At 38.1% G+C, this 57,740-nt stretch overlaps 3 protein-coding genes and 3 non-coding genes across 6 annotated transcripts in view; 2 read left to right on the forward strand and 4 right to left on the reverse strand.

The window, feature by feature from the left end:
• Positions 1-12,332: 12,332 nt before the first annotated feature.
• On the reverse strand, positions 12,333-20,673 carry rplp0 (ribosomal protein, large, P0). The gene is made up of 7 exons (XM_056242658.1): positions 20,558-20,673; positions 20,151-20,326; positions 19,026-19,113; positions 18,799-18,945; positions 17,699-17,884; positions 17,313-17,453; positions 12,333-12,547 (listed from the first exon to the last, which is right to left on the reverse strand). Exons 1-7 carry the CDS (start codon positions 20,609-20,611, stop codon positions 12,389-12,391), a joined length of 951 nt encoding a protein of 316 aa, XP_056098633.1. The 5' UTR covers positions 20,612-20,673; the 3' UTR covers positions 12,333-12,388.
• On the reverse strand, positions 17,534-17,662 carry LOC130077426 (small nucleolar RNA SNORA63). Its single transcript, XR_008805745.1, has one exon. It is a non-coding gene; the product is annotated as a small nucleolar RNA SNORA63 (small nucleolar RNA).
• On the reverse strand, positions 19,183-19,311 carry LOC130077427 (small nucleolar RNA SNORA63). Its single transcript, XR_008805746.1, has one exon. It is a non-coding gene; the product is annotated as a small nucleolar RNA SNORA63 (small nucleolar RNA).
• LOC130077425 (small nucleolar RNA SNORA63) lies at positions 20,399-20,526 on the reverse strand. Its single transcript, XR_008805744.1, has one exon. It is a non-coding gene; the product is annotated as a small nucleolar RNA SNORA63 (small nucleolar RNA).
• A 1,403-nt stretch (positions 20,674-22,076) lies between the features above and the next one.
• On the forward strand, positions 22,077-41,979 carry dhx33 (DEAH (Asp-Glu-Ala-His) box polypeptide 33). The gene is made up of 12 exons (XM_056242656.1): positions 22,077-22,423; positions 23,688-23,848; positions 25,653-25,880; positions 26,944-27,114; positions 27,958-28,143; positions 28,234-28,345; positions 31,110-31,269; positions 33,602-33,690; positions 34,562-34,689; positions 37,625-37,828; positions 39,813-39,899; positions 41,306-41,979. Exons 1-12 carry the CDS (start codon positions 22,216-22,218, stop codon positions 41,612-41,614), a joined length of 2,043 nt encoding a protein of 680 aa, XP_056098631.1. The 5' UTR covers positions 22,077-22,215; the 3' UTR covers positions 41,615-41,979.
• A 13,197-nt stretch (positions 41,980-55,176) lies between these two features.
• The window catches only part of vkorc1l1 (vitamin K epoxide reductase complex, subunit 1-like 1), a 23,023-nt gene continuing 20,459 nt past the window's right edge, over positions 55,177-57,740 (forward strand). Inside the window, exon 1 of the mRNA XM_056242657.1 lies at positions 55,177-55,445. Within this exon, the coding sequence (XP_056098632.1) occupies positions 55,255-55,445 (191 nt within the window). The 5' untranslated portion in view covers positions 55,177-55,254. The remainder of the gene's footprint in view (positions 55,446-57,740) is intronic.

Consider the following 57,740-nt stretch of genomic DNA (forward strand, 5'->3'; position numbering starts at 1 on the left):
TTCTGAGCCAATTGACATTCATAAAACAGGTGTTCAGTTGTTTCAACATTAATTTTGCAAATATGACAATTGTCTACCTCGAACTTGAATCTTTTCTTTACAAACTCATTAGAGGGATATATATATTATTTATTGTTTTAAAATGTACTTCCTTAAATTTAGGAGGAATTGGATATCTTAGGAATTTTGTTCTAATTGAAGATATCTCATATTTGTTATAACCAAGAAAGAAAAGAGTGCTCCTTGTTCTACCTGGGTACAAAAAGTTAACAAGAGTTTGCTTAAAGGGTTAGTTCGCCCATTTAAGACATGAAGTTGTATGCAATCCTTACCAGCACTATAGTGCATACACACTGACCCACTCTGTTGTCACCTCCCTGGTCAGAGTTCTGGCCGCTGGAAGTTTTTCAATAAAGTACTCCCGGTTATTTTCCGGGGCCACAAAACTGTGCGTTTTTACGTGAAAAAATGATTTGCGTTTCAAAGCTTGATTAATTTACCACACAAAAAACACGCCGGTCAAAATTCATACCTCAGTTTTAATCGGCACTATTTTCTATCCATTTCTATCAATCCGCGCTGCTGTCAACATCAACCGTGCGCACGTTCCGATCAGCTGTTCCATAATGTTTACACAATCGATTGACAACGACGTAAAAAGTATTAAATTAACAATGGTGCGAACTTGTAAATTCCCAGGCTGTGACCAAGGATGTGCCAGTGTAACAGGTACATAAAGTGCACTGTTAAATGTATGTATAGTTTATAAGAATTCACACAAAATTGTTCGTTTACATGTCCTGATATGAGTGCCTAAGTGGAATGAGTACCTTCCCCTTTAATTAATGTGATGTCATGAGTCAATATAATTTCCTGTTCTGTCCCCTCCTCTTCCTCTTTGCATTGATGATTGCAGTGAGAGGTGAGGTTATTTTGGGCTCCCCATAATCATCTTTAATCCTAATTTTAATTGTTGCTTTTATGTCTATATTTTCACTCTAATTCATGTGTATAATATTATTTTACCTATCTGTGTGGCGATTTTTGTAATTTCATCACGATTAAGCGATATTTTTGCTTATGGGCCTAAATGTGAAATGAGAGCACACGTGATAAGTGTACATCACATTTGTTTTATAGTGTTAACGAGGGCGACTCTCACTAAGAGGCTGATTACATTTTGTTTGTATATCAGGTACGTTTTCTGTTATATGCATTTTATTGTGATTTATTTCTCTTTGCATTGATGATTGCAGTGAGAGTGTTAACGAGGGCGACTCTCACTAAGAGGCTGATTACATTTTGTTTGTATATCAGGCATTAAAGATTTGTGAAGCTGCCGAATGCTGTCCTGTTATTAAGTCAACAAAAACACAACGCAGACAACAGACCAGTTACACTTGGTGCCGTGACCCGGATCATCAGATCAGCGCTTCGCCGATCGCCGTGGTTGCGTGACGGCTCGCCTGCTTCGCCGATCTTCTTCCTCGCCCATCTTCTTCCTCATCGCCATCGCTCGTGGCGGCTCCTGCTCGCGCATAAGGAGGGCGCGTGTGTGAGATGAACAGTGTGTGACATCGCGGAACGAACTGTTGTGTCTTAAAGGAACGGTAAACGGTTATTGACTTTCTGATATACTTTTTTTTCTTTCTCCGGAGCTGGTCGTTGGTGCATATTGAACGACAGAGACTGTGAAAAGCACCGCGGGACGCTTCAGTTTTCTTCATGCATCGTATCCTTTATGTACAGTATATAATCAATGACTGTTGATGAGGCATTTTAAACAAGAAAAAGTACATAATTAATTTTGAGAAAGTATATATTTTATTTTTATTGAGAATTTTGGTGTTGAACTGTTTTGAGACATTTGATTTAATATATTTCCCTGCATATTTGAACTTTTCAACAGTTAAGGTCACACTGTTTGTGGCATATAATTTGCTGTAATTTTTTTACGTTTTATCTGTTTCATTTCACAAATTGAGACATGTTTGAGGATTCTAGCAAAGACGATTTCAGCCCCGTGAAACAATCTAATGTCACTTTTCCACTGGGCAGGGGTCGTGGGTCTGAAATGTATCGAAATGAGGGGGTGTCTGAATTTACACGTTGTTATGGGAGAGGGAGAGCGTTAGCTAATTTAGGACTTGACCATGTGCACACCGCTGATTCAGCGATTGGTTTTTCTGTAGGTCCAGCAGCTAGCTCCACCCCAATCATACGCCCTGATATTGAACGTGTTGTTACTCCTGAGTCGTTAGGGGGTATCATTTCAGATCTTGCTCAGAAAATAGGAGAGAGTATTTCAGCCAGCCTTAACCTTGCGCGCCAGCCCAGCCCAGTACAGTCTAACCCACCGTGCCAGTCTCAGCACTCAAGTGACGACGTTGATAAATCTAGCCTGAAGGTGATAGTACAGCAAGATGCACCACCTCCACCATTCTTCAGGGGAGATAAGAGTGATTCATTTACTGTGCACGAGTGGGAAGATATGATGTACAGTTATTTGAACAGGATGAAATGCCGAACGCAAACTGATGTCTCTGATCTCATCCTGAGCAGATTGGCTGGCAAAGCGAGAGATGTGGTTAAAGTGTCCCTGCGAAGCCGCCCTGAACTGAGTGCCAGTGAACTCCCAAGTGCAGTGTTTGACATACTGAAACGCAACTTCAGTGAGTTGTCTTACTCTAACATGCCTATGGCTGACTTCTATAACACTGTCCCTAGAGCAGATGAAAGTCCCATGGATTACTGGATACGGCTTAACAAGTCCATAGATGTTGCTAATGAGTGCTTGCGCAGACATAATAAGAGTGTTGAGGATCCCGCTGCTGAAGCAGTCATGATGTTTATTTCTCATTGCCCGGACCCGAGTCTTTCTATGTCTTTTCAGTTTAAGCCAGCTGAGAAGTGGAGCGCCGCTGAGGTCCAGGAGCGCTTGGATAGTCATCAGAGGGATCTAAAGAGAGTCTCTTTGAGGAAGCAGCACACAATGTCCTTGTCAGCAAGCAACCAGTGCACTGTTATGGCAGGCCCCAATAATGTGCCTAGTTCTCTTCCACAGCCTGTTTCCATGCCCAGTTCTCCTCAGCAGCCAGTTTCCATGCCAGCCCAGTCACTGACTCCTGTAAGTCCTCTTAATCCGTATGCTGTTCCTTTCTCTCCAGACACCAGCCTTCAGCACATTGTTGGCATGATGGATAGAGTCCTGTCGTTGTGCACTGCCTCTTTAACTTCACCCAGTCAGGTTCACCCAGGCAAAACTCCAGGTTTCAAAACCAACTTTAGCACTGCATGTAGGGTCTGTAGATCCAAGGAACACACAACGTATGAACATTGTAGACGTCAAAGGCTATGCCGTAACTGTTTCAGTCCTGGCCACTTTAAGAGTGACTGTCCTAAAGCAGCATGCCCTACATCTCCCTCAGATACTGCTCAGTTAAACTGAAGAGCCCATGCGATGAGAGGGGTAGCATGGGCAATTTAAGTAAAACCTCCCTCACAGAAGATGTACAAAATGTTTTTGCTAACAGCTGCAAACTATTGCCAGAAGACAAAACCGTGTTATATGTGGGGTCTCAGAGAGTTGATGGGGCAAGTGAGTTGTTTTATGCTCCTGTGACAGTCTGCGACCGTTGCACATTAAAGGGGTTACTGGATTCTGGTAGTATGGCCTGCACGCTTAGTGAAGAGGGTGAGTCCAAGCTGCAAGCTGATGGTCTTCTTCCGCATCCTCAAACTATTGCGAGTAATGTGGTCCTGGTTGGCTGTGGTGGCCTTACGATTCAGCCGAAGTGTTCATACGACTTGGAGATTGACGTCTATGGATTTAAGTTTGTCGTTCCTACTCTTGTGGTGCCTGGACAAAGAGATGAGTTTATAATAGGAAGTAATGTGATCAAATGTGTTGTGCAGAAGATGAAATCGCATGACAAGTACTGGGAGCTTGTTTCTTGCAATAACAGTAATCCTGAGTGTGAGCAATTCCTCGAGCTTCTGAGCTGCATCTCCCGATGGTCTGGGCCTCAACAGCCTGATAAACTTGGGACTGTGAAACTCTGTCAGGCAATCACTCTGCTTCCCAAACGTGAGTATCTTGTTTGGGGCAAATTGCCAGCTAATGTGCCTGTTTCCCCAGGAAGTACTGTAATTGTTGAGCCAACCACTGCACGTTCAGCTCCTAGAAACATCCTAGTTGGACGGGCAGTTACACCAATGTGGGGCAATCGATGGGTGCCAATGAAGATCCTTAACCCTAATCCAGAATCAGTGACGCTTCGCCGTAACGCTAAACTGGCCGACGTTTCCTCTTGTCTAGCCGTGGAGGATTTTACTGTCATGCAGGGTCTGAGCAGAACTCAATGTGATGTTCCTGATTCAAATCCACACATTACTGACTCATCCGTTAATCCGGCACAGTCGTTGAAGGATCTTGGTCTTAGTGAAATTGACATTGATGGATGTGAAGTCTCTGAGATGTGTAAGAGGAAATTGACGGATCTTCTTGTTTCCTACCATGATGTTTTCTCAAAGGATAAGCTGGATTGTGGAGAGACAAAGGATTTTGTGCACAGGATCCATCTTTATGATGAGCGTCCATTCCGTCTGCCCTATCGCCGCATCCCACCTGCCCACTATAAAAAATTGAGAGAAGTGTTGTCAGAAATGGAAGAGAAGAGCATAATCAGCAAGTCTGTCAGTGAGTATGCGTCACCCTTAGTGATGGTCTGGAAAAAAGACGGTAATTTGAGGGTCTGCACTGATTTTCGCTGGCTCAATGCAAAAACCATCAAAGACGCACACCCTCTGCCCCATCAAGCTGACTGTCTCGCAGCTTTGGGTGGTAATGCTCTTTTCAGCACCATGGACTTAACTTCAGGATTTTACAACATCCCACTCCATGTGTCTGACCGACGATACACAGCCTTCACAACACCAATGGGCTTGTATGAGTATAACCGTCTTCCTCAAGGTCTTTGCAATAGCCCCGCGTCTTTCATGCGCATGATGCTCAGCATTTTTGGAGACCTTAACTTTTCCACTCTGCTCTGTTATCTGGATGACTTGTTGGTCTTTGCACCTTCTGAAGAGGAGGCATTGAAGCGTTTAGAGATAGTGTTTTCTCGATTGAGAACCAGCAATTTGAAGCTAGCACCTAAAAAGTGTCACTTTCTAAGAAAATCTGTAAAGTTCCTGGGCCATGTGATAGATGGTACTGGTGTTTCAGTTGATGAGGAGAAAGTTAAAGTCATCTCTGCTTTTCAGAAGGAGGATTTAATGAAGGAAAACAAAACCACACCTTCACAAAAAAAGATCAGATCGTTTCTTGGTATGGTCCTGTACTACCAATCCTTCATTCCAAGTTGCTCACGTATTGCCAGACCCTTATTCAACTTAACAGCTGGCCAGAAACGCTCAGTGAAAGCTGCTGGTAGTCGCAAGAGAGCAGGCACTTTTCGGGAGTTGACATCCCAGGACTGGACCCCTGACTGTGATGTGGCGTTTGAAGAGCTAAAAAGGGCCCTTGTTGACAGTGTGGTGCTGGCTCATCCTCATTTTGAGCGTCCTTTTCTTCTCTGTACTGACGCCTCATTGGATGGCATAGGTGCAGTACTGTCTCAGATCCCTGCTGGTGAGGACAAGGCAAGACCAATAGCGTTTGCTAGCAAAGCTTTGAGCCGCAGCCAAACAAAATATCCTGCACACAGACTGGAATTCTTAGCTCTGAAGTGGGCGGTGTGTGACAAGTTCAGTCACTGGCTTAAGGGACATGAGTTTACTGTCTGGACAGATAATAATCCGCTGACATACATTATGACCAAGCCGAAGTTGGATGCATGTGAGCAGCGCTGGGTCTCGAAACTTGCTCCATATTGCTTTGAGATCAAATACGTTCCTGGAAAACTCAACGTGGTGGCGGATGCGCTCAGTAGGAATCCATTTGTCAGGCCAGTGAGTCAGCGGCTTTTGTCCGAGCCTTATTCTGAACTGTTGCGACAAGTACACAGTGTAGAGGATGGAAATGTGCAAGAGTTGTTCCGTCTTACCTGCCAACCGCAAACAGTAGGGACAGGATCACATGATGCTGGGCTGGATACATCAATGTCCACTGATGACGTGTCTTCCATTTTGTCGTCCTGTGAAGAATGGGAAACAGGAACTGAATGTAGAGCAGCATCGGTTGCAGAACATCTCAACTCTTTAATCAGTGGAGACGAGGAAGTGTTTCGTTCTCTTTCACTGATAGACTTGCAAAAACATCAGCACAAAGACCCTGTCATTGCTAGGGTGTCTTATTATGTCGGCAGGAAGCGCAGACCATCGAGACGTGAGCGTGCCAATGATAACCAGTGTGTGCTGAGAATTATAAAGCAGTGGGACAAGCTTTCTTTGCTTAATGGAATCCTGTACAGAGCTATTAAAGACCCGCTCACCAAGCACAAGAAGTTCCAACTCGTTTTACCTGACTCATTGAAATCTGAGGCACTTTTGGGTGTTCACGACCTGGCTGGACATCAAGGGCAGCCTCGTACTCTGTCTTTGACCCGTCAGAGGTTTTTCTGGCTTGACATGGAGCGTGATGTGCGTGATTACGTGAAGAAATGTCCCAGGTGTGTCCTCAGCAAAACTCCAGAGCCTGCAGCGAGAGCCACTTTGGAGAGTATTAAGACCACTGCCCCACTGGAGCTCGTTTGCATTGACTTCTGGTCCGCTGAAGATCGGAACAACAAATCTGTGGATGTTTTAGTGGTCACAGATCACTTCACAAAGCTGGCGCATGCATTCCCGTGTCAAGACCAGACAGCGAAGAGAGTGGCTAATCTGCGTCTATGGATTTCCCCAACGCATCCATTCTGACCAGGGGGCTACCTTTGAGAGTGAGTTGATTGCCGAGCTCCTTGAACTGGCTGGAGTTGACAAGTCAAGAACCACCCCTTACCACCCAATGGGGAATGGTGGTACCGAACGTTTTAACAGGACATTAGGAAATATGCTGAGATCTCTTCCACCTAGGCCTAAACAGAGGTGGCCACAGTTGATACAGACTATGACATTTGTGTACAACTGCACAGCACACGAAACAACAGGTTTCGCCCCTTTTTACCTGATGTTCGGTAGGGTACCAAGGTTGCCAGTTGACCTCATGTTCCGCAGTGTCCTGCAGGATAAGACAATCTGTGACTATGACAAGTATGTCAAATCTCTTGTCAGCGACCTCCAGTCTGCCATGGCGTTAGCACAGAAAAATGCTGTTGTGGAACAAAAACACCAGTCCAGCCAGTACAACAAAAGAGCTAAAGGCCTACCTCTAGCCGTTGGTGACCAAGTGCTTGTGGCTAACAAGGGTTGTAGAGGGAAAAGAAAACTTGCTGACAAATGGGAGCCAGTCATGTACACTGTTGTTGCCTCAAAGCCATCCATACATGTCTATAAGATCAGTGACAGGGCTGGTAATGAGAGGATAGTGCATCGTAATCTTCTTCTTCAAGTGAACTTCCTCCCGCTGCTTGATCCAGAAATGGTTAGTTCAGATCATGAGGTTGCTGAAACACTTGACTGTAGTTTACCTTCACAGACATCTGATGCAGCACACTGTGGTGGTCTAACCGAGCAGACAGGCAGTGGTGAGTCCTTCTACATTGCCGAAATTGAGTCTGCTGGGCACGCAGATGATGGGCAGAATGAGGTTGAGGAACTCTCACATGCAGACTCTATGTCGAACATCTCCAATGTTGCTATTTGTGGTGATGTCCGCACTTCTTCATGGGTGCATTCTCAGTTGTCCAATCAAGAGGAGCCAAATGCACAAGTTGCTGTGTCGGTGACTGATGATAATACTGTGGCTGTGGCTGGCGCCATCGACTCTCCCCAAACTCCTGTCTCTGCCAGTGAACCCTTTAGGCAAGATCCTGTAGCTGATTTAAATACAAGTGATCGTTACACTACCAGGCTTGGTAGGGTAATTAAGCCTGTTCGTAGGTTGATTGAGTCAATGGTTCAACTAGAAACCTTACTTGGTATTGAGTCTGTATCTCCAGTTATTCATGTATAGATTTATTTTTTTCTTCTCTCTTCCCGCTTCTCTTAAAATGCTAGAAGTCAAGTCTTGTATTTTCTAATGCCTATTGGCTCTGTTTAAGTACCTGGTCTGAGATTTTTCAAAGTGTAATGGGCACTTTGGTAATGCCTACAATATGTGTTGAAGTTTGGCCAACTTTCTTCATATTTGTATCCCTTTCGTTTGGGTAGCTTTTTATGCTGTGTTTCCACTTTTTTTAAGTGTGGACCACGTAATTCTAGTGACCAGTGGTTTTTTTATTATACTCAGGTGAATTTTGTGTAAATTCTGAGGGGTGAGTGTAACAGGTACATAAAGTGCACTGTTAAATGTATGTATAGTTTATAAGAATTCACACAAAATTGTTCGTTTACATGTCCTGATATGAGTGCCTAAGTGGAATGAGTACCTTCCCCTTTAATTAATGTGATGTCATGAGTCAATATAATTTCCTGTTCTGTCCCCTCCTCTTCCTCTTTGCATTGATGATTGCAGTGAGAGGTGAGGTTATTTTGGGCTCCCCATAATCATCTTTAATCCTAATTTTAATTGTTGCTTTTATGTCTATATTTTCACTCTAATTCATGTGTATAATATTATTTTACCTATCTGTGTGGCGATTTTTGTAATTTCATCACGATTAAGCGATATTTTTGCTTATGGGCCTAAATGTGAAATGAGAGCACACGTGATAAGTGTACATCACATTTGTTTTATAGTGTTAACGAGGGCGACTCTCACTAAGAGGCTGATTACATTTGGTTTGTATATCAGGTACGTTTTCTGTTATATGCATTTTATTGTGATTTATTTCTCTTTGCATTGATGATTGCAGTGAGAGTGTTAACGAGGGCGACTCTCACTAAGAGGCTGATTACATTTTGTTTGTATATCAGGCATTAAAGATTTGTGAAGCTGCCGAATGCTGTCCTGTTATTAAGTCAACAAAAACACAACGCAGACAACAGACCAGTTACACCGGGATCAAAGTTCAGATTCCATCGTTTTCCTGTTTCGAATATAACTATGAAACAGCTTTGGCTGGTTGCCATCGGCTATACTCTGCGGGAGCTAAAATATCCAGAATAAAGGATTTTCGTGTGTGTAGTGCTCACTTCAGCGAAGACGATTACATCCCCAACCAAGGAGGAAAAGGAAAATTAAAGAGTTTTGCTGTACCAGTACCACGGGTAAGCCCTATTTACTAACTTTATGATCCCATGTCTAAACTGTACGGTAAACAAGCTGATGTTTAGACTCCATTATAAAACACGTGAAAAGATGTCTAATATAAAAACAGTATATAGGGATATTGGTACAATTTGCTGAGAAAACTATTTGATTGAACACACACACATTTGAGGTTTTGTGTTGCAATCAATAACATTGTCGTTGTGCTAAAATTACTTTCATCATCTGATCCGTCTGATATTGTGCTAAAATTGGTTTCATCATCAGAAGTTTCGCAGTCAGACATGTTGTCAGGGAGTCGCGCTATCAACAGCTGATCGGAACGTGCGCACTGTTGACGTTGACAGCAGCGCGGATTGATAGAAATGGATAGAAAATAGTGCCGATTAAAACTGAGGTATGAATTTTGACCGGCGTGTTTTTTGTGTGGTAAATTAATCAAGCTTTGAAACGCAAATCATTTTTTCACGTAAAAACGCACAGTTTTGTGGCCCCGGAAAATAACCGGGAGTACTTTATTGAAAAACTTCCAGCGGCCAGAACTCTGACCAGGGAGGTGACAACAGAGTGGGTCAGTGTGTATGCACTATAGTGCTGGTAAGGATTGCATACAACTTCATGTCTTAAATGGGCGAACTAACCCTTTAAGGAATTTATTATTACATTTTGTATCTACCAGGTCCACATAATCGATTTTAATTTTGTGCAGTCTTGGTGATGCAATGCACATAATATTATTCTTTATTGCTTGAATAAGGACCTTTGGAATGTTCTGTGTTACTTTGTTGTAATCCACAATTGAGCAGTTAATATTATATTTAGAATTAAATTCCTCCAGTTCAAGAATATTACCATTTTCATCTAATATATGAACAATTGACCATATTTGCTTTTCCCACCAGTCTTTCAGAAACATAGATTTCCTTCTACACAATATAACTCTGTTGTTCCATAATGGAACATTGTGGGGACTGAAGTTATGTTTGAACATCAGTTTCCACTGTAACAAAACCTGTTGATGAAAAGTTGAAAGTTTTATAGGCAATTTAGATATTTCAAAGTCACATGTTATTAAAAATGCAATACCTCCCACTTTATCAAATATATATGCCGGTAAGGAGAACCATATCTCTTCACCGTTCCTCAAAAAAGATTGGAGCCATTTAACTTTCAATATTCCATTCATAATTTCAAAGTCGATTGCCTTTATGCCACCTTCCTCATAATTTTTTAACAGATCCCCTTTTCTAATGTAGTGATGTTTATTTTTCCAAATGAAATTAAAATTGATTCTATTAATTTCTTTAATTAACTTTGGAGAAATAGCAAGAGAGTAGGATGGATATATCAGTCTGGAAATAGATTCAATCTTAGTCAACATCGTTCTTCCAAATAATGTTAAATCTCTTTGTAGCCAACTGTTTAATGATTTTCCACATTTATCAATATTATCTTGGATATTCTTTTTTTCACTTGTATCTGATGATTTGGTAATCCAAATACCTAGATATCTAATGTCATTTTTGACTGGTATATTATATAGTGAGGATTCAGAGCAATTTTGAATGCTCATCAGTTCACATTTACTCAAATTCAGATATAGACCCGATGCTAGTGAAAACTGCTCTATTACTTTTACGGCTACTGGTATTTGTTCCTTATTTTTTAAAAACAGAGTTGTATCGTCAGCAAGCTGACTTATGAGTAACTTGTGGTTGTTTATCTCTAAACCTTTAATATTTGAATTTTTAACCGCAATTGCTAGTAGTTCAGTCACAGCAATGAATAAAAGAGGTGAAATACTACAGCCCTGTCTTATTCCTCGTTCAACCTTAAATCTAGGACATGTACCTTCTGAGAGGGAAACACAACTATTGATATCCGTATGCAACATAATGATCATATTAAGAAACTTATCTCCAAATCCAAAGTGTCTCAGTGTGCTGACAATAAATAAGTGTTCCACTGAATCGAATGCTTTCTGGAAATCAAAAAAAAAAGATAAAACCATCTTCCTTAATTAAATAATTATAATCAATAAGATCCAGGACCTTTATTCAGCCAGCTCACATACCCGTATTTACTTCCTGTTTTCGGCCGAAGTCCACAGTAGTTGATTGTCGAGTTCGCGCGCGCGCGATCAAACCTCCTCCGTGTGTTCAACATCTGATTCGGATGAACCAGAGCCGTGGCTCTGGGATGAACTATCCATTTGAGCTGATATTCTCAGAACAGCACACCACACCGTCATCGGCTGACAGTCTGAGTCTCCACTGTTGCTTAGTTACCAATGATCGCGCGCGCACTCGACAATCGCCTACTGTGGACTTCGACCGAAAACAGGAAGAAAATACGGGTATGTGAGCTGGCTGAATAAACATCATTTTTATTCATATCTTTCACATTTACTGGAGTCAGATTCACCGTGATCACTCACATGGCTGTGCACTTGTAATGACACATTAAGGTTGTTAAGAGGCTAAAAGCAGGTTTAAAACTTTTCCCGTTTAAGTCAACAGGGTGCAAATTTTAAAATTAGGATAACACGGTATAGGCAACACCGGTTTTTGTCGTTGTTATCTGTACTGACAGCACTCCAAATTTACAAAAAATGAGCTCAATGTTAAAATTGACCGGAGTTTTCCTTTAACGTTTGAACAACGTTACTATGGGAGTGAACGGAGTTGTCAGAACGCTTAATAAAGTTTGACTTTATCTGACTGTTTTGTTGACATTTGTTGACATCTAGTGGATGTATAACGCAAACCCAGTCAAACGTTTGACTGCAGTATCTTATGCGCCTTATAATCCGGTGCGCCTTATATATGAAAAATGTTCTAAAATAGGTCATTCATTGAAGGTGCGCCTTATAATCCGGTGCGCCGTATAGTGCGGAAAATACGGTAAGTTCATTTTAAATGATATTTGTAATGACATGTGCAACAGAATTGTGAACTATTCCTTGAGGACCTATTAATAAAGCTTCCTGCGGACTTAAATTTATTTTAATAAAAAGTAAAGACCTTTTAGTCTCTCAATATAATATTTATGCACACACCAACCCAAAGACACGAGTCACAACGGCTGTTTCCAGATGTTTTATTGGTGTTAAACTGACATGGATGTTCATCCAGGAGTCTAATCGAACAGGCCGAAGCCCATGTCCTCATCAGACTCCTCGGACTCCTCCTTGGCAGCCTCCACTTTAGCAGCAGGAGCCGCGGTTTTCTCCACCGCAACAGAAGCAGCAGGAGCTGCAACCGCAAAAGCAGTGGGATCAGCCAGGAAGGCCTTCACCTGAGAAAAAACAAAACAAAACACATTAAAAGTCATCCCTTACGAGTAGTACTTAAAGTCCCTGTAAAGTCAAAATTAAGTATGTGTTCTGAGTTTGTCACACCACAGAAAAATGTGTTATTAGCCACCCAGACAAATTTGAATGATAAAAAAAGCCAGCAAATACATAAAATAAGCCATCAAAATCTTGAAAAAAAGTAGCATTATTCTCTGCTCTCAAACGCTGGGGGCGTGTCCGGGCGCTGAAACCACGGGCGCTGAAACCACGCCCACTCGCGGGAAAGCTGCCGACGGTGATCTTAGGTGAAACTGCTTTCGGGACGGGGAGATGAAGACATAGTCGGTTCAGCCCCATTCACCAGTAACAGCGGATCATCAGTGAATCTCAGTTGTCTCCGACGAAAGTATATAAAATGATCGCTAGAGGCGGGTGTTGGCGGTGATCCTCAGCTCTTCATCAAGGTTGGCTCTTCACAAAATTAATCCACCTCTTCTTGATGTGAGCGTTTTTAGGAAATTTAAATAAAGACACCGATCTGTTTTGTACATGATCGCATCCAGGAGGTAGCCTACGCATTTCCATGTCGAAGGCATAGCTAGCTAGCAAACTGTAGGCTGTAGTAACTAATAGTACTGACAGTAACTCGCAATTGAGCGCCAAACTGATCAAGGGGTGTGTCCAGGAGCTCCAGTGCGTCATCAAGGGGCGTGTCCTCGAGCTCAGGGGCTCCAGTACGTCATCAAGGGGCGTGTCCTCGAGCTCAGGGGCTCCAGTACGTCATCGAGCCCCGTTTAAGCCCCGCCCAAAAAATCCGGAAAATATCAATGGTGAAAAACTGTTTAAGGGTCTAACTCCACCATTCAGTACTTCAGTCTTTGTAACACGTTTTAGCAATAGAATACAAGTACCTTGCCACAACAATAGACAGTACGCCATGTTTTGATTCTCACACTGATGCGGTTTGTGGTAAAGCCCAGCAGCGAATGTATTTTTACCGTAGATTGAAGAATTTTAACATTGACTCCACATGAAAATGTTTTATTCTCGTTTTCTTGAGTCCATTTTAACTTTGTAGACAAGGACCCAAAACCAACAGATAAAACAAAGAACAAAAACCGACTAGAGACCATTGTTAGAACATGTAGCAAGATTGCGGGTATCAACTTTATAATTGCCATTGGTCTCGATTAAGTGAAGCATCAGCTTCAGCGTTACCCATGCAACACATTGCTGGTCAGCTGAGCCTTGAAAAGTGGAGCTCAAAGTAAAAAAATAATTCTCCTTACATACATCTACCTTTTAATGAATCAGCGTTTTTGAACGCGTTCGGTTTAAAGACTCACTCAAAGACAGTTCGTTGCCGTAACAATGCGCTGAGTGACAGCCTTTCGATGCGTTTTAGTTTCGGTTACATTGAAAATGTCCTCGGGTTTTGTGCATGGTGACCACATCGTAACTCTTTAGCAAAAAAAAAAAAAAAAAAAATAAGGCGATAAGTAGCCACGCTACTGACGCCCTCAATTACTGCAAGGGAAATTCTTTCACGGCGACAGACCTAATCTGAATGTGTACCAAGTTTGGTGACTGTAGACTTGTTTAAGACAAGCTTTTAGTGCCAATTAAGGCAGAAATACATCTTAGGATTAAGGCTGCATGATGTATCGTTTTAGCATCGATATCACGATATGCGCATCCGCGATAGTCATCGCAGTGGATCCGTATGGACCAGCTGCCCCCCCCCCCCGGTTCTGAATGCATGTGACTCGTAGCCTAGAAATCTAGACGCACCCTAGCGGCAGCGAAAATTATTTCGCAGCCAGTGTGGTCTAGCAACTCTCCATAGGCTTTTGAGGTGGAAAAACCAAAAACTGGTCAGGCCAATCACATCGTGTATAGAGTCGGCGGGCGGGCTTAACACAATGACGGCACAGTTCATGACGTTCCGCGTGATTTCCATGGGTGATTTCCCTGCTACTTGAAAATAGGGCTGCAACGATTAGTCGACGTTGTCGACAACGTCGACAATAAAAATTTGTCGACAAATATCTTTGTTGTCGAGTAGTCGTTTGATCTCACGTGACCTAATGTAAGGACCTGCAATATCGCGATTTGACCGCTACGGCGCTGTAGCGCTAGAGTGTAGTGCAGCCCTTACAAATGCTATTGCGGTAGGAGAAAACACAGCGCGAATTATGACAGTGCAAACGAATCCGAACTAGCAAGGTTTAGGTTTGGGAAAGTTTCACAAAACTTCAAATCAAGAATGCTGTCGTGTGCAATACATGCAAGGCGGAACTTGCTTTTCTCCCGTGAAAAAGCACAACATGCATGTTGGAGTGCAAGAGGAAACATCCCGGCAAAAGAGGAGCCGGTGAGAAGTGAGTGTTCTCCAGCTGGAGCTAACTAACCAGCGGTAAATCTCTCTTTATTAGAGAATGCAATACTACTAATAATAGTAATAATATTATCAATAGTAATATAATTACAGTAATGTGATGACTTATTTTGCATAGAATAAAGCTTGATCGAGCTTAGGAGTCAGGGCTGTTTTTATTATTGTAACACTATTAGTATATTAGGTATTATTATAGTCTTATCACTTGTCTGTATTTTGTTCAATAATCATGAAGACTTACAAAACGAGATGTTATATCCTTCCTATGATATAGGAAGAATATCATGACAGTTACTTTATCATACTATAAATTAAAAGGTGAATGAGAACGTCTCTGTCAGCTCATGTAAAAAAGATTGTAATTTTATACTTATAATAATTGTTTGCAGATTAATATTTTACCATTTTTTGTGTCCTGAAGTAAATGTCCCTTTTTCTGTTTCAGTTCTAAGAAAAGCAGTGGGCCTATTAAACAATGCTTAGAGAGCATTTGTGTGTGATTTGAGTTGGACCGAAATCTGAAAGCTTAAAGAGAATGACCTGTTTAGTTGGCTCAAAGTTCATTAAAACAACTATTTCAAAAGCTGAAGTGATTTTCTTTTTTTATATTATAGTTAGAATATGTATAACTCAATGTTTTAACTAATTGGAAAAGCTGAATAATCGTTCCAAACTTACTGATTAGTCTGCGAAATAATCGACGATTAGTCGATTAATCGTTCTAATAATCGTTAGATTAATCGATTATCAAAATAATCGTTTGTTGCAGCCCTACTTGAAAACAATGAAGATGCAGCGGTCTTTCGAATCGGCTTTGGCCGCGACTCTGGAGGACTTGGAGTTAAAAGAACGCCACTTAAGTCATTCTTAAAAAAAGGAAGATGTGATCGGAGTTTTACCGACCTGATACGGCAAAAGTTTAATATATCAATTAGCTCCGCTGGTGGAAAAACGCATGGGACTCACTCAGCCACAGCCGTTCATTGCTCTGGTTGGTTGTAGCGCTATCCTATTGCGTGCAGAGGGATTTTGAAAGGTAACCGTTTATCCCGCCCCTCGGATTGAGGTAGCTGCTATGTCAATGGAGAGTTCCCAGACCTAACATCTTGATGTAGGTCTGGCATGCCAGGCTATGTGACTCGCAGATTAATTGCAAAGTTTAACCATCATAGACTGAGAGTTTATCATTTACATGCTTTTAGTCCTGGCGCTTCAAATAAATTGCAAGACGACAAACTCGCGCGCTGTTTTGCATACGCTGAACCACGTTAAGTTTGTGAACACTGAATTAACACAATGTTCTGTGCACATGTCCATCCACGCTCAAATGAAGTCAAAATGCCTGTCTCAACGAGTTTCCTTGTAAACCCATTTGGTTAGGAGTTATAAACAAAGTATATGTTTCCGGCGTTGGATAGTGCATTCGTCTTAAAGTGACAGCAGCCCAATATACCCAGAGCAAAGTTAATCAAACAAAAAGAGCAGAAGGGAAGCAGCCTGCATATTTAAAATGGGAATAATTAACTGAACCCCAAATACATGCAGCGAACACAGAATGTCTGAGACCAAGCGTCCCTGTGAGCCGTGGGATGCAGACACTCAGGGATAGTAGGAAACATGTTGATTTGTGCAGGGGGAACGACAAACAGGCACTGACACAGCCAGTCCGTAACTAGACCTGCACACCCGTATTCATCAGTACTGTATTAATCACGCTGCGCGAACGACTAAATGTTTAAAATCTGCTTGAAAATTTACATCATTATTAAATGTGATTTATCAGAGATTAGAAACAGCTATTTCTAGTGAACAAAATGTTTGTGACTAGATTTTATACAGACTTCAGAAACTCTGAAAACCTGGGGCCTCATTTATAAAAACGTGCATAAGATGATCCGAAATGTGAATGTACGACAAAACGTTTCCAAAATGTCCCTAGTAAGGATAAAAAAAAAAAATCCTGAATGAATTTTTATAAATTTGTTTACAATAGCTTTGTGATAGTTTGATTTGATCTTATGCTGCAAAGTGACCTTGAGAAGTTGTTCAGACCTTGTAAAAGTGAATTCATATTAATTATATGAATCAATTTATACAGCGAAGACTACGCGGTGTTATTTTACGTCTGTACTGGAAGAGTTAAATTTACCTGAAAACAAAGAACTGATTATTTCATCTGTATCTTTGTTCTATTGTATTCATCTATGCTTGTAATTTTTTTTTCTATGCAGATGCACTACCCTACAAAATGACCCCAAATCATCCTAGAATGATTCATTCTTTACAAATAGAGCTATTAAAATAATCAGGTGAAATTGCTGTCTTTGAGAAAAAGAAAAAAAAGATACGTAAAAAGAACCGAGTCGTACCTTCTCAGCCATGGGGAAGGAGTAGTCAGTCTCCACAGCGACAGCCAGGACCCTCTTGTAAGTATTGATGATGGAGTGAGGGATGGAGGCGAGCGTGGGGTACCCGATCTGCAGACACACACTGGCGATGTTCCTCACACCCTGAAAGGAAAACAGTGAACAAGTTATAGGCAGTGTTATCCAAACCTGAAGGATGGGGTGCAACCCTATTAAAAAATGAAATGTCTGAAACCAAGCGTCCCTGTGAGCCGTGGGATGCTGACACTCAGGGATAGTAGGAAACATGTTGATTTGTGCAGGGGGAACGACAAACAGGCACTGACACAGCCAGTCCGTAACTAGACCTGCATGTTTACACTCAATAATGGTAGTTTAAGTGCACGAACCTCCAGGAACCTCTTGTGCAGGGCATCTTCAGTGATGTCCAGCACCTCTGGGCTGTAGACGCTGCCGTTATCATACACCTGCTGGATGATCAGCCCGTAGGAGAAGGGCGAGATGTTCAGCATGTTGAGCAGCGTGGCCTCACTGGCGCCCACCTTGTCTCCAGGTTTGATCAGTTGAACGTCGCTCTGCGGGCGGAAGAGGTCAGTTCATGTGCAATATTAATAGAAGAAAATCAAGTGACAGCAGCCTAATACACTGGCTGCAGTCATTCAATGATAAACATGTGATGAGATAAAAAAGAAAGTGATCTTGACTGAATAACTTTAATAGAGATTAAAATAATATTTATTGTGCACAAGCAAGACTATGCAGTGTTATTTCACATTAGATTTTTTTGTAGACTTAACACTTTTAGTACATCTTCCTGAAACTTAACACTGCTTATGTAATTTGTAAATTCGTTCTGTTGTATTTATTTGTTCATTTTATTTGTAATTACTTTGCATTAATTGCATTGCGGATGGTTTGCTTGTCGTGTAATTTTGAGGACCTTTTCTTTACATTAGTTAAGCTAGTATTAGTTTTTGCTGAAGTATCGATAATTGTGAAATTTCAGATATTTAAAGTTACTCCTATCGTGAAAAACTGATCGCATCACCCACCAATAATGGTGTTAAATAATCTGGAATAAGATTAGCCATAATCCAGCATCCCTACTTTACACTACTGATTACATGAAAATAAGTTCAATTATTAAACATGATTGCTCAGTATATTTGGACACATGAATTTAATTTCCTCTGAAAAAAAAAAACTTTTAATAGTATATTTACTTAACATGGTTGTTCTTTATATTTTTATAGTGCGTCTATATATAAATTTGTTTTAACTTTAGTGCACTTACACAAGCAACTGGAAACTAGTAAAAAAAAAAAAAAAAAAACCCAGCATCGAGTTTTGGCCCCTCTAAAACACCACAAAAGTGCTGAAATGGGGTGTGATTGATGCCAACATTATTGATGATTGCAAAATAGAATACAGAACAATAACTCTTAATTATCTAGTTTCCATAATTATTGGAAAGCAAAATCAAACTCACCAAGATTTCAATGGTTCCTCTGGAGATCTTGGTGGTGATTCCCAAAGCCTGGAAGAAGGAGGTCTTCTCAGGACCGAGACCGGTGTTCTGGGCCGGGACGGTGACCTCACAGGGGGCGATGGCACCGGCACGGGCTTGAGCGGGCACCTAAGACCAGAGATCACAAGAGTTACACCAGAAGAGACACATTCAAGCCCTGAACGCTGTCGCTCAACAGTCATACTCACTTTGTTTTGCAGAAGCAGGTCCCTGACCTCAGGCAAATCCTCCTTTGTGAAGACGAAGCCGACATTCCCACGGATGTGGGGAAGCAGCCTGCAAAAACACAGGAATAATTAATACTGAACCCCATTTAAAACCCCAAATACATGCAGCGAACACAGAATGTCTGAAACCAAGCGTCCCTGTGAGCCGTGGGATGCAGACACTCAGGGATAGTAGGAAACATGTTGATTTGTGCAGGGGGAACGACAAACAGGCACTGACACAGCCAGTCCGTAACTAGACCTGCATACCCGTATTCATCAGTACTGTATTAATTATGCACTAAAAGTTTCAAATCTGCATCAATATTAAAGGGGATTTATCATTAAATAGAGATTGCAGATTAGAAACCACAATTTCTAGATCAAAATATTTGTGACTAGATTTTTACAAACTCTGAAAACATGGGGCCTCATTTATAAAGACATGCATAAGATGATCCGAAATGTGAATGTACGACAAAACATTTCCAAAGTCTCCTTATGAATGATTAAAAAAATATATATAATTGACATGTACAAAAAAAGTTCTTAAATGCATCTTTATAAATGGTAGTTTAGAATAGCTTTGGATATTATTTTTTGATTTTATGCATTTGATCTTATGCTGAAAGGTGACCTTGAAAAGGCACATAAATAAAAAGTATTAGTTTATCTTACGGTTCAGACTCAATGGGCAAGGAAATAAAAGCACACAGAAAACGTGCATAACCCATGGCTCAGTTTGTTTAATTCCTCAAAAGAACAGCAAGGCATTATGAGGTGCACGTTAAAGGGAATAACTTGTGCTTAAGAGTTCGCACTTGTCTTATATCATTACCAACATTTAGCACCAAAACATTGGTAATAAATGTGCTTAAGAGGGGGCTGTTATTTTCTCTTTACATCAGTTTAATCATCAGGAAAGTTCAGTTGCCTTGTGCATAACATTATAAATCTAGATTTGTTCCTCACTTTTAATGGAGGATAAAATCCATGGGATTTAGAGTCAAATCCTGTCATATGCATGCTTTATAAATAAGGCCCCACAACTTTAAAAGCCCTTAATTTTCTACCGTGGATCATCCTTGTGCCCAGACTGACACGCACCTCTCCAGAGCCGGGTTGTTCTCCAGGTGGCCACGGATGGCCTTGCGCATCATGGTGTTTTTGCCCATGAGCACGACAGCCTTGCCCCGCAGGGACAGACGGATGGTCTGCATCTGCTTGGAGCCGACATTGTCTGCGCCCACGATGAAGCACTTCGGGAAGTCATCCAGCAGTTGCTGCACACATGGAGAAAGACTATCAGACACTACTCAACCCGATGGGGGGGGGGGGTGGGTCACGATTAAAACATGTCTGAAACCAAGCGTCCCTGTGAGCTGTGGGATGCAAACCCTCAGGGATAGTAGGAAACAGTTTTATTTCAGCAGGGGGAACGACCAATCAGCACTGACACAGCTGATCTGTAGATGACCTGCTGTAGGTCATGCCATAAAACGCTGATAACTTACGATGATTTTCAGAAAATAGTTGGACTTCCACGTGGCCCTGTCTTCCCTGGGCATCTTTGCAGTGCTTCCAAGGATCGGTGAACAGCCGGTTTAAAGACAAGGTTGAAAAATCTGAGAAACAGTCAATTAAAACCATTTAGACAACGTTGTATTTGTATAAAGCTTAAGTGCTAAAATACAGCTGGTTAAATCTGAAAATTTAAATCAACCCAAAATCAAAAGTTATACTAGGAAACATTAACCCTTAAATTTGCTACAATTAAAGCACTATTATTTAATCTATTGGCCTTAATTTCATAAAAGAATGTCTGAGACCAAGCGTCCCTGCAAGTCGTGGGAAACAGACAGACAGGGATAGTAGGAACCAGTTTTATTTCAGCAGGGGGAACGACCAATCAGCACTGACACAGCTGATCTGTAGATGACCTGCTGTAGTTAATTTTGAGTGCGCGAGTATATATTATATGTATATACATACACACTATGTATATACATATAATATATGTATATACATACACACTATGTACGGTATATATATATATATATTATATATATATATTATATATATATAAAGCATTATCCACCTCTATAATCGAAACAAGAAACAATCTACAACAAGAAAATAAGCATAAAAACGTTTCACGTCTTATCTCACGTGGCGCAAAGGCCTAAGCTAACAGGCTAATGCTAACTTTTTCCTCAAACGACTATTATTACACACATATCGAGTAAGAATTATATCTCCTCGTGAATCTTAACACAGTTATGATATATTTACAACTCGTATGGTCACGTGTATCGTACAAAATTATGAAAGCAGCAGAGGGCCGCACTACACCTCACCTCACTGTAGGGACGCGTGAAAGAAAGAGACCGTTGCAGGAAGCGGCACACTATTAGTACAAGTCGGACATCCAATCAGAATGTGGCAGGAAAGCATATCTGTGCGCTGATTGGTCAATACACATGTCTTTCACTGTGGCGACATTAATCCAATTCTTTAAAACATAAAACAATATTTCTCAGATTTTTCGCTTTTCATTTAATTAGCATGACATTGCGTACTATGTGTTGGAACTAAACTGCCTTATAAAACGCGGCTTTTTTTCTTCAAATAAAGTCATAAAGTATCTTATCGGGATCCTTAACCACATAAGGAGACATATCTAAGGATAAAGAAATATAAACATTAAAATGAATGGGGTTTTTTTTGCTGATGAACAACCAAATAACAAATATAAGGATAATTGAACATTTACAACAATGAAGTAGCAGTGGATGACAGGCAAAGACAGACAGGGGGAATACAAGTTACGTATCACTCAACAGATTGTCATACAGTTTCACAAATTTTACACTTTTTTGTTGTTAATTGTGTCTTAATTAAGTAGTTGAAGCCACAATTATTTAATTTGGGTACAGTTAGAGAAAATGTACACATGAAATGGTTGTGAGACATGCAAATGAGTGAGATATGCGCCATGAGGCGCAGCGACGTCATCAGTGCGCGCCAGAATGTGTGAGCCACATGAGCGAGCGGATGATGTAAACAACTGCAGCGCGAGACTCGTCTGCTGTCCGTCTTTCTTCTTTCTTTCTCTATCAGCCCTTCTCGGTGAGTGAGACGGATTCACAGTGCTGCGCGTCTCCTGCAGATCATGCCCCACGACCCCGACCCTCCTCCGGCGAAGAGATTTAAGCCGGGCTCTCCCTTCTTCCGCCTGGATAAGAAGCCCGGCATGCTGTTGCCCAGAGCGGGACACGCGCCCGTCAGCGTGGACGCTCAGAGGAGACAGTTGCCCATTTACCCGAGCAGGACACAGGTGATCAACCAACTCCGACAACTGCACAATGCTGTGTTCATCGGTAAGACCTCATGCGTGCCTGTAAGCTGACAGTTAAGTATAGCTGTCAGTGTTCACATTCACAAAGTATAACATGGTAATACCGTGGTAATGCTATGTATGTTTTACATGTATTGTGACAATACACTACTTCTTGGACATTGGGCTGGTAATACAATGATTTTGGACATGTACCATGGTAACATGTTAGACATGTACATGGTAATACTATGAAGTTGTGGATAGGTACCATAGTAATGTACAGTACTATACATGTGTAATAACGACATGTATAGTAATACCATGAAATTTGTACACTTATCATTGTAAAATCATGCATTTTGGACATGTAACGTTACCAAATAGACGCATGCATTTCTGACAGGTACCATGATAATACCATGCATTTTGGAAATGCACCATAGTAATACCATTTATTTTGCACATGTACCATTGTATTACTATGCATTTTGTACATGTGCCATGGTAATACTATGTAATTTTGGACATGTACCATGGTAATACTATGTAATTGTTTACACCTACCATGACAATACCATGGATTTTGGACATGTACACAGTGGTATTACTATGCATTTTGGAAATGTACCATGGTAATACCATGAATCTTTGGACATGCACCATTAGTAATACCATGCATTATACATGTACCATGGTAATACCATATATTTTTTGACATGTATTGCGTCAGCTGTAATTATTCTTATAGTTCAATACACAGTATATATCAAAGTACCATGGTATTACTAAAGTTCCACCAAAATATAGTTTAGAAGGGACGTTTCATATGAAGTTGTAGTTTATCGTAGCATTCTTAATGTTGAAAACCCCATTTTTTTATTTATGTATTTAGCAGGTTTTTCATTTGAAACAAACTTTGTCTATAAATAATGCACGTATGTTTCTAATTATATCGCCTGTAGCCCAACCAGTAGAGAAACACCAAAGTCATGGGTTTGACTCTCAGGGAATCCATAAACAATCAAATAACTTTAATTTTTATACCTAAAATAAAATGTAAACCTGCAATGCAGTGTATGTTGCTTTGGATAAAAGCATCTGCCAAATGCAGAAATATAAATGTAAACTTCCTAAACCATACAAAAGCATTTTGGCATTTAAAAAGATTTTATTTAGTCGCTTCATGAGTTTTTATTTACTAGTGGCCAAACTCAAGTCGTCATTTTTTCTGTATTTGCCAAGATATTTTTCCATCCTCGCTAGTTTAGCAAAAGAAGTGCACACATGGTTCTTTCCTGTTGCAGGTGAGACGGGCTCGGGTAAAACCACGCAGATCCCGCAGTACCTGTATGAGGCGGGCATCGGGCGACAGGGCATCATTGCCATCACTCAACCCCGCCGGGTCGCTGCCATATCTCTGGCTGGAAGAGTGGCCGAGGAGAAGAGAGTTCAGCTCGGGAAACTGGTGCGTTCTCACTTGTTTTTCAATTAAGGTCCACGTTCTCTATTTGCATCATCCTTAATTAATAATGACACTTTTACACTGGCAGTCAAAAGCTTGAAAAATTAAGATGTTTTTTAATGAAGTCTCTTCTACTGAAAAATACAGTAAAAAACAGTAAAATTGTGAAATATTATTCTTAAATTTCTATGTGAATATACAGTAAAGTGTAATTTATTCCTGTGATCAAAGCTGAATTTTCAATCATCTAATATGATGATTTGATGCTCAAGAAACATTTATGATTATTATCAATGTTGAAAACAGTTTAAAAAAATTCAATTAATACTTTTATTCAAAAATTATGCATTGAATCGTTTAAAGTGACAGCAAAGACATTTATAATGTTTAAAAGATTTATATTCAGATAAATGCTGTTCTTTTGAACTGTCTATTCATCAAAGAATCCTGGACGAAATGTATCGCAGTTTCCACAAAGATACGAACATATACACTACCGTTCAAAAGTTTGGGGTCAGTGAGAATTTTATTTTTATTTTTTGGAGGAAAGAAATCAATACTTTTATTTATCAAGGACAGTAAAGACATTTATAATGTTACAAAAGGTTCTATTTCAAACAAATGCTGTTCTTTTGAACTTCCTATTCATCAAAGAATCCTGAAAAAAAAAACAAAAAAAAACTGTACAACTGACAGACCAACAACTGTTTCAACATTGATAATAATAATAAATGTTTCTTGAGCATCAAATCCTCATATTATACTGATTTGTGAAGGATCATTTGACACTGAAGACACTGACACTGGTGATGCTGAAAATTCAGCTTTGATCACAGGAATAAATTACACTTTACTATATATTCACACAGAAAACAGCTGATTTACACTGGAATAATATTTAATACTATAACTGATTTTTGTTGTATTTTTAATCAAATAAGCGCAGCCATGGTTAGCAGAAGAGAATTCTTTTAAAAGTATTTAAAATCGTACCGACCCCAAACTTTTGAACGGTAGTGTATGTTACCTGAGCATCAAATCATCATATTAGAGTGATTTCTGAAGGATCATGTGACACTAAAGACTGGAGTAATGATGCTGAAAATACAGCTTTGATCACAGGAATAAATTACATTTTTACAATATATTACAATAAACACAATTGGGTAACACTTTATTTTAAGGTGCTTGTAATAAGCAGTAATTAACAGTTAATAAGACACTTATAAGACCTTATAAGATGCATATAAGATGCATATAAGCATTAACTAATGATAATAAATAAATTAAATTAAATAATAAATTTCTCAAGTATCAATACATTGCACTTTTAGAACAGCCGAACAAACATAAATGGTAACACAAACTCCCAGGCCCTTAAAAATTGACCTTCCCAAGAGGAAGTAGTTTCCCTGATCTCTTCAGGGCCTGGACCTTTAATTAACCCTTATTTGAAGTAGTTAATGCTTGTAATCATCTTATATGCATCTTATAAGGTCTTATAAGTGTCTTATAAGGTCTTATAAGTGTCTTATTAACTGTTAATTACTGCTTATTACAAGCACCTTAAAATAAAGTGTTACCCACAATGGTACTGTCCAAACCAGAGCGCCAGTGTATCTTCTGTAAAGCTGCTAATATCTGAAGTGAACTTGTTTCAGAATCGATGAACTTCCACAGTTACTCAACACTGAACCGACTTGAGCTGAATAAAAACACCATCTGCTTTATTTGATGTTATTTTCTTGTTTATTACTGTATAAAGCGCTGTAGAAATAAAGGTGACTTTACGCCTCCTCTTCCTCAGGTCGGCTACACGGTGCGCTTTGAAGACGTCACGTCGTCGGAGACCAAGCTGAAGTTCATGACGGACGGGATGTTGTTGCGAGAGGCGATCGGGGATCCGCTGTTACTGCGCTACACGGTGGTGATCCTGGACGAGGCTCACGAGCGCACTGTTCACACTGATGTCCTGTTCGGCGTGGTGAAGGCCGCCCAGCGCAAACGCACAGAACACAACAAAATACCTCTGAAGGTACGAGAGAATCGGACGGATTCTGAAAGACAAGTTGCTCCCGATACCGATAGTTTGATTTTTTAAAATAGTTTTTGAGTAAAAAACTCTCCAAACTAATGCTGTAAACTATACAGGAAACCCTCTCATTTGGTACATTCATCATTTTCGGCAACACTTGATTCATTTATACTAACACTTTCTTTTCTTTAAAAAAAATAAAAAAAAATAACATATATGGCGATATTTTTGTCCTATTGTTAGTTTACCTCCTTCTATTGCTCTCCTCATTTGTAAGTCACTTTGGATAAAAGCGAATGCTAAATGATTGAATGTAAATGTAATATAATATTAGAGGATAAGATTAACAACAGAGCCCAAACTATTATATTCACCTGCTATTATATTTCAGATACACATAAGCTAGTTTTCATAAACGCTTGTATTCATGACAAATTGATTTAACATACATATATAATTACCAGTAAATAAGCTCCTCTCAAGTGTTTATTTATAGCTTACTAATGAACTGTGAACATTGGATAGCCTTCCTGAGGTTGTCATTAAGTGACATATTGTTCACAAGCTGTTTTATTGACGTCTTTCCGCGGTTGAAACACTGAGCGATTACATGTGATATGAAACATTTCAAGTTATTCTGTATCTTTCAACAAACCTTTTGATGTTCATGCATGTTTTATAACTTGTATTAAAGTGGAAGAAAAGACTCGCGCTCCACACTGCATTCAACATCCATGTTTTTATGAACTAGTGACTTTTTTTTTCAAACGGAATGTTGGATTTAAATTTGAAAAGCTCTCATGGAATGTTCAGCATTCAAAAAGTAACAGACAGTAATGACATCACGCATTCTAAATTTTGATTGGTCTATAAACACTTCTCAGACATTCTAATTCTGAAAACAAGCTCCGACAGACTAGTGGCAACACACTGATCCGACAAAACCAGACGAAGTGTGTGTTGCCGTGTGAATTGTCCTGAATTGTTTATTTTAAGCATATTTATTCAGCATTTCAGCTCTGTTGTTCTGCTGCGTCAGTGAATGAAGGCTGTGTATCTGCAGGTGTTTGTGATGTCTGCCACCATGGACGTGGATCTGTTCTCTCAGTACTTCAATAAATCACCTGTTCTGTATCTGGAGGGCCGACAGCATCCCATTCAGATCTACTACACCAAACAGCCTCAGTCCGACTATCTCCAGGCAGCGCTGGTCACTATATTTCAGATTCACCAGGTCAGTCCACACACACACACACACACACAGAAGAGGCAAATGTATGATTTGTGTCTCTTATCATCTTGTCACTGAATTGCTTGCGTTCACAGCAGATTTTTTAGCTTCTTCAAATGGTTAGTGAGTAAAATACAGTTCTGGATTTTTGGTTTCATTTGAAGTGCAAAAAAGGATATTTATTTTCTTGGAAAATGGTGCTTGTTTTGTTTAAAATAAAAATAAAACAATACTTATTTTATTTAAAAAAAAACTTTAATAAATGACACTTAATTTCTTTATAAAAAAAATATATATATATATATATATATATATATATATATATATTTCTTAAAATAAAATATATATATATATTTATTTATTTTACTTTAGAAAATGTTAAAACAGTATATATTTTCTAAAAAAATTAAGAATAAAATTAAGAAAATAAAAAAACATTTTCCATAAATTATATTTATTCTAAAAAAATATACTTATTTTCTAAAAAAAACTACTTAAAAATGGTAAATATTTATTTTCTTTAAAAAAAACGATTTATTTTCTATTAAAAAATTATACTTATTTTTTTTAAAAAATCATCAAATATTTATTTTCTTTACAAATTACACTTTTTTCATTAACAAATAATACTTTTTTATGATAAAACAATATTTATTGTCTTAAGAAAACTATACTTGTTTTTTTTTTAAATAACACAATATTTATGTCTTAAAAAAAAGTATACTTATTTTCTAGGTTTTATCTAAAGTATTTTCAAATTTTCTTTTTTTCTAAATTATGAACTACTTATTTCTTAAAAAAAGAACAACATTTTTATGTCTTTCAATGTTACTTATTTTCTTAAAGGAAGCTCCTCCGTCCCATGATATCCTGGTGTTTATGACGGGCCAGGAGGAGATTGAAGCGCTGGCGCGCACCTGTCGGGACATATCGAAGCACCTGCCTGAGACCTGTGCACCGATGACAGTCGTCCCGCTGTACGCCTCGCTGCCGCCCACCCAACAGCTCCGGGTCTTTCAGCCCGCGCCAAAGGTCACGACCCCAAACGCCACGACACACCTGATGCTGAGCGAGCACTTCCACTCACTCACTCACTCACACTCCTTTCTGTGATCGTTACAGGGATCCAGGAAAGTGATTCTCTCCACAAACATCGCAGAAACGTCCATCACCATCTCCGGCATCAAATATGTCATAGACACGGGGATGGTGAAGGCCAAACGCTACAATCCAGGTGAAACTCTCAAGCCTCCTCTCCAAGTGCTTGCACACCGAGTCCCAAATTTTCTCTGTGTCAATCATGTTTGCACACTGCCTTCGAAACTTTCGTCCGTCATTAAAAAATTCAGATCGGGTTCAATTTTCTGCGTTTTTCACATTTGTAGCAAGCATTTTGAGAGGTTCTTTGACAATTCAGAGCCACTGAATAACGAATACGGAAAAAAAATTCGGACTCAGTGTGCAACGACCATAAAGTCAAGTCACATTTATTTATATAGCGCTTTTCACAATACAGATTGCATCAAAGCAGCTTCACAGTGATAACATGAAAGTAGTACAACACAGTTCAATAATATTGTTGAATATTAAATATCCCCAACTAAGCAAGCCAAAAGCAAGGCGACAGTGGCAAGGAACCAAAACTCCATCAGATTGGATGGAGAAAAAAACCTTGGGAGAACCCAGGCTAGTCAGGGGCCAGTTCTCCTCTGGCTAACAATCATAGGGTTTTAAAGAAGCTTTACAGTAAGTCCATATCAGAGAGTACCTGGAAAAAATACATTTAGTTAATCATGTAATATTTAGGGGATAACATATCGCCGGCGTTGAGTCGTCTCTTCGCAGGCGTTGAGTCGTCTCTTCACAGGCGTTGGTCTTCTCATCACAGGCGTTGAGGCATCCGAAATCCCCGTGAGAGGCAGGATACCAAACTGGAGCCTACGAACGCCATTTTTCTCGGGACAAGCGTCCCGAGATAACAGCAGAAAGGCAGATGGGAAATAATTAGCATAGCTGATGTTCATAATGATTTCCATTACACGGGAGTAGGTGTTAGAAAACCATAATCTCACAACTCTCCGTAACCCAAACTCTCCGCAACCATACGGACCGACCCGTTTGTCTATAAGGCTGTCGAGCCCCACTGGTGCGTTAAGCAGTTTCAGTGGCAAACGGTTCCGTATGGCATAGCAGAGGACTAAAAGGTAAGCATTATGTGAATGCTTGACTAAAGAGACACGTCTTTAGTCTAGTTTTAAACTGTGTCAGCGAGTCAGAGCATCGGACCGTATCGGGAAGGCTATTCCAGAGTTTTGGAGCTAAATGCGAGAATGCCCTCCCTCCTTTCGTGGACTTCGATATCCTAGGAATGACCAGAAGCCTTGAATTTAGTGATCTTAGAGAACGCGGTGGATTGTAGGGCGAAAGAAGGTCCGTTAAGTACATAGGAGCTAAACCATTAAGGGCTTTATAGGTCAGTATTAGTACTTTGTAATTGATACGGAACTTAATAGGTAACCAGTGCAGAGATGATAAAATCGGTGTTATATGATCATATTTTCTTGATCTAGTAAGAACTCTAGCGGCTGCATTTTGCACTAACTGTAGCTTGTTTATTGAGGATGCAGGACAACCAGCTAATAAAGCATTACAATAATCTAGTCTCGAGGTCATGAATGCATGAACTAACTTTTCTGCATCAGAAACAGATAGCATGTTACGTAATTTAGCAATGTTTCTAAGGTGGAAAAAGGCTGTTCTTGTAACAGATGAAATATGATTTTCGAAAGACAAGTTGCGGTCTAGTATAACACCCAGGTCTTTTACTGTAGTGGAAAAAGTAACAGGGCATCCTTCTATATTAAAGTCGTATTGTAAGAGGTTTTGTGTGTAGTTTTTTGGACCAATAAGTAATACCTCCGTTTTATCTGAATTTAATAGCAGGAAATTACGCGTCATCCAGCATTTTATATCTTTGAGACATTCTGTCAATTTAGATGAGGTAATGTTTTCATCTGGTCGTGATGAAATATATAATTGAGTGTCGTCAGCATAACAGTGGAAATTAATTCCATGTTTTCTTATAATATTACCAAGTGGCAGCATATATATTGAGAATAGCAGAGGGCCTAGCACCGATCCTTGCGGTACTCCGTAGTCTACTGACGTTAACTTTGATTTTCCCCCGTGTAAAGAGACAAAATGATAACGGTCAGATAAGTACGATCTAAACCAGCTTAATGCCTGTCCCTGAACACCAGTGTAGTTTTGTAGTCGATCCAAGAGTATTTTATGATCTATAGTGTCGAACGCGGCGCTAAGATCAAGTAGGAAGGGATAGTTCACCCAAAAATGTAAACTCTGTCAGTAATTACTCTCCCTCATGTTGTTCAAACCCATAAGACTTTCGTTCATCTTCAGAACACAAATTAAGATATTTTTGATTAAATCTGAGAGCTGGATCACTCCTCCATAGGCTTCTAAGGGATCGAAACTGGCCGGCCCAGAAAAGTTATTAAAGACATCGTTAAAATAGTCCGAGTGACTACAGTGGCTCAACCTTAAGTTTATCAAGCGATGAGAATACTTTCTGTGCGCAAAAAAACACACAAAAATAACGACTTTATTCAACTCTTCGTTTTCTTCTCTGTGGGCCTCGAGTGAGTTCACTAGTGTAACAGCGCAGCGCTTCTGGGTTGTACGTCACACACAGGCTCACTATTGGCCGACGCTGGTCGTGTGTGTGTGTGTGTGTGTGTGTGTGTGTGTGTGTGATGTGTGTGACGTACAACCCAGAAGCGCTGCGCTGTTACACTACGTGAACTCACTCGAGGCCCACAGAGAAGGAAATGAATAGTTGAATAAAGTCATTATTTTTGTGTTTTTTTGCGCACAAAATCGTCCCTTTAATCCTAGACATTCCTGTTTAGGAGTGATGCAGATGTCCTGGTGTTTCTGTGTATCAGACATGCAATAATACATGAAATGTTCTGAATCAGAGAGTGGTCTGGAGGTGCTGGCGGTGCAGCGAGTGTCTAAAGCCCAGGCGTGGCAGCGGGCCGGTCGGGCCGGCAGAGAAGAGGCCGGGTCATGCTACCGTCTCTACACTGAAGACGAGTTCGACAACCTCGCCAACATGACCGTGCCTGAGATACAGAGGTATAACGCCCAGGGGCCGGTTTCACAAAGATAGACTTTGACTACGGCTTAGATATAGTAGAGAGTCAGACTTCAGATAGACATCTAAATCAGACCGTTGCACAAAGCACTTAAGACTCTGACTATCTTAAGTAGGACTACACTGCAATGCATTCTGGGTAAAATAAGACACTTTTCAAAACAAAAAACATGGCGGATGGAGTAAGCGCATTCACCCGCTCGGTGCAGTTTACCCCAGCGGGAGATGTGTGTGTGTGTTGGAGGAGTGTAACAGTCACAAGGACATTTTACTTGGGAAATTTAGCGGAGAATGTAGTAACAAGAAGAAATGTTTAATCTGGACAAAGATTGCTACGCCAGTTAACAGCGTTAATCCGACCGGTGAGCGTCAAAGATGTACAGAAAAGATACAAAAACATGGTACAAGATGCCAAAAAAAAATATTTAAGAGGAAATATCCAAAAACGGGAGGAGGACCCCAAGAGAAACTTAAAGACACTGAAATGGTGATGAATATATATGGTAAGGGCCATTTTCCCTTTTCTTTCGGCTGTTTGTAATGTAACTGATTGTTGCTGCTGGTTGCCAAGGTAACAGAGTCTTAGACCTGAGTTAGCCTGGGGTGTCTAATTTTTTTAGTCTAAATGAAGTCAGTCTTTATCTTTGTGAAACAGTCTAATTTGCATTAGACTAGTCTATGAGCAAATTTTAGACTTGTCTAACACTATAAACCGGTGTGAAATAGCTTTGTGAAACCGGCCCCTGGCATCACGTGCTGGAATTGTGTTGTGGTGATATAATAGACTTTATCTGACAATATTTATTGCCGTTCACACAGGACATGTTCTTGCATTTCATTCGCAAATTAGTTTTGGGTACCTGTCCACATGCACCAGGTTGAAGCCTTTGTCTAGTGATTTGCATTCCCCTGTTTTTCAGCATCTGGATGGTCAGAATCAATGATGCATATTTTTTTTAAAAACAAAAAACTTTTTTTTTTAATTATACTTATTTTCTTAAAAAAAATACTTATTTTCTTTCAAGATGCTTATTTTCTGAAATGATACTTATTTTTCTAAAAAACAAAATCTATACGTATACTTTTTAAATTATACTTTTTTATTTAGGAAAAAAAACTTATTTTCATTAAAAATAATAATTATATATTTAAAAATTATACTTTTTTCTTAGAATTTTTTTTTTGGTATTTTCTTTAAAGAAGATCCTTAATTTCTTATTTTACACTTATTTTTTTAGATACTTATTTCCTTTAGTTATACAAATTTTCCTAAAAAGCTATACTTATTTGTATTTGATTTTTTCTTAGAAAGATTCTTATTATCTTTGAAAAAATATGCTAATTTTCTTTAATGATACTTATTTTCTTAAATTATACTTCTTTTCCTAAAAAAATTATATATATATATATATATTATGCTATATTATTTATCTAAAAGGTAACACTTTACTTGAAGGGGTGTGCATAAGACTGACATGACACCTTCATAATCATGACATGACACATGTTATGAATATGAAGGAGGTTTTACGCATGTTTATGACAACTGTCATTAAGTGTCATTCGCTCAATTATGACATTTTTAATGCAAATATGACATTGTTTGAGATGTCTTTGTTATGACACCTTGACATAAACCAATACATCATAACCTGTCAGTGTCTTTGACATGACAACTTGACATTACTAAGACAGCACAACCTGTCATAAACATGACATAGCAGATTAATTATTAAACTTCAGAAACCACTTAGCTTTATGGGTTAACACTACATTAAACTGTCATGTGGTTGGTTTGATATTGGCTGTCATGAAGCCATTATAACTGTTTAATGACAAGGTCAATGTGTACTACTGTAGTTGAGGTCACGAAAAATATTCATGACACAGTTATAATGCCTCATGACAGCCAATGTCAAACCCAACCACATGACAGTTTAACTTAATTTAATTTCAAGTTGACACTGACAGGTTATGATGTATTGGTTTATGTCAAGATTGCATAACAAAGACATCTTAAACAATGTCATATTTGCATTAAAAATGTCATAATTGAGTGAAAGACACTTAATGACAGTTGTCATAAACATGCATAAAACCTCCTTCATATTCATAACATGTGTCATGTCATGATTATGAAGGTGTCATGTCAGTCTTATGCACACCCCTTCAAGTAAAGTGTTACCACTGTTGGTAAGTTGGCGTTTTAAATGCAAGAATGCGGCGTCCGGAGTGAATGTAGCTGCATACTAAAACAAGTTAGCTGTACTTTATATGTTCTGTGTTCAGTAATGACTATTAATGACTCTGTAGGTGTAATCTGGCCAGTGTCGTTCTGCAACTGCTCGCTCTGGGAGTTCCTGATGTTCTCAACTTCGACTTCATGTCTAAACCATCGCCTGGTATGAACTCTCCAACATATTATACCATACACTGCAATCATGATTTTCTTTATCTTGTTTCTGGAAGAAATATCTAAACATTCTTGAATCAAGATACATTAACTTGAGAAGTAAAATTACTTAAGATATTAAGTCTTGTTTTCTGAAACATTGATCAGAATGAAGTGAGTTTGAGTTTAAAATAGGAAAAAATAAATCTGCCAATGAGATAAAAAAAAAATATTTGTTCCAGTTTAAGCATAAACTCACTTCATTTTGATCAATGTTTTAGAAAACAAGACTTAATATCTTAAGGAATTTGCTTCTCAAGTAAACATATCTTATTCTTAATGTAATGTCATGTACTGGAAAACAAAACAAAAATTCGTGCCAAGAACACCATTTGTTTTTTTGCAATGTCGTAAAATCCCAAACTTTTTTGTCAGCCGAACCGTATTGAGATTTTAAGTTAATATTTCAATGATTTATCAAAACATTTACATGTTCACAGTTCTCTGATTTCCGTTAGTGATTTTTAGTAAACAAATAAAATATATATATATTTTTTTTTATGGTTTTATTTTACAATTTTATATATATATATATATATATATATATATATATATATATATATATATATATATATATATATAAACATTTTTAGCTTTTCCTCAACTCATAACCCTAGTCTGCTGTAATATATGACCTTCCCCAGGTTGTTGCTATAATAAAAACAGCAACAACAACAACAACAAAACGACACAAATGTTCAATAATTAATAGTTATGTTCACTAATAACGATGATGGGATGCAATGGTTGCTTTAATAATACAATCAGCTTTCATGTGCAATTTGTAATGTTAAAGAAGTTTTCCCCGTGCATGTGTGCAGAGTCGATGCGGACGGCTGTGGATCAGCTCAGTATCCTCGGGGCCGTCGAGAGGAAAGATGACCAGGTGACATTAACACCCCTGGGCAAGAAGATGGCCTGTTTCCCTCTAGAGCCTCGCTTCTCCAAAGTAAGAAATACACCATCACTTGTTATTTGGTCAGGGTTAGGGTTAGTGATTTTTAGGCAAAGTGATTTTTTTTGTCTTTTTTTTTTGTCTATATAGTAAAAAAAAAAAAAATTTGATTTGATAATGCATTAAATATAAAAATAGCATCACTTGAAAGATGCAGAGAGCCTAAGCCCCTCCCCTCCGCTTCCGGCTCATTGGACCTTATTTCGGAAAGAACATGTATGGTAGTCAATGGCGAGAGACAACTTATCTTTTTATTCCGTCTGAACTGTGCCCTGAATTACACATATGATGTTTGTCAATTTAAAAGATAATTCTGAAAGTCAAGAAAGTCGCAGTTTGTCATAAAACAGAAGAGTAGCATTTAGTTTTATGTGAAAATCGCTCAATGAACTACATCTCCCGGGAAGCGAAACAACGAGCGAGATCCGCTGCTCGTGTGTGTGCAGTCTGGTACAAAACACTCAGGCATGACGGCGTAACGTTACGATTATAGCATAAGACTATAGAAACAATGACAGACGTTAGCTTCAGTAAAGTTAGCTTCAGTAAAGTTAGCTTCAGTAAAGTTAGCTTCAGTAAAGTTAGCTTCAGTAAAGTTAGCTTCAGTAAAGTTAGCTTCAGTAAAGTTAGCTTCAGTAAAGTTAGCTTCAGTAAAGTTAGCTTCAGTAAAGTTAGCTTCAGTAAAGTTAGCTTCAGTAAAGTTAGCTTCAGTAAAGTTATAGCTTCAGTAAAGTTAGCTTCAGTAAAGTTAGCTTCAGTAAAGTTGGCTTCAGTAAGGTTAGCTTCAGTAAAGTTAGCTTCAGTAAAGTTAGCTTCAGTAAGGTTAGCTTCAGTAAAGCTAGCTTCAGTAAAGTTAGCTTCAGTAAAGTTAGCTTCAGTAAGGTTAGCTTCAGTAAAGTTAGCTTCAGTAAAGTTGGCTTCAGTTAAGTTAGCTTCAGTAAAGTTAGCTTCAGTAAAGTTGGCTTCAGTAAGGTTAGCTTCAGTAAAGTTGGCTTCAGTAAGGTTAGCTTCAGTAAAGTTAGCTTCAGTAAAGTTAGCATCAGTAAAGTTAGCTTCAGTAAAGTTAGCTTCAGTAAGGTTAGCTTCAGTAAGGTTAGCTTCAGTAAGGTTAGCTTCAGTAAAGCTAGCTTCAGTAAAATTAGCTTCAGTAAAGTTAGCTTCAGTAAAGTTAGCTTCAGTAAGGTTAGCTTCAGTAAGGTTAGCTTCAGTAAAGTTAGCTTCAGTAAAGTTAGCTTCAGTAAAGTTGGCTTCAGTAAAGTTGGCTTCAGTAAGGTTAGCTTCAGTAAAGTTGGCTTCAGTAAGGTTAGCTTCAGTAACGTTAGCTTCAGTAAAGTTGGCTTCAGTAAAGTTAGCTTCAGAAAAGTTAGCTTCAGTAAAGTTGGCTTCAGTAAAGTTAGCTTCAGTAAAGTTGGCTTAAGTAAGGTTAGCTTCAGTAAAGTTGGCTTCAGTTAAGTTGGCGTCAGTAAAGTTAACTTCAGTAAAGTTAGCATCAGTAAAGTTAGCTTCAGTAAAGTTAGCTTCAGTAAAGTTGGCTTCAGTAAGGTTAGCTTCAGTAAAGTTAGCTTCAGTAAAGTTAGCTTCAGTAAAGTTATAGCTTCAGTAAAGTTAGCTTCAGTAAAGTTAGCTTCAGTAAAGTTGGCTTCAGTAAGGTTAGCTTCAGTAAAGTTAGCTTCAGTAAAGTTAGCTTCAGTAAGGTTAGCTTCAGTAAAGCTAGCTTCAGTAAAGTTAGCTTCAGTAAAGTTAGCTTCAGTAAGGTTAGCTTCAGTAAAGTTAGCTTCAGTAAAGTTGGCTTCAGTTAAGTTAGCTTCAGTAAAGTTAGCTTCAGTAAAGTTGGCTTCAGTAAGGTTAGCTTCAGTAAAGTTGGCTTCAGTAAGGTTAGCTTCAGTAAAGTTAGCTTCAGTAAAGTTAGCATCAGTAAAGTTAGCTTCAGTAAAGTTAGCTTCAGTAAGGTTAGCTTCAGTAAGGTTAGCTTCAGTAAGGTTAGCTTCAGTAAAGCTAGCTTCAGTAAAATTAGCTTCAGTAAAGTTAGCTTCAGTAAAGTTAGCTTCAGTAAGGTTAGCTTCAGTAAGGTTAGCTTCAGTAAAGTTAGCTTCAGTAAAGTTAGCTTCAGTAAAGTTGGCTTCAGTAAAGTTGGCTTCAGTAAGGTTAGCTTCAGTAAAGTTGGCTTCAGTAAGGTTAGCTTCAGTAACGTTAGCTTCAGTAAAGTTGGCTTCAGTAAAGTTAGCTTCAGAAAAGTTAGCTTCAGTAAAGTTGGCTTCAGTAAAGTTAGCTTCAGTAAAGTTGGCTTAAGTAAGGTTAGCTTCAGTAAAGTTGGCTTCAGTTAAGTTGGCGTCAGTAAAGTTAACTTCAGTAAAGTTAGCATCAGTAAAGTTAGCTTCAGTAAAGTTAGCTTCAGTAAAGTTGGCTTCAGTAAGGTTAGCTTCAGTAAAGTTAGCTTCAGTAAAGTAGTTACGTAGTTAGCTTCAGTAAAGTTAGCATCAGTAACGTTAGCTTCAGTAAAGTTGGCTTCAGTAAAGTTAGCTTCAGTAAAGTTAGCTTCAGAAAAGTTAGCTTCAGTAAAGTTAGCTTCAGTAAAGTTAGCTTCAGTAAGGTTAGCTTCAGTAAAGTTAGCTTCAGTAAGGTTAGCTTCAGTAAGGTTAGCTTCAGTAAAGTTAGCTTCAGTAAAGTTAGCTTCAGTAAAGTTAGCTTCATTCATTGAGAGAAAATGTGCGCCTTTGGGGTTTGTAGTCTTTGTAATTACGTATTTTCACAGTCTTATACCTCAACAGTTTTACATCAAAATGTATCTTTTAAATTGACATGTGTAATTCAGGGCACAATTCAAACGAGATACAATGTTGTGTGGAAAACACACATCTAAATGTAAATGTATAAACATCCATATATACAGACATACTTATATACTGTATATTGTTCTCGGTGTGCACAGACGCTCCTGATCTCGCCTGAGTTCTGCTGCACTGAGGAGGTTCTGACCATCATCTCGCTCCTCTCCGTCGACTCGGTCCTCTACAACCCCCCCGCCCGCAGAGAAGACGTCCTCGCCGTCCGCAAGAAGTTCATCTCCAGCGAGGGCGACCACATGACGCTCCTCAACATCTACAGGGCCTTTAGGAAAGTCAGCGGTAACAAGGTACAGAAACGAAAGTCCCAAAAGTCACTTTCTGGCCAATCCGTTCACTTGGCAATGTCCTCAGGCATACGTTTCCTTTATACTAGAGATGTAACGATACACATATAACGATACTGAACTCTAGATACGATATTATTGCGATACTCCAAGACATATGGTAAAAGTTTTAAAATTAAAATGCTAAATTTGATTTTACATTGTGTGTGTAAATGAATCGGCTTGGACTCTGTGCTGGAAACCCAAAGCACAGGACAATAGAAACACCAGAATAACAATATTCATGATTCTGAATTATTTTAGACGAATATGCTTGATCTCTGTCACTGACTAGATATATTTAAAAAAAAAAAATACTGTAACAAAAGACATTTTGGCATTATCAGAACCCACAAATATTCCCCCCTTGCATTATTATACATTATATTCAACATTATATATAGTAGTACCCCTTAACTGTCACCATCCCGTATACGGGATATCTAACTTTACTTCGCTATATTACTATTAAATCCTAATCTAATTATGACAAACTATATATCGTTTGAAAGGTCGAAGACTGCTAAATAGATATTTGACTGCTGTCTTTTGCTACAAATTATGTAGGAAGAGTAACCGATGATTTTTTGACAAGAGTGCACCTCAAAAAAATCTGCATCATAAGAGGAGTTCTGACCTTTGTCACAAAAAGTTGACGCACACACCTTTAATAATTGAAACTTTGGTTTTCATGCTAAAAGTTCATAATAAAACATATAATCTAGTATTTTTGAATAAAAAATTATAATAGAATATTATCCTCTAAAAAGTATAATATGTATATTATCCTCTAAAATATAATATTATCTTTTTTATCGCCTTTTTTATTATATCACATATTTTAGTAGTTATCATAAATTAGGTATCATTTGAAAGCTTACAAACTCAGAATTCATCCTGTGAAAACAGTTTTGAAATTGAACGTTGCGTTACCATAGAAACGGTACTCTAAAATATTTTATCAGGCTCCTTTTGGGCATCATTATATTTCATAATTTATGATCAAAACCTTTTCTAATCTTGACAAAACACATATTGTCAGAAAGGTCTTAGTCTCAAGGTTCCAAAATTTGTGACAGAATTGATATTTGGACAGAAATGTATTAATTTGTTAAGGCAGAATGTATACAACTAAATTCAATGGAATGTATGTCACCCGGTGGCTATTTTTGGTACTACGCCTAAACAAAATCTCATGGGAACTTCAATTCTTGTGATATCAACTTCGAATTTGGAACATAACTTGGTTAGATATATGGCTTTTATTTTATAGTAATTTTATAGTAAAAAATATTTTGTAAAATATATATTTTATATAAAATCAAAAATATATAGTACAGTATATTTGATTTACTTAAATTTAAACTAAATACTTTCATTTTTTGAAGTGTTTTCACTTCAGCAATAATCTGCTGAGTGTTTCCTTTAAAACAAGACCAAACTTAGGTCTATATTCCAAAGCATTCTTGAATAACAATCATTTAAGTTTGAATAGTGCATTTTAACCCCCATTCTCAAAAAGGGGGGTGACAGCTAAGGGGTTAATGTAGTACTGACTCTAAAACTCTGAAAACTTGAATTTTGTCTCACACAGTAATTTTTATTTTGGGTGAACTATACACAATATATATTGTCACTATCCACGATACATATTGTTGCATTTTTGTATTGCGAATGCGATACATATATTGTTACACCCCTACTTTATACACATTGCAGGTACAGTATGTTCCTCATTTGTAAGAACGAAACACAATGCATTAAGAGCCGATAATTAGGGTATACATTTCACTCAAAGGTTATATAAATGTATAAACGGGATAGTTTTTGTAAATTTAGGTATTATGTCTTGAATTTGTATTGATCTTAATAAATAGCATTGCATGTGAGTTTGCATCTGCGTCAGGAAATATCTTGATGTTGTGTTTATTTGCATGCTTTACAACAGGAGTGGTGTCGAGAGAACTTCGTGAACAGCAGGAACATGGGGCTGGTGCTGGAGGTCCGTTCGCAGCTGAGAGACATCTGCATCAAGGTACAGATATGACACACACACACACACACACATGCAGTGAGCAAAACCACATGCAGACGTTACTTTGAGAATGTGTTCGCTTTAGGGGTCTTCTCATATAAGAGGTCTTTGTACCATTAAAACACCCTTCAAGGTTCATATCTTGAAACGGTTTCCTCGTTATAAACAAAGCATTTATGTAATCAAGCTCCAAAAAGCGGCTCGTGTGGATATTGCGGGATCTGTGGCGTCACATGGGCAAATACATTTGCATATGCAGATGTGTGTTCAGTTTCTGACTGACTCCACGTGCTTGAGTGTGTCGACGACGGGGCAAATGGACGAGTGAATAATAATAATGTCCGAAGTCCGTTTCGTCCGACTTTTTGTACTGTATTTTATTTTATTTTTTATTCTAAACTGTTTATATTATTCTTATTTCTTCTTATTTATAATAATTATTCTTATTTCATTTGATTATTTTAATTTCTTCTATGTAAAGCACTTTGAATTACCATTGTGTATGAAATGTGCTATATAAATAAACTTGCCTTGCCTTGCCTAATGCATTAAAGTAAATACAATACAATATTAGTGACTTTTTCAGTCATCACTGAACTAAACCTCTTGTTTTGCGTTTTTAATTGTTGTTTGCACTGCACATCAAATCTATTTTAATAATTAAGGTTAGACCTCCTTTAATCAACCAGGGCTTGTAACAAATGCCAGTTAGATATTGTAAGAAAGTAAAGTTTTGCACGTAACAAATTGAATTGTTTTGGGTTTAGTTCAGCTCTATGTACAGCATCTGTGACATGATATTGATTACCCACGAAAATCATTTTAATTGTGTACTTTAGTAGTGTGTAAGTACTTGTATTTAATATTTGAAGGACAATCCTAACACTGCACTTGTCTAATAGATGTCCATTTGAAGTGCACTAGAGCAAATCTGACATTTGTTTGTTTGAACTGATGGACGAGTTGAAATCTATCTATCTATCTATCTATCTATCTATCTATCTATCTATCTATCTATCTATCTATCTATCTATCTATCTATCTATCTATCTATCTATCTATCTATGTATCTATCTGTCTGTCTGTCTGTCTGTCTGTCCATCAACCAATTTATCTATCCATCCATCCATCTATCCATCTATCTATCTATCTGTCTATCTGTCCATCAACCAACCAACTAATCCGTCCGTCCGTCTCTCTGTCCACCAACCAATTTATCTATCTATCTATCTATCCATCTATCCATCTATCCATCTATCCGTCTATCTATCTATCTATCTATCTATCTATCTATCTATCTATCTATCTATCTATCTATCTCTCTCTATCTCGTTTTATCTATCTATCTCTCTCTCTCTCTCTGTCTCTCTCCATGTAATAAGTCCCTGTGATCTTCTGTTCTTCAGTTGAACATGAAGCTGGAATCGTCTCTATCAGACCTGGCTAACGTGCGGCGCTGTCTAGCTCACGGTTTGTTCATGAACGCTGCAGAACTGCATCTGGACGGCAGCTACGTGGCTCTGGACACCCATCAGACGGTGTCCATCCACCCCTCATCGGTCCTGTTCCAGGCCAAGCCGGCATACGTGGTGTTCAACGAGCTCCTGCACACGTCTCGCTGCTACATGAGGGATCTGTGCCTGGTCGATTCTGATTGGCTGCATGAAGCGGCGCCCGAGTATTTCCGCCGCAAGCTGCGCGCAACAAAGAGTTAACGTCCTCTAAAGATCCAGTTCGCTGTTCCTGAAGACTGCATGGTAGGAAGAACACAGAGAAGAGTTTTTCACAATATGCATTTTGTCGACATCACATGTCAGCTCTAGGGCTGTTGCTGTAGATGAACTGTTTGGATGCTACACTTATTTTTGGGATTTGAACTGTTATGCTGATATGCAACACGTTAGGCAGTTTTTCCAAAGAGTTTGATTAATCGAGTGCTTTGTTAACTGGAATTTTTCTAGAAGTGAATGAATGAGTCCTTTATACTTGCTCTAAATCTAAAGATGCCATGCCTGTTTCTACAGTTCTTTTACAAACTGCTGAAGAGGTCTGATTGTATGAAATTCAGGTTTGCTTCGTCTGGAATGTTTGCATGTGTCTTTTGTTCGGGTCCATGCGTTAGTCAAGGTCACAAAACTCGATTTTAGATCAGTAAGGATTTATTTAAAGGTTTAAAAAAGAGACTAAAACATATTTTTGTTCCGTGTCATAGTTCACCTCAAAATTCAAAAGTGAAAAAAATGATATCTTGCAAAGAGAAAATTAAGCCTATTTTAAGGCTAAACTAAAACCATTTCAAAAAAATTGTTAATTGAAATCAAATAAAAACTTACATTTATTTTATTTCAGTTAGCTGTCAAAGCAACATTTATCATTTTTATTTAGTTTTACTTAAACTAAAACAAAAAAAAGTATAAAAACTATACAGTCATATTTAAAATAAACTAATAAAAATGACAAAATTACTAAAACATTAACTACAATTAAAATGGAAACATAAAAATGCAAACAAAATTAATTCAAAATATTAAAAACTATAATAGCAGCTAAAAAAGGATCGTTATGATTTGTCATTGTGACATTATTTCCATGACAATTAAAACATTTTCCTCCTGATTCTGATTATTGTAAAGCAATAAACTGTAATACAGTGCTTTATCATTAAAATTCTATATAATATAATAACTTGATGTTTGTGTGTATAGTGAGAATTAGGAGGGGTAATTGTCATTAAAATAACCTTAAAGGTACTAAATGAATATATATATATACTGAGGTTTTGTTTAGCTAGAATTTAATGCACAAATCACTGAATATTTGAATTCAACTAAAACCTGAAATACTTTAGTTTTGTTCTATAAATGCAGCATGTGGAATGTTGTGGTTCTAAGTTCCGGTGCCAATTTTAGAACCAGTTCTGGATGAAATGGAATTCTGATCTAGATTCTGATCGGATCAATTTGTAAACGGGTGGGAAAACATTAGTTGGTTTACAGTATATTACCCATATTAATGTAATGCATGCCACTTTGTAATATGGGGAATAAAAAGCATATCATATGCACATCAGTTTAACAAATACTTCATTGTTTACTTCACTTTGCAAATCATATCAAACCCATATGTATTCTTAGATAAATGTATATGACCATGTATGTATGCTGTGCATGAAATCAGATGGATAAAATGTGATCACTCAGGTTTTTATGGTACACACGATGTACCTGTGCACATGATTAGTATTATTAGTATACAATAATTTTTCTTCAGACTTTCAACTACAGCATGGGCAGAGAAAGCTTCCGAACTTTTGTTTGTGAATGCAACCGATTTCCACAATCTTAATAATAAAAAAAGGTTAAGTCAAGAGGAATGTTTTATCTCATCTCATCTTTATTGAATTCTTATGAAGATTAATGAAAATGTAAATGTCTTTTGGATGTGGATCTTTAATTAGATGCTCTGTCAAAATGTTGGGGTTTGAAACAAGGTAAGAATAAAAATCTAAAGAGAGTTATCCCTAACACGTTGTTTATACATTGTTTAACCTGTTAAGCTTCAAGCCCATTTTTGAAAAATCCCCAGATATGGCATTCCCAAACTGAAACAGATACAGTTCATGAACCCTTTGTACTAAAAGCACAAGTAAGATCTCATTTGAAAGCTGACACCTGGAAGTTTATTGTAAATGTAGAATTAATTATTATCATAATGAAAAAAATAGTTATAAATAGCTTCAAAGTTTTGTAAAGTTATTATACATTTATTTTTATGAAACATCTTCATGAAAATAAAATTGAAGTTGGCATTGTAGCAATCTAGAAATGCACTGCAGCTAAAGCCACATGTCTGGCCATGTTATATTTAAAATTTGAAGATGATAAGTCTAAAACTCTGTATTTAGTTCAATGTTTTTCAAGATCATGTCATATGACTTTATTTTGATTAGACTGGTGTTTATTGTTTTCTTATAAGCATCTATTCAGTCTATTGCCTCTATTGTTTTGTGATGCAAAAACGAGCCCCATTCAGTCTCAGTCTCCCCTGCACATATTCACACCTCTCCAGCCAGTTTATTGCTCTAAATATGCTTTTCTTTTGTCTGCATTATAATCACTAACGACTAGCAATTCACACTGTTTCAATCCCTCATTTATTTTATAAAAGTTCTCACTTCACAGTGAAACTGTATCAAATGCCCTTTTTGAAAAACGAAACATTTCAGTAAGCATTCTTATTTAGAAAAAAATCATAAAAATTACACCGAAGTAAGGTAGCAGGTGCTCAGTACTAGCTAGCATGTTAGCTTAGCACACCATCAATACACGACAATTTATGAGAATAAAACTATGTTTGTTCTCCAAACTTACTTTATAGCGCAAGTCGAGTGTTTTAAATAACTTTCTGTAATCTGATTTGGCTTCAGATAAAAAAATCAGATAGAAAATATATTATTTTATTGTATTCTGCACAATTTGAAAGTCTATCTCGATTAGCATTACATTATACATATAATCAATTATTATGAAAATACCTGACATGACTCGAAGAACACAGGTAAATCAAATATCATTGCAATCATGTTTATTGTCTTCAAAACATCTTTATCTGCACTTTACAGCGATCTCGGATAGCTTTGTTGTGGCAGGACTTCCTGAATGTCACATGATTATGGCTCTTCTTCATGTGATCCATATATTATGGACTTCTGTTCAAACAGCGCCCTCACTTTCAGGATGAATTGATAACACAGTACAGAGTATACAGCGCTCAAAATGATTACATCGACGCATTTGGGTATAAATTCAATAAATATTATTCCTGTCTATAGAAGTCTAATGTAAAGCTATGAGAATCTATCAATATTTCTCCAAATCTGCACATGTTTGAGCTAAAAGCCCTGAGGGACGTTGTTTTGTCAAGCGCTGTCATGACGATCGCACGGGAGTTTTTTTCTGAATGAGACCGGCTGAGGCTCATAATTCATATTAAAGGTAACGACTCATTTTTTAATTTCATAACTCCTGACACAAATTAAGACATAACTGTCACTATAAGTTTCTCAGAATACAATAGTGGTCAAATACTGAATCTTGAGTCTTATATCTTTTTAATGATGTATAGTTTGTCAAGGTATAACATTAAATCTGATAGTATATTTGAACTAAATAAATAAAAAAACGCTTCAGTGCGCCGACGCTCTGGAGACGGTTAAGAGGATAAACTAAAAGGTTTCAACTAAGAAAAGCAAGAGTATCTCAGAAAATTATCAGGATATTCAAACAGAATCATGGTCACGTGAACGTTATTTACACACTTGAAAATATAGGTCACTGCATCTCACGGTTTGGGTGGGTAGAGATGGTGACTATTTTTAGTTATGGCTGTTCATATTAGAAGCCACAGAACTCAAAGTAACTCGAGTGAGTTAAACGTATATTCTCTGTAATATCAGATGTTGTAGCTCTTAAAAGTGGTGATGACCCCCAACCAGGGGCGGAGCTAGACTCCCAGTACAGTGGGGGCGGAGCTTCATCATGGGGCCCTCTGCTACCAAGTCATTTTAAAATTAAAACCGTTAAAAAAAAACTTAAAATATTTGATGAATGCATATGTAATAATGTGTCACTTGTTGAGCCAAGTAATCTTATATGGTAAATAAAATAGCCAACAATATTTTAAAAGTATATAATTATATTATGACTAATTAAAAATTAACCTCAAAAACATAACTTGCTAAATGGGGATATCTATATCTAGCATACTAAAAAATGTAGGCTAATTGTCAGAAAGTCGTCTCTCAGTTGCTGAATGTCTTGCAACAGCGTTGCTACAGCCCTGTTGAGTCTTTCAATTCTACGTTGTTACAATGTTGCGAGCACGTAGACAGCGACGTTGCCATAGCAGAAATGCAACGTGCCACAGGCATTGCCGCAACGTAAATGTGTTTGCTGGGTGCACTTTGCCTGGGCCCCGTTCCTGTCAGTAGCCGCGTTTCCATTACCCTTCAAATTGCGCAAATTGAAATTGCGAATTAAAAATACGCTCAATGGAAACATGTCAATTTCGCAAAAACTCCCATTTATTGCAAAAAAAGTTTTTACGCTCGCATGAGGTGGTTTTTCAGGCAATTCGAAAAAGGAATATTTCGCAAAACTTCAATGGAAACAGTTTTTGCGCAATTACAGTCACCTGACTTAGAATGGGCGTGTGTTTGGGGTCCGCGTCCATTCGTTTTTCCTTTAACTCGTATGAAAAACTAAAAAGATGCTTTCTTCTTTATTAGTTTTTAGACTGGTGAAAAAATATTCACATACAAACTTATTTTCCTTATATAGCTATTGCTTATTTAATTGAAAATCAAATAGGCGTAATTGAGATAGGCCTACAACTTTGCGAAATTTGATTTCTGCATTTCATTTTGAAGGTCATAGGCTATAATAGAATAGCAAAAAAAAAAGACTTCTCATACAAAAAAAGAAATATAACACAAACTCATTTTCCAAAACTGTAAAAGGTTATATAAAAATAATACATTCATCAATTATTTTATGATAAACATATTACTGTCTTAAGTGAAGTCATTTATAGTTATAAACGCTAATAATAATAATTATTATATAGCCTATTACATTTATTAGGCTACATTTATTAGGCTACATATTTAGAAGGCGCTTTTATCCAAAAAAAGGAACAAAGCAATTCGTCAAATGTCATTCATAATACAGGTTAGACAATAATAATACAGGGCTAAGATTATCACAAATAAACACAAGATTTTGAGGTATATCCAAGGGTTTGTGGAGCGCGCACTGGATGACGGAGACGCGGGCGCGAACACTTGCATTTTCCTGTCAACAGTGGAAAAAACTTAAAATACTCTATCATTTATGGTCATACAGAAAATAATAATACATAATCCGCAACTACTTTTATTTGTGTAAACTCACAATAACAAGAAAACGTTCTTCTTTTGCAAAATAAAAGAAAACAATCAGGCGCGCTTTCATGATCTCCGTGAACTGGAACATGTCTCGGAAATGAACTGAAACAAAATATAGCCTTAGTAGGCTAAAGCTTGAACGAACAAATTCAAATCGAAAGCAAATACCTTCTGATTATGTAATCCATATGAAAGGTGCATTTCTCTCTAAAGGCGCATCCCATCCGCTTTACAGTGGAGATGACAATATGTTTGCAGTCGGCACTAACACTATAGTTTATTAATAAACAATTAAAATGCTTTGTTATTTTTTCAGACACATTTATTATCATTAGCCTATAATCACCTATAAATCACCTAGGCTATGGTTCCAGAGACATGGCTCTTCTTATTCAGCACGGAAAAATATCATCGGGTTCTAATTTGGTCTTAGAAAACCAGTAAAATCAACATTTTTTTCATATTAATATGTGAATATTTTAAATGTTTAATAAAGGGGCAAAAAGTCATAAACAAAAATCTGAAAATTCGTCTATTATTTTTTTTAGCGCAGCATGGTGTGTAGTAGGCTACAGTTCAAATTGAAAATTTGTTGTTCAACTTTGCGCTTTAAAAATACAACAACCATTAATTTTTCGTTTTTCAATAGGCTATACGGGTTAAAAAAGGAAAAATAAATGGACGCAAAAGTACACGGACCGTTTGGACAGAATACGAGACAAAGTTCTTTATTAAATTCATAAAAGAAAAAAGAATTGCAGGAATACTGGATTCTAAACCTCAAAGAAATGCCAGAATCAAGACCTTTGAGCAGAAATGAGGGAGAAACACACAAAAACACCTCACGTGCCGTTCACAGTATTAGGGTATTTCCTTACCATTAATGCTTGGATAACACACCACGTCTCCTTCCATTAATAATAATAATGTCTTGTGCGGTGGCTGCACGTCTATTCACATGTGTTAAACCTACAAACGTCCAAAGTCGCATAACATCGGTTAATGGAAACGCCGTCATTTCGCAATAGTTTTTTATCGATATTTAGAAAAAACGCAAAAGTTTTGCGCAAATCTGTAATAGAAACGCGGCTAGTGACGCAAGATCGGCGGCGTTTGAGGGGCCCCTAATTGGCACGGGGCCCTGGGGCAGCCGCACCCAAGCACCCACGCTATCTCCGCTACAGCCCCCAACCTAAAACATCTTCCCGCACCTCTGAAATCACCACACAACTGCAATTGTAGCCTACTTGGCTACAATTGCAGTTGTGTGGTGATTTCAGAGGTGCGGGAAGATGTTTTAGGTTGGGGGTCATCACCACTTTTAAATAAGAAACAATATCAACTCTATAAAACTCGTCAAAACTCCGCGAATCAGAACAAGCGTATCCTGGTTTAAACAGCATACACACACCAGAATTTGCACATCACATTTTTTTAATTATTGACCGGTCTACGGGACATAAATCAAGCCTTTAAATAAAAGGGTTATTGCATGGGCTGTTTACACTGCTGTTTACACTGTCATATACAATAAAAGAGCCTGCACAGCGACAGGACACTTACAACACGGTGGACTTGCGCTCAGGAGTATGACGTCACACTTTGCGCGTAAGGGATACTCTTTCTTTTACTGTCTATGGGGATAATGTACACTTTAAGTGTGCTATTTAAGAAGTGTTGAGACTATTTACATGTATTTATTACATGGCTTGGTTGAGAATGCGGTCTGTTATTTCTTGATAACAGACCGCTGCTAAGAAAAACAAACAGAGCGTTGCCATGGACACAGTTCTTTTCACTCTGGAGGATAAACTCTTTTAAATCAGTAAACTCCTTTTTAAATCAATATTTTGTGTCAAATGATTGATTTATTTGGTAGGTAGCCATGTATTAAGAGGGATCATGAAGAGCAAGGCGGTTGTTATAGCGAATACAACCCCGACAGGCTGATCAGGACCCTGACGCGAAGCGGAGGGATACATTATCCCTTACGTAAATAGTCCTAACACTTTTAAATAGCAAGTTTGTTAAAAATGTAAGTAACAATACTTCTTCCTTCTTCCGTTTTTGTCTTACCCTGATTCACTTTAGTAGCCAAACTCTATTATAAGTGTTTATGTTTTAGAGTGATGGGAAATAATATGCTTTTCTCTGGAAATCGCGTAACGTTACCTCACTTGCGGACGGTGTGTCTCATATCCGTGAGTAAAGTTGCTCCGGCTGATACTAGCATGTCCGAGTTGGAATTTTGTAAAAACTGCACAGAGATGATGGTGTGTTTTTATTACTTATTAGAGAACCCAGCAAGCAATAGAAGTAATTTCCCCATCTATGTTAACTATAGACCCAATATAGCACTATGAGTAGCCACGGCCACTCCTATAGCCAAAATAACCTTGAATTTGGGTGTATGTCTTTTTTGCCAAAATAACTTGAGATGTCTGATATTCCATCATGTAAGCGAAGTAAACCGTGATTACAAGGCGTTTGGTTTAATTTCTTCACTCATTTAATTTCTTTGTTATCTAATTGATAACTAGTCTATTCTTGGGCGATGGTTAGACGTCTATTACATTTTCACTGACAGCCCAACTTTAGTCTTGTTTAAGCCTAGACGTCTGGGCTGTGTTTGGACGGCTATTAGACGCCTTTTAAACGCAAAATTGCGTGCTGGGTAGGTGTTTACTGAACGGATAAATGTCCGTGTCTAGGTCTCTAACAGTGTTGTTTGCAGAGCTGTGTCTATTAATGTGTAAAGCTGCAGTTACATCTTCAGCTAGTCAGCTTGAGATCCTTTCAATCTAGACTGGTTCTCTTACAATGTTTTATGAGCAGTATGATAATCTCATTTTTTAGTTATATGAGAAAGAACCATATTCATCCGCACAGTCATAAAGAATGTATGCAATTTTGTTTTTTTAACCACTAGAGGGCCAAAAGTTACATAGTGTACCGTTACTGTATGATACACAATCACATCTGAAAAACCATTCACCTTCCCATATTATCAAATAAAAGATGTGAAAAAGTTGCATACGGTGGCCCAAAAAGTATTCGGACATTTAAGCCACACAAATATGCATTTGATTATTTAATATAAAATGATTTTGAGAATGTGTGCATATCTCTCATTTAGTTGTGAGGCTACATGAAGAAAACCTGAAGCTCATGTTACATATTTACTCATTTGACACCTTTTCTTTTCTTTCAAACTTTAGAAATCCCCAAAAACTTTATGCTAATTTTCCCAACTAAAATGAAAAGGATGGATATTCATATGCTGCGTATACAAAACATAAACAATGCAAAACCACATAGAGAATTATGCAACTTTATTTAAGTCTTCCATTGTAGAAATTTACAGCGTCTTTAATAACACATAATTTCCTTTAGCTGAACACGTTTTATTTCCAAAGTCAGTGAACGTTTAAGACGTGAAACACCAAACACCCAAACACACACGTCAGAACTGCTGCGGCACACACCATCGTATCACGTGACAGCAGCAGAATGGAACAGGTGCGCATGCGCGCGCCTCGAACTGAATGACATCAACATTCAGTGGGTCGGGAAAAAGGCAAAACAGACATTTGACCACGATCCGGTTTCACTCATCAATTTCCAGTATGTACGGTCAGATTCTGTAAAGCATTAAACACAAAAGCATTAGAAATATTCGCAAAAATGCATTCGATGTGTTATTACATAATTACAAACAGGAGATGCATGTATTGGTGCATGTAATCTCGTGAAAATTTGATCCCTAGTGGTTACATAAAACAGGAGTTGAAGCACAAAGGGTGGAGGACTTGCCTAGACATGTCGCTCAGCACACATTTAACATTTAACTGATGATCATACTTCTTTTTCTTTTAATTGAACATACATATATGAAGATACATACAGTTACAACTCAAAACAGAATTAAACAACAATAATATAATTATAAACAGTAGACAAAAAGCCAGTAAAATAGACAAAAAAAACTAAAGCAAAAAAAAAAACATTGAGCCAGGGGTAACAAATAATTTAAAATAAATTCGAGAGAGAGAGAGAGAAATGCCCTGAGTCCCCTTTTTTCATTATAAAAAAGCATAATCTGATCATACTTACCTCGATGCATTTTCCTCAGGATGTCGAGCTCTTGGTTCTCCTCCGTTTTATTTCACTGTTTTGCAGTTTTTCTGTTATTTTTCTCTCGTGTCCGGCTGGGGAATGGCGATTAGTGTTCAGTTCGATCTCCTTCTTACTTCTGCCTTTTCCTCCGGCATGGCAGGGATATTCCTCCAGGTTATAATAATCATATTGATCATAATGGGCTTCTTCAAATGACACTAATCTATCGATGTCCGTGGCGGCCATGTTTATTAGAATATAATCTTGCTGAAAGACTATAGACTTGACTTGCTGCTGCACGAGCTCTTCTCTTCTGTGAGTAAACAAACAACACTCAAGTCACACAGTTTTCTGAAACGCCAACGTCACGTGGGTATTAGAGCTCGTCGGTGATTGGCGGAGAATTCTTGCTGCCGTGTGAGTGGCTGCATTTTAATACGATTCGTCTGATTGCTTCATTTAAAGCTATTGTGATTGGCTGAACGCTAGGCTGTTTTTATCCATGCATCCATGCAAAAAGAAAGCTCACTTCCATATTTTTCTTCTTTTTTTATTGACAGAAGTACATTCAACGTGCAAAAGTCATATACGACTATATATATTTTCATATAGTCATATATCACACAATTCACACTACATATTTCTGTGCAGTTTTGCAGTTCTGTATGATATAAACCATAAGTTTTGTTTTGTTTTGTTTTGTTTTCCAACCATTTAAAATAAAAAATTTTCCATACAAATTTTAAAAATATATTACAAAAGAAACATTTACATGTTTGTCTGCCTAAGTTTCCTACATACTTCTGCACAGCCTTCACAGTATGCTAATCATGCTAGCGACATGTTAAAACTTGCTAAATGTATTAAACCATGTTAAGCAGAAAGAATACAAATGGTTACAAAAATCTGGCGGTGTGCATACAGAACCTGCGTACTCTTCTGATGACGAAATTCGCAACGCGCGTAAAAAGTGAAGTATACTTTCGCCTTTAGAAACATATTTAAACATGCTAACAACATGCTAAATCGTGTTAACTACATATTTAAACAACATGCCTATCATGTTAGCAACATGCTAAAAACAAGTTAGTGACATGCTAAAGCTAGTTAGCAATGTGTTAAAACATGTTAGCAAAATGCAATAACATGCTAGCAACATGCTAGGAACTTTTTTCTCTTTTTACTCTTATAAAAAAAATCTAGCATTTCGAGATAAAAGTCGAAATATTTCGAGATAAAAGCCAAAATATTTCGAGATTAAATTCGAAACATTACGAGAATAAAGTTGTAATAGGCCTAATTTGAGAATAAAGTCAAAATTAAGAGAATACAGTCTTCCATAAAAGTTATTTGTGTGTGTGTGTGTGTGTGTGTATGTGTAAAGAAATGCGTTGGTGAAGTCGAACTGCCTCGGACATGGATCTTCTTAACAAAATAGTAGCTTTTTATTTTTATCTGACCTTTCAACAAAAGGAAATTCTACAGGTGCCAATTAATCTACCAACATGCATCCATGGCATTGCCTGGACGCACAGACTCCGGTTCCACAATCTGGTGCAAACTTTATGTAGCACGTTGACTCGAAGCCTAGTGTCTTCATGCTCGGCAAAGTCATCTGGGCCGAGAACACTTACAGTAACAGTACTGTCTCCCTCTTCACCGTATACGTTCTGGATATCATTCTGTGTCCAATCATTTGGCCGGATCCCGTGATTTCCTCGGATAACCACTGGTAGAGGTTGAGGAGAGATTCCCTGATATGATTGTAAAGCGCTTTAGGCCTACAGTAGACATGAAAGCGCTATATAAATGCCTCATTCATTCATTCATAAAGCTGTATATCTCCATCCAGTCTGAAAAGTGTTTTCGCCTGTAAAGTCTATTCCGGCGCAGTATATTTTGTAACATCCTAAAACAAATGGTAATGCATGTCGGTAGATTGGCACCTGCAGAATTTCCTTTTGTTGAAAGCCCAGATAAAAGTAAAAAGCTACTATTTTGTGTAGATCCATGTCCGAGGCAAACACACACACACACACACACACACACACACACAGTCACACACACACACACACAGTCACACACACACACACACACACAAACACACCACATCGCATCACACCCCACACACACACTACATCGCATCACACCCCCCCCCCACACACACACACACACACACACACACCACATCGCATCACCCCCCCCCCCCCCCCCCCCCCCCCACACACACACACACACACACTACATCGCATCACCCCCCCCACACACACACACACACCACATCACACACACACCACACACACACACACACCATATCACACCACACACACACACACACACACACATCACATCACAACACAACACAACACTACACACACACACACACATAATGAATTGGAAACACTTGCTCTGCGCCAGTGGACGCGCACGTTATGAACGCCTGTGTGTGCGGCAATGCGAAACAACGGAAAGCACACACGAAACTTCTACGGAAGACTCGATTTGTTTCGACTTTATTCTCGTAATGTTCGTTTTTGTTTACGGATTATCAAATCAAAATTGATCAAAGTTATTCCTTTATAATGAGATGCACTTTTCTCCAAAGCCAAAATGTAACAAAGTTGTAGGTGCTGTAACTCTATGTTTGCTTCAACAGTTAGGCTATTGTGAGTAAATCTGTCAAAGCATGGTTGCGAGATCTTGAAAAAAAACGTGCATTTAACCGATGTTACGGGCATTATTCCCTATTTGTTACTTCTCATTATTGCACATATGTCTTTAATAAATGTTCCTTTTAGAAAACGGTGCTGCAGAAAGAATCCACAATGTGGCAGTGTGGTGTAACTTCATTTATGCCAATGTCGAGTGGCTTCCGGTGTCATTCGCTCTCAGTTATTTTTTTTAGATGTACAAAACAGCACGTTATGATGCTTGATATTGCAGATTGGTATTTCTTACCATATTATTTTAATGCAGTGTCTTGATATACACGCTAGTTTGTAGCACAAACAGTTTTACAGTTTACTGCACCTTGATATAGCTATTCTTTTCACTATTTCCATATAGCGGCTAATAAATCTGATGTCTCGCACATTCAAAGAAAATATCTTAATTACACGTTGACAAATAAGGTGGATAGACTATTTAAGCTGTCACTAGCAAAGCTTGCCTACTAGGGTTACATGCTAAAAATGCTGAATGTGCATGCTAAAATCATGTTAACAACATGCTAATAATGTGTTAAAATATGTTAACAACATGCAAATCATGTTAGCAACATGTTTTTACTTTTTCTGAATAAAATCTCCAAACTTTTCAAAGTTATTTTGAACTTCTTCAAAGTTTGTCATCCAACTTTACTCTAGTTTTAACTAAAGTATAGCACTTCAAACTCTGTTTAATGATGTCTGTTATAGCTACTATAAAAAATGCAAGTCAGCACAATATAACATACAATACAGTAGAATACAATGTTAGTGGACCAAATAATGCAAATCAATACAAAACACACAATATATTACACATTTTAAGATTCAGTCATTTCTTTATGTATAAATGTAAAGTGCTTTGAGTGCAGAGAAAAGCGCTGTATAAATGTAATTAATTAATTATTATTATTATTAACCAGCAACTCAGAGATAAACTCTAATTAATTATTGAGGCATTCATTCATTAACTTCATCATAAACTCCTTCAGTCATATTTAAGTTAAAGTGATAACACTGTGTGTGTGTGTATGTGTGTATATATATATATATATATCAAGTTTCCCTACTGTCCAGCACAGTGACCCTCAGTAATGTGTGTTTGTGTGTTAAAAACAATCAAATGTTCACACGTTCTAATTTGTAACACTGTTTATTGAAATTCTTCTATTATTTTGATGTTTTTATTATTATTCTATCATAGAATTTCTATGTATTCCAAGCTTTGGCAATATTGTATTATTTACAGTCATGCCAATAAAGCAAATTTGAATTTAATATTATGTAAGTTAATCAAAAGTTCTCTCTTTCTGTATACACGCCTGCAGCTTTTTACAACATGCGGGTGTGAGATGAGAGTGCAAAGGGCCACACAAAGACGCCCTGAATTTTATTCTATTATGAAAGCCCCCACTAACACAAGAATGGCGAGACGCTTGATAGACACAAGCCCTGTCGAACAGACCACGCCCACATTAAGCCCAAGCCACGCCCCCATGGTCTGATGACACGTCCCGACGCTTTTCCACGTCGCGCGCCCAACGGTTGAGGCAGGGGAGGCTGCGCGCGTTCGTGCTTAGGCCGGGAAAAAATGGCGGCGCCCGTCTTGCGAGTGTCCACCCCTCGCTGGGAGCGGATAGTCAGGCTTCTCGTGTGTCTCTCAGGAATCCTGATATCCCTGTACGCTTTCCATGTGGAGAGGGAAAAGACTCGCGACGCCAGTTACCGCGCCATGTGCGACCTGAGCAGCTCCATCAGCTGCTCCAAAGTCTTCACGTCCAGGTGAGAGAGAGAGGGGCTGTGTGTCAAAACCTAGCGAGTTCCCTACATAGACAACGTTTGTGTCTGTCATATGTGCGTTTGAGCGCTCGAAAACAACATTTCGACCCCTTTTGTTTCTTTTTAGTTCATTTTAGGGGCGTTTCAGAGTTTAGATTCGCGTGTGAAGAGCTGAAAATACTGTCTAGATAGGGGGTTTCGGTTGGTTTTGACACACAGCCGGTGAGTCGCTCCGGGCCGCCTTACTGACTGAGAATTTTATCAAATAAAAATATTAGTCTTATGTTTATGGTGTTTTCTTGGAAAGCTTATTGGTGTAGGCCATACATCTAAATATAAATGAAACGACTTTCTTTTAAAGCTGTATTTGAATGTGGCTTTTGTCTTGTGAAACACAAACACAGTGCGATAGCAGCTAATGCTAACCGTGCTAATGAGTGAATGAGTTCAATATCAGTGCGCTGGATGTTGTAATAATACACATATTATTTCATATGCGTTTATTTATGAAAATAAATATAAATAAATTGTGGCCTCGGGGTGAAATCAAAGGCACTCATTTATTTATAAGCATCTTCAGCTAACTTGACAGCACATCCCTAATATGAGTACAACAGGCTGTTTCATACCTGTCATCACTTTCATAACATAATTGTTTCTCTTCATGTTTTGAGGATGACGTTTATCTGCACCTTTAAATGTGTTATTGATGGATATGGCTGAAGAAGTGGATGGGTTTGATCTGGGTTCAACTTTGTTTTAGTAACCTTTGAAATCAGTGTGGTTTATTTATGAGAAGTCAGTTCCTGATTTTACTATTGAAGGAGACACCCTAACACATGATCTGACCTTTAATGGTGTGGTTTAGCAATTATTTATAGTGCTTACTTTATTTTATGGTTAAAACTATGATAATATCTTAATTTATACCGATAAACAAAGTAATAATGATAATGTAATGATAACGTGTGAGGGTGCATCCTTCATTTGATATATATATAATGTAAAATCATTTTAAATATCCGGATTCTGCATTGCTTTTAAGTATAGTTTTTCCTGTTGATTCAGCGATAACAACCCCACTTCTTTTGAGCAACTTGTTGAGGGGATAAAATATGCTGATATGGTTGTCAGGAGTCGTGAAGTTTACACACTGAGTCAGACACACTTTCTGGAAAACAACATTTGTTTTGTGAAAACAAACCCCAAGCTTACCAAAATCATATCAGCATAGATCAGCTGTCATAAGGGATTATTTTTTTGATAATTCCATGTGGTTCTTTCGCTTTAATCGAGATGACGGCAGACAGAACTGCTTTGGATGTGCTTCATGTGTCTTGCAGATCTGGTATTAATAGAGTCTCTGGCTTTATCTGTGAATCTGTAGATGTGCCCACTCATCACTGGGATAAATAGGACATCATTATATATCATGGTCACTGATTTTATTACCATCAAGTGTAGTTAAAGTGATACTCAAGCTGTGTTTCAGCATATCTTGTCTATGGTGATTGGGTTATTTGCTCACAGAGGGACGTCCCGGGTGTTCAACAGGGAAAACAACCAAACAAAACTCCCAGCTGGGTGAAGGTTTTCAGGAACGTTACATAATCAGGCTTAAGGTCTCGCTCTTAAAGGGAACCAGCATTTATAAGATTTTATTGTGCAGCAGAAGAACTAACTTCAGATGGCTTTACGTGATCGAGATCTTTTGCTATGAATCCACACAGCGTTGATCATTGAGTCTTCACTGTGCTCCTGTCGAAAGGTTTGTGGAAGGATTTCTAAGTGTTTCTGCAGGAGAAAGATGTTATTTTATGCTGTAAGAGGAGTATATATTGGAATATATATCTCATCTCGATTGGAGTTGCCAGACAAACCAAAGATAGTCTAATGGCTCAATGCACGTAGCTTGTTTGCAGTTTCAGACCAGTGAACTCTTGTATTTAAAGTTCATAGTATAGTGGAATTAATTTGGAGTGCAGCAAACCTGAAATGCAGACACTAGAACAGAAGATAACAGCATTATTTTGATGCATGCATTGGTATCAGAAATTGAATTGACTAGGTCGTTAAAGAGAGCAAAAATTGTGCTCTGGGAGTAAAAATCCAATTTATTTTCTCCATAAGGAAATTGATTTTTAACAGTAATGTACAAAGCTTTACAGACTAGTCTGGACTCATCGCATCTTTAATTGGCCAATAACTTCCGATAAGAGGCCGTCTGACTGACATGTAAAGCAACCAATCACAATTTGTTTTGTTTAGGGGCGTGAAAATGTCAATTTGACGTCCCTA

The sequence above is a fragment of the Rhinichthys klamathensis genome, unplaced genomic scaffold, assembly GCF_029890125.1.
Source record: "Rhinichthys klamathensis goyatoka isolate OS25496 unplaced genomic scaffold, OSU_Roscu_1.1 h1tg000738l_1, whole genome shotgun sequence".
Lineage (NCBI taxonomy): Eukaryota > Metazoa > Chordata > Actinopteri > Cypriniformes > Leuciscidae > Rhinichthys > Rhinichthys klamathensis.

Bases quoted from the DNA above. Each gene is read 5' to 3' on its own strand.
- dhx33 (XM_056242656.1), top strand. From the start codon at position 22,216: ATGCCCCACGACCCCGACCCTCCTCCGGCGAAGAGATTTAAGCCGGGC. The intron at 28,144-28,233 runs GTCACGACCCCA...TGATCGTTACAG, and splicing joins TCTTTCAGCCCGCGCCAAAG to GGATCCAGGAAAGTGATTCT. The intron at 31,270-33,601 runs GTATAACGCCCA...ATGACTCTGTAG, and splicing joins ACCGTGCCTGAGATACAGAG to GTGTAATCTGGCCAGTGTCG.
- rplp0 (XM_056242658.1), bottom strand. From the start codon at position 20,611: ATGCCCAGGGAAGACAGGGCCACGTGGAAGTCCAACTATTTTCTGAAA. The intron at 20,327-20,557 runs GTAAGTTATCAG...CCATGTGTGCAG, and splicing joins ACTATTTTCTGAAAATCATC to CAACTGCTGGATGACTTCCC. The intron at 18,946-19,025 runs GTGAGTATGACT...CTCTGGTCTTAG, and splicing joins ACCTGCTTCTGCAAAACAAA to GTGCCCGCTCAAGCCCGTGC.